This window comes from Oncorhynchus gorbuscha, linkage group LG08 (assembly GCF_021184085.1).
Source record: "Oncorhynchus gorbuscha isolate QuinsamMale2020 ecotype Even-year linkage group LG08, OgorEven_v1.0, whole genome shotgun sequence".
Lineage (NCBI taxonomy): Eukaryota > Metazoa > Chordata > Actinopteri > Salmoniformes > Salmonidae > Oncorhynchus > Oncorhynchus gorbuscha.
This window is the reverse complement of record NC_060180.1, coordinates 16886768-16958856: the sequence shown is the minus strand read 5'-3', so window position 1 is coordinate 16958856 and position 72089 is coordinate 16886768. Positions and strand designations below refer to the sequence as shown.

The window sequence follows — 72089 nt, the reverse complement described above, 5'->3', positions numbered from 1 at the left end:
TCATCCCCTGCCCCAACCCTTTCTCCTTAATATTTTTTATTGTTCACTTTTTCTTTTTAAAGGAAGAATCAAAATGTACAGAATGGGTACGTAGAGGGAAATGGGGGAGGGTAACGCTTTTTCAATTTCAGTCAAGGGGAGGGTTTAGTATTATTCATTCTACTCCGGGGGAGGGTCATGTAATTTGTAATTTATCACATTTCAATATTTCAGTTTTTAAAATGAGTTGCTTATTAGTCTATATATTGACGTGTGCCCAATGCCACCCCTCATCTCTGATTTTTCACTGGGCGCGCAATATCAAGTACTCTTATAGGCTATTGTGGTCCTTCTGTAGCTCAGTTGGTAGAGCATGGCGCTTGTAACGCCACGGTAGTGGGTTCGATCCCCGGGACCACCCATACGTAGAATGTATGCACACATGACTGTAAGTCGCTTTGGATAAAAGCGTCTGCTAAATGTAATATATTATTATTATTATTATTGTGTGCACTCAATTAAATCCAAAGCCTGTAAGCTATAGGCTACGAAGTGCATGCATGGGGAAGCACAGAGCAAATATATATTTCTAAGATACTATAGCTGCTGGGATGGTGTAAATAAAACTAGGCTGCATTATAACCAAAACTCGAATTGAGGGGCTATGAGAGGGTAAGCCATAGACCTACCTTTAATTAAATAAAATGGCAAAAACCACAGGCCTAGCCCTTGCTAGCTTAAGGTTTTGAAGAAAATGAAAAGGATCCGCATATTTAAAGTGATCTATAACAGAGCTTTGGTCCACAGTGCTTTATCCTAGAAACAAGCTGTAAAATATGTGGGAAAGACGTGCTTCTGATGCATATGGAGACACTGTATCTGTAGAAAAGGCTCATGGAGTTGGTGGAATACTCCTTTAATTAATTGCCATTTACTCAGCTGGGCCAGGGGCGCTTTAATTAGGTCAGGTGGAAATGTCCTACAGATCTCAACTCCATAAAAGGAGGAAATTGCCATCGCCTGATCTCGCTGCTTTCTCTTCCCTAAATCCATCTGATCCAGAAGTTCTGTGCGTCCATGAATCCACGTAAATCCACCGACTCTTACCTTTCATCAGAATGATCTGTGGTGATCGGGAGAGTGGGCCATTCAGTTATTGTTTATAGTTATCACCGCGGAGCGCGGCTTGGAGCGCACGCTTGAAACATATTGTGTAATGTGAATTGTTAATAATGACTGCTATGATTTGATCTTTGATTATGAATTTGATTGTATACATGTTATTTGTTTCCTTTGTGATGCAGCACAGACTACCAGTAAATATACCACTTTATGGTTAAAGGAATTCCTGCCTCAGTCTCATACATTCCTCTGTCACCTGACACGTGACCACCTGTTCACCTTCACTGTCAGTCATCCTACCTGTCCAGCAACCCACACAGATTCCACTAATCTTTCAATGGTCCTTTGAGCCGGATGATGACTGAACCAAAGACAGGTGAAAAGGAAATGGAGGCGGAGAGGGAAGAATTGTCTCCACTGGAAGGAAGAAGAGAGGAGGAGAGAGCAGCTGAGGGAAAGGTCTTGGAACAAAGGAAATATCCAGGAGCTAAGCCTAAAGCAACAAAGGCTTCATCCTCAACCACCAGCAGCACCAGAAGAACGAGGCAAGCACCTGGTTATCTTAAGGACTATGTGGTCGAGGTTCCGACATCAAAGGGCAAGCCCACCAGAGCTCAAAGAGTTGATGGATCAACTATATGTTTCAGCCATCAACCATCCCCTCTGAGCCAAGGACCGGAAACTGCTTTGGAGCAGGAAAGTGGTCTACGTGAGGAACCTATGGAAGAGGTAACTCCCACTGCACAGGTCGACCAGCTTCCAGAGGCAGGCTCCGCTCACCCCTTAACTAATGGGAAATCGTTGAAGCACTCTAGACGGAGTGGGAGTTCGACCAGTGGATACCCCTTTGGAAGTGGCCATGGCAGCCGCCATTCACTAGCCCTCAGCAATTCACAGAATGCTGTCCTACAAGAGAGGATGAAACTATTAGCTTTGGAGGAAATTGAGCGTCAGATTGAGGAGGAACGACAGGCTGACGAACGATGTCACCAATTGGATGTGCAGGCCCGTAGAGCTCTACAGGAAAGGGAATTCATTGCCAAGGACCTGGCACAGCAGCAACGGCACCGTCAAGCCAGAAGGGAATTAGAAGAGGCACGGATGGTCTCATCCTTCCTGGAGAGGAACGAACGGGGAGTTGACCTGACCACCCCTCCACATGGACCTGAACTGTCTGCCTTTCTTTCCCAATCTGCCCCTCTGGTACAGCATGGCACACAGTCCTCGGAGGCTCCGGGGTCAACAGCCAACACGGAGCACGGGAGACGGGCCGCTCAGCCAACGCCCTCTATGCCAGTGACACAAGTTAGCATTCCTCCATCTGGACAAAGCATCACTCCTTCGCCTTTCCGCCAATTACCAACCAAGGCAAATCGTTCCTTTCGTCCAGGGCCAGGCCAGTCCTCAAACAACAGGTCGGAGGGCTCTCGCCCAATTCCGGCTGCCACAAATGGAGGGTCTGGGACAGTAGGGGACAGGCCCAATGAGGCCACAGTGGGCTCATCAGAAGTCCCGGGTTTATCCTTCACGCAACCAGAAGAGGGAGCCAACATTGTGAAACTTCTAGTAGCCTCAGCCTATGGAATTCCCAGACCCAAATTGCCATACTTTGAAAATGGAAAGGAGAGTGAATTTGTCCTTTTGGAAATGGCATTGGAGAGTCTACTGGGTATTCACAGTCATCTGTCAGAACGCTACAAATACCAAGTACTAATGGATCATTTGCGGTTTCCAAGTGCATACAGGCTGGCCCAATCCTTTATGCACTCCGCAACACCATACACGACAGCTCTCCAGGCCCTGAAGGCGAGATATGGTGAGCCACGTCAGCTAGTCCAGAATGAACTAAACAACATCCTGAACACGTCTCCAATTAAAATGGGAGACCATGCTGCCTTCCAAGAATTCTCCCTGGCTGTCCAATCCCTGACCTCGATGCTCCAATCCGTTGAAGGAGAAGATGGGAATGAGCTTAAATGTGGCTCCCACGTGGACAGGCTTCTTAGCAAACTTCCAGTGTACCTCAGAGACAGTTTCATTGAACATTGTTTGAATAAGGGCATCCTGAAAGAGGGCTCGAGAAGCACCTATGCTCTCAGAGACCTGGCCACATGAATGGAGGTGAAGGCAAAGGCGAAGAGCATCGCTCACCAGGCCACAATCTCCGCCATAGCCACAGGGGGAAGGAAGGAGTTTGAATGCCAGCAGGGACAGAAAAGACCAAATCCCACTACCATGTACTTAAATAGTGAGGCCGGGGAGGAACCCGGGAAGAAGACCCCTCTCAAGAGCAAGAACATCAAATTCCAGCCTTACTGCCCATATTGCAATAGTAAGGGGCACTTCCTTGGCTCATGCCCCAGAGTAGAAAAGCTCACTCAAACTCAATTGAAGGCCTGGATCACTTCAGGCGAGCGATGCTACAAGTGTGCCCGTAGCCATAAGGTGGAGACCTGCACATTGAGGAAACCCTGCAACCGCTGTGAAGAAATCCATCTCACCGTGTTGCATGATCTATTTCCCCAAGCAAATAAGGAGCAGAGTATGCTCATGGTAGGAGCTGCAAAGGAGCTGTATCTCGACCAGCAGAACCGGTCTCCAAGGGTCATGTTGAAGGTGGTCAAGGTCACTCTGCAAAGTGAAGGGAGAAGCATTGATACATTCGCCGTTCTAGATGATGGGTCAGAAAGAACAATCATTCTCACAGCGGCCACCCGTCAGCTTAACCTGGAAGGGACCCCCGAGACCCTTAATCTCAGAACGGTGCGACATGATGTTATCCAAATGAAAGGCTCTGCTGTAACCTTTAGCATTTCACCTTCAGGAAACAGGGACGTGGCCTATAACATCACCAATGCCTTCACGGCAGATGGCTTGAATCTCGCAGAGCACTCCTGCCCGGTAAGTGTTCTACAGAAACAATATCCTCATCTACGAGGATTGACTCTTCCTAACCTGGCCAGAGTAGCACCACTTATCCTGATTGGGTCAGACCACCCACATCTCATCACCCCGACTGAGCCTATACGAGCTGGACCAGAAGGAGGACCCATTGCTGTCCATACATCCTTGGGTTGGGCTGTGCAAGGTCCATCCCATCTACTTCTCTCCACCCAAGCTGTACAGTCACAGCAAGTCCTCTTCACCAGAAGCAATCCAGATGCAGCCACTGACCTCCTTCGGAATGTTGAGATGCTATGGAAGATGGACACCTTCTCCAACCGGAAGCTACAGGAGGTCACTCGCTCGAAAAATGACTCCTATGCATTAGACCTCCTGGAGAAGAGCACCACCACCACTGAAATGGATGGCGTTCGCAGGTATGCAACCCCACTGCTACGGGTGCCCAACCATCCTCCTCTGGCAACCACGACACGGGCTGTACTCCCACTACTGCATGGAAAAGAGCGACGCCTGGTGAAGAATCCTGAGCTTGCAGAAGTTCATAACAGGGAGATTCATAACCTTGTGAAAGCAGGCTACGTCACTGAAGTGACAGCTCATTAAGAGGGAAACGCACTCCGTGAATCCTGGTATCTCCCTCACCATGTTATCCAGCAACATGGTGGGAAGTATAGACTTGTCTTCAACTGTTCATTCCAAGCAGCTGGTCAAAGCCTGAATGACTGTCTACTCCCCGGACCAACCTTAGGTCCTTCCTTGCTCGGTGTCCTTCTCCGGTTCCGGCAGCACTCTACAGCCATCAGTGGAGACATCAAAGCCATGTTTCATCAGATTCGTTTACTGCCTTCCGACACCACACTGCTCCGGTTCATATGGCGAAATATGGAACGAGATGCAGAGCCCACAATCTATGAATGGCAGGTACTCCCATTCGGCACCACCTGCAGTCCTTGCTGTGCCATATACGCTCTGCAGAGACACGCACGGGAGCATCCAGACAGTGACCCAGAAGTATTGGATTCAGTGGAAAATGCCTTCTATGTGGATAACTGCTTACAAAGGGGGATTTGAGGTCCGACAGTGGGCTAGTAACAGAGCGGAGGTTATCCAGCACCTCCCGCCACAAGCTAGGTCCAGTAGCAGTGAACTATGGCTAACGCAGTCTGGTGCTAACCCAGAAGAGCCCACTCTAGGACTGAGGTGGAGCTGCCTACCGGATACCCTGGGGTATAAGCACCGCTCATCCCCGAGTACCGAAACCCCCACTCTGCGCACCATCTATCGGACCCTGGCCAGTCAATACGATCCCCTTAGGTATATCCTGCCATACACAACACGGGCCAAAGTCTTAGTCCAGGACCTGTGGCAGACCAAGAGGGACTGGGATGAACCAATCCACCCAGCTGACCTAGTGGAACGATGGATCTGTTGGGAAACTGAGTTAACGGAGCTCTCTGATGTCCAAATGCCAAGATGTTATGTACCATCCTGTGTTGACCAACTGGGATCATGCCTGGAACTGCATGTGTTCTGTGACGCTTCGGAGCCAGCTTATGGGGCGGTTTCCTATCTTAGAGTGGAGGATAAGGCAGGCCACACCCATGTCTCCTTTGTCATGGCCAGGTCCAGGGTCGCACCCGAGAAGCAGTTGTCAATGCCTAGGCTGGAACTCAGTGCTGCCCTTTCCGGAGCCCAGTTGGCCTCTACCTTGCGAGCCGAGCTCACCTTGCCAATCCAAAGGATCATCTACTGGAGTGATTCGACCACTGTATTGACATGGCTCAAGTCGGAGTCCTGCAGGTATAAGGTGTTTGTCGGGACTCGCATTGCGGAAATCCAAGACCTAACAGAAGTCCAGGACTGGAGGTATGTTGATAGCATAAACAATCCTGCTGATGACATTACTAGAGGTAAAACCCTTAAGGAATTGGCTAAACCCCATCGCTGGAGCTTGGGACCACCATTCTTGTCCCAACCAGAGAATGAGTGGCCGACAGCCCCCAGGCGTGCGGCCCCTCCGCGACCGACTGAAGCTCATGAGTTAAGGAAGTCTGCCCAATGCTACAGCATTTCTACGGAACCAACAACGGCTCTCCCTGACCTAACACAATCCCAAACACTGCCGGATCTGATCACAGCCACAAACCAGACCTCAGATGGGGTGGCTTCTATACCTACCTCCCTCGCAGCAGAGACACTACTCCTCCAGCAAGCACAAGCAGTTAGCTTCCCTGGGGAGTTAAAAGCTCTGAAAGCCGGTAGGGAAGTGGCTAAGGGCAGCCGTCTTCTCTCTCTTGCCCCAGAATATGATCCAATCCTTGGAGTGATCAGAGTCGGAGGGAGGCTGCGCCAAGCGGAGGTTTTGGACCCAGATGCTATCCACCCAATTATCCTCGACTCCAGACACCCTCTTACCAGGCTCCTCATCAAGAGTTCTGATGAGCGGCTTCTCCACCCAGGGCCAGAGAGGGTCTATGGGGAGATGAGGCGGAAGTACTGGATAATTGGAGGACGAGGAGCCATTCGTAAGCACCAATACGCCTGCGTAGAATGTCAGAGATGGCGGGCCGGAGCTACGGTGCCCAAAATGGCAGATTTACCCCCTGCTCGCTTGCGCCTCCTTAAACCACCCTTCTGGTCAACAGGAGTAGATTGCTTCGGCCCCTTGATGATCAAGTTAGGTCGTCGTGTGGAAAAGCGCTGGGGCATTCTATTCAAGTGTATGACAATCAGATGTGTCCACCTGGACCTACTGGAGAGTTTGGATACGGAAGCCTTCCTCATGGCCCTACGGCGGTTTATCTCCCGACGGGGGAAACCCTACGAGATCCTGGCTGACAGAGGTACGAACTTCAAGGCAGGAGAAGCCAGGTTGGAGGAAGCCTTCCAAGCCATGGAACCCAGCCTCCAGGATCAGCTGATGGACCAACAAATCTCATTCAAATTTAACCCTCCAGGCGCTCCTCATTTTGGAGGAACATGGGAGCGAGAGATCAAATCTGTAAAGACGGCCTTACGAGTCGTACTAGGGGACCAAACTGTCACTGAAGCGGTCTTGAGGACTGTCCTGATAGAGGTGGAAGGGATTCTGAACTCCAAACCCTTAGGATATCTCTCTGCAGACATCGCTGACCCCGATCCGGTTACACCGAATATGCTCTTGATGGGACGCCGAGATGCGTCACTTCCTCAAGCCATGTATGCTGATACCAACCTCGTAGGCAGACGCCGGTGGCGACACAGCCAAATCTTAGCTGACCATTTTTGGGCCCGATTCATTCGGGATTACCTACCAAGTCTACAGCACAGAGGGAAATGGCGGAGAGAAATGGCCAGCCTGGAAACTGGCCAAGTAGTAATGATGGTGGACCCTCAGCTGCCTCGAGCCTCCTGGCCGGTGGGCCGTATAACTAAGACCATGCCTGGGACCGATGGTCGTGTTAGATCAGTGGAAATCCAGGTGAAGAACCGGACATATATCCGGCCAGTTGCCCGACTGCTTCCTCTCCCTGAGATGACAGAGGATGGGGAGCAATGAGCCTTTTTGAGGAATGTGGAAATTAACAAATTTCCGGGGTGGCTGTAGAAAAGGCTCATGGAGTTGGTGGAATACTCCTTTAATTAATTGCCATTTACTCAGCTGGGCCAGGGGCGCTTTAATTAGGTCAGGTGGAAATGTCCTACAGATCTCAACTCCATAAAAGGAGGAAATTGCCATCGCCTGATCTCGCTGCTTTCTCTTCCCTAAATCCATCTGATCCAGAAGTTCTGTGCGTCCATGAATCCACGTAAGTCCACCGACTCTTACCTTTCATCAGAATGATCTGTGGTGATCGGGAGAGTGGGCCATTCAGTTATTGTTTATAGTTATCACCGCGGAGCGCGGCTTGGAGCGCACGCTTGAAACATATTGTGTAATGTGAATTGTTAATAATGACTGCTATGATTTGATCTTTGATTATGAATTTGATTGTATACATGTTATTTGTTTCCTTTGTGATGCAGCACAGACTACCAGTAAATATACCACTTTATGGTTAAAGGAATTCCTGCCTCAGTCTCATACATTCCTCTGTCACCTGACACGTGACCACCTGTTCACCTTCACTGTCAGTCATCCTACCTGTCCAGCAACCCACACAGATTCCACTAATCTTTCAGTATCATTGTTTAATTTCCATGACCTTGAGAGTCTGAGCTACAACCTGTAGCCGAGGAGACTTTGCTTGGGAAGACATTTAATTCTATCACTATACATTGATTAAGCTATTCACTTTCTGTACAATGGAAGATGTTTCAACTCAGACAGCTTTTAAGGAAATACTTGTAACCTTCTCTCATTTGGTTAATTAACCCACGGAGGAAGAGTAGCCAGCAGTTACATCTGAATTCTTTCTGCGTTTGTACATACTTCGAAAAAAGGGTTCCAAAAGGGTTCTTTGGCTCTCTACATCGGAGAAACCTTTCTGGGTTCCGTGTAGAAACCTCTGAGTAAAAGGTTCTACCTCGAACCCAAAATATCTTTTCAAAGGATTCCCCTATGGGGACAGCCAAATAACACTTTTAGGTTCCAGATAGGCCTACTTTGTCAATGGTGGAAAGGTAGGCCTACTTTGTCAATGGTGGAAAGGTAGGCCTAACTTTTGAATGTACCATTCTCAGAATCCTGATTTAAATTATTTTGCAAACAGAGACAGTTTCGTTGCAAACAAGACACACTGATTTGGCATTGGAGAATGATAAGATGAACACAGCCTGTAATTTAGATACTTTGTGTGGCATTAAATATTCTGCTAATATGTAAAAAGACATAGAATTCCAAGAAATTTTTATAAAAGGCATTTTTTTCCACGGAACTGAAAATATCATGATACAATACTTTTATTCTAAAGGAGATCTTTCTACCTCTACACATGTGGCCTGTGAATCTATATCCGTCTGGCCCGCAGTCCTATCAAAATGCCTGCGTTGCCATGTAATGCTTATGATACGAAGAACCGTTTCTAAAACTGGATATCTAAGGCTCTGGTCTGTCCAAGAAGTGAGTGTAAACAGTAGACATGATCTTTGTTGTCCACTTTGTTTTAATTATTATTTTGGGTATAGAGGGTCACTTGTTTTCTTTCTAGGGTTTGGGTAAAATATATTTTGGTGAAGGGAGGGCAGATTTTCTCTATGTAATTCTTATTGTAATTAACGTTCACTCCCTAATATGTATATTTTATAGACTGAACATCTTGTACTTGTATTAAACCGTCACAACTATGCCCATGTAGACACTTAACTGTACATGTGTGTTTATTCAATAAAAACAAAATCAATGCAATTGTTGCTATCTGCCACTGAGGGGGGCATTGGCACCCAAAAAAGCAGGAAGAGAATATCAGATAATCAGTGATGTCTATGAAGATTACGAAATGTATTCGGTGCCTCAGATCTTGACACAGGAGTGTTCATAAGTATGACAAGACATACAAAGTCAAAACCCACAAATGTTTCTTATACATCCCTCATCCTCCCACTTATTATCTTCTCCAGACTCTCAGGTTAAACTGTTTATATCAATAAGAAGCAGTAGTGTTTTGCATATATTCTTTATTCAATGCATTTACCGTATAAAGTTGATGTCAGAAGTTTACATAAACAAGTTGTACTGACTCCAACATAAGTGTTTCAACCAATCCACAAATTTCTTGATAACAAACGATAGTTTTGGCAAGTTGGTTAGGACATCTACTTTGTGCATGACACAAGTTATTTTTCCAGCAATTGTTTACAGACAGATTTATTCACTGCATCACAATTCCAGTGGGTCAGATGTTTACATACACTAAGTTGATTGCCTTTAAACAGCTTGGAAATTCCAGAAAATGATGTCATGGCTTTAGAAACTTCTGACAGGCTAATTGACATAATTTGGGTCAATTGGAGGTGTACCTGTGGATGTATTTCAAGGCCTACCTTCAAACTCAATGACTCTTTGCTTGACATCATGGGAAAATCAAAAGAAATCAGTCAAAAAATTGTAGACCTCCACAAGCACTGGTTTATCCTTGGGAGCAATTTCGAAACGCCCGAAGGTACCACATTTATCTGTACAAACAATAGTACACAAGCATCAACACCATTGGACGACCCAGCAGTTATACCACTCAGGAAGGAGACGTGTTCTGTCTCCTAGAGATGAACGTACTTTGGTGCGAAAAGTGCAAATCAATCCCAGAACAACAGCACAGGTCCTTGTGAAGATGCTGGAGGAAACAGGTACAAAAGTATCTATATCCACAGTAAAACGAGTCCTATATTGACATAACCTGAAAGGCCGCTCAGCAAGGAAGAAGCCACTGCTTCAAAACCTCCATAAGAAAAGCCAGACTATGGTTTGCAACTGCACATGGGGACAAAGATCATCATTTTTGGAGAAATGTCCTCTGGTCTGATGAAACAAAAATAGACTTTGCACAAAACAAACTTTGCACATACACGGCTACCATCCAGTGGTCAAAATCTAAATTGCACCTTGACTGGAATAATAAATTATGGACTTTTTTATGGACTGCCTGTTCACCCCGCTATCATCCAGAAGATTGAAAAACAGCTTCTATCTCAAGACCATCAGACTGTTAAGGTAAAAACAAACAAAATTGGCAGGCCTTATTTAATTTGGTAGTTTATGGCCTTAATCTCACTCACTCTCCCCAAGATTATAGCCCTAGGAAACATTTCAAAGAGACAATGAAACCCTCATTTTCCCAGAAGAAAAACACAAAACACTTCGTTAGCATTCATTATACTACACCGAGTCAGCAAGCCAAAAGTTTTAACTACAAACAAAACCTGATAATAATGATACTGTTCTCCCTCAGATCATGAATCATTAGTTTTAATCTACCTCAATGTTTATGTATGCTTTATTTAGCATGCACTACCCTGATATACAATTATCCTGGTATCGTTACTAGACCAATGTCCAACAAATATGTGATAGCTGTTTCTCTTGAGATTGTTCCTGTTACCCCTCTAAATGAAGCATTATTGTTCTGTCGCAAATGTAGTACACTTCTCAGCGTAAGGAATCAGTTATATTTAATCCCAGGCATTTAATAAAAATGTGTTTGAGACGTGTTCTCCTATGTCTCCTTTAACATACATACTTTAGGTGACTTCCATCAATCCCAGAAGAAATAAAATAAAATGAAACAATAAACCCTTTCCAGCAATCTAATCATTTCAACCTGTTACGTAAAGTTAGTAAAAATATAAACCTGTTGTTTAACAAATCTAAAACTTTTTTTTACTCATATCTACAATGTGGGCATGCCCCAAAGGTCAATACTGTTCAGCTTGTACATTAATGATCTTCCTTCTGTCTGTACTGGGTCTGAAGTTCCAATGTATGCAGATGATACAGTGATATATGAAAGCAAATAGCAAACAACAAGCTACACAATAACTCACTACTGTAATGGTCCAGGTGAAAAAGTTGCTCAGGGACTCATGTTTGCATCTCAATGAAAAAAAACACAGTCTGCATGAGGAGGACAACTGATGCCACTGAGACAGATGTCTGTGTCAGGGGAAAAGCTCCAGGTGGTATCCAATTTTATGTACCACGGCATCATACTTGATTCCAACCTCTCTTTTAAAAAGCAAATGAAAAAGGTAACTCAAATAACCAAATTCAACCTAGCTAATTTCTAAAAGATATGAAGTTGTTTGACTACAAAGTTAACAAAACTGTACTTCAAATCTATGATACTCCCCCACTTAACATACTACTTCACTAGTTGGGCCCAAGCTTGCTCTACAACATTAAAACCCATTCAGTCTGTCTGCAAACAGGCTCGCAAAGAGCTCGATAGGAAGCCCAATAGCTATCATCACTGTTAGTTCCCTTAAGGAAAAGCACTTTTAGTCAATCTGCTTACTCTGTGAGAGCTTCCCATGTCTGGAATACCCTGCCATTAGACACACAACTCAGTTGTGCGCCGGGGCCTCCAACTCCTCTTTCTATTCTGGTTAGAGCCAGTTTGCGCTGTTCTGTGAAGGGAGTAGTACACAGCGTTGTACGAGATCTTCAGTTTCATGGCAATTTCTCGCATGGAATAGCCTTCATTTCTCAGAACAATAATAGACTGACAAGTTTCAGAATAAAATTATTTGTTTCTATCCATTTTGAGCATGTAATTGAACTCACAAATGCTGACGCTCCAGATACTCAACTAGTCTAAAGAAGCCAGTTTTATTGCTTCTTTAAAGCAGAAGAGTTTTCAGCTGTGCTAACAATTGCAACAACAAAAAAATCTAATGTCCAATTAGCCTTTTAAAAAGAAAAACTTGGATTAGCTAACAGGAGTGATGTTTGCTGATAATGGGCCTACTTACGCCTATGTAGATATTCCATAAAAAATCTGCCATTTCCAGCTACAATAGACATTTACAACATATACAATGTCTACACTATCTTAGATCAATTTGATGTTATTTTAATGGACAGAAAATGTGCTTTTCTTTCAAAAACATGGACATTTCTAAGTGACCCCAAGTGTGTATATATATATATATATATATATATATATATATATATATATATATATATATATATATATATATATATATATATATATATATATATATATATATATATATATATCACGGTGTCAAGGCATATGAACTAACAGGTTATAGAGCAAACAACGCAATTATCACAAAACATACTGTATGTTGTAATATGGCTTTTTTCTTACCTTGGCTTTCCCAGTGATTTTACCCACGCACAGCTACTGCACAGAAATGGATCTACATGTCATAGGAATCATTTTCTTTGCACTGTTACAACAGAGAGGAAATACTTCATGGCCTAACACATTAACTGTATAAAAAGGAACTTAACCAAAAGAGAGAAGAATGCCACAACTGTGTATATACTGTACGTCACAGGACACACAAAAATATATCTAACCATGGAGAAGGGTAAATGTTGAAACAATAACAGACATAAAGACAGATTTCTTTGTAATTTGGGAAACTAAAGTATTATTGTTAACCCAGACACCTGTCTCTGCTCTGATCAGCCTTTCTAGTCAGCTGCCCCACACCCTTACAGTAATACCATGAATTCTAAAATGCGAGAGATATGCAACAGACTGAATACAACCTCTGGATCCTTTCCTGTCACTTCTCGTTAGTTCCCCCATTGTTCTGGTCTGTAACAGAAGGGGTGACTATGGGCTGAGAAGTGTTAGACTCAGCACTTGTTAGTGAAGTTTAGTAAGTGGTTGGAGCTTTTATCACTGTGAGGGATTATACAGTAGCTCCAATAAACTGACCGTTTATCATTTAGATTGATAAGATTGAAACCTGGTAATTGCGATGTTGATTACAATGAATCCATATGGTAGGAGTGATACAGATGGTAGATATGACATGGATTGGACATTGGATAAGTGTTTAATCTGTACTTACTCGTGGTGGTACTCTATATTGTGGTTGGTTGATTGACAGTGATATGAATAGGCATCTGTAGGTCTCCCTTTTCACACCAGTACTAGCCAGTGTTCTCAATCCTCAGTCCACCCATGGCCACCATAAAGACACTGTTGCTGGAGTTAATTATTTCCTGCTTTAACATCACAAATGTTCCATCTAAAGTCCCAAAACTTCCCACAGCCACACAAGAGCCAGAGCCATTCATCCTGCACCACTTCCCTCTGGCTCCAGGTTCACTATAGTAACATCGAAAGTTGACATTCCCTCCTACAACTCCAGTCACTATTTGTTGGTCCACGTAGAGTCCTGGAGTAACTGAACATAATTGAGATAAAGGTTGTGATTGGATGAGTCAGATAAAGCATATGACCACATGATTTGGAGACTATGTACGGGGTCATTCCACCAATAGTGTATTTTGGGTAGTTTAAAACGATTTATTTCAACTAATTGTAACATGTCATGAAGAGTTTGGATAACAGGGTTGAGGTGTTATGCTCGACCTCAGTTTTTCACCACAAAATGGCCAATAAGAGTAGAATGAGCTCACCTGCTTTTACACTATGATTTGAATATATGTTAAATGGTTTAAAAACATGTTTTTAAAGGATATCTTCGCAGAAGTTGAAAAAATGTGAGGGACATGTCAAAATGCTTCATTGAATGTTCCATATGGTCTATATATATATGGTCTACATATGGTCTATATTAAAAATGGCACATAGTTGTGCACCAATGTCAATATTGGTGCTCAATTTCTACTACCGTTGACCAGAGGCATATTTTTGATCATAACCCAAAAGGTGCTTCATTCAGGTTTGGCAATCAACTTGTTCTTTATAAATCTAAATAATTGGGAAGCTACACATTTAAGGGAAACATTTATATTGTTGTTATACATAACATGCAAATTAACAAATTTTTCTTCTTTTTTTATTTAAATAATTTTTCCAATAGTTTCTCCTTGGGGTCAAGGAGTTGTTAATCCATGCAAGTAAAATAAGTTGATGGTATAACACGGAACACAAACCGGCTGCGCAGGCGTGCGCCATCATGCATAAATTTATTTTGTCCCCCCACACCAAACACGATCACGACACGCAGGTTATATTATCAAAACAAACTCTGAACCAATTACATTAATTCGGGGACAGGTCGAAAAGCATTAAACATTTATGGCAATTTAGCTAGTTAGCTTGCACTAGATAGCTAATTTATCCAATTTAGCTAGCTTGCTGTTGCTAGCTAATTTGTCCTGGGATATAAACATTGAGTTGTTATTTTACCTGAAATGCACAAGGTCCTCTACTCCAACAATTAATCCACACATAAAACGGTCAACCGAATCGTTTCTAGTCATCGATCCTCCTTACAGGCTTTTTCATCTTTGAACTTATATGGTGATTGGCATTTCAACTTTCATAGTATTACTACGACGACCGGCAACACGGTTCGTCTTTCAATCACCCACGTGGGTATAACCAATGAGGAGATGGCACGTGGGTACCTGCTTCAAAAAAACAATGAGATGGGAGAGGCAGGACTTGCAGCGCGATCTGCGTTAAAAATAGAAAGGACTTATATTTTAGCCCTTGGCAACGCAGACGCTTGTTGACGCTCACGAGCGACGAGAGCAGTGTAGTCTGGGTATAAAGGTTAAAATATCAAAGGGACGCAAAGGGCACTCTTTTCAGGGACAACCCTACTATCATCATTGATATTTTTATACAGTAATAATCCTGACAAATACAATGTATGTTGAGACCTTGGTTCAGTGGTCACTGCATTAATAATAGACATTATTTTTAACCACATATCAGATTTTTAACAGGGTCGTTAGCATTAGGGTCATCTGACCATATTTTCCCCCCAGAACTAGCTCAATATCTAGGTGTCAGATAGGAACAAGACAATCTGCTCATAAAGTGACCATTAGACTGAATTCCAGAGCTGAAGGCAGTTAACCCTGTTCCCTGGTAGGCTGTCATTGAAAAATAAGAATTTGTTCTTCACTGACTTCAAATCAAATCAAATCAAGTCAAATTTTATTTATCACATACACATGGTTAGCAGATGTTAATGCGAGTGTAGCAAAATGCTTGTGCTTCTATTTCCGACAATGCAGTAATAACCAACAAGTAATCTAGCTAACAATTCCAAAACTACTACCTTATAGACACAAGTGTAAGGGGATAAAGAATATGTACATAAAGATATATGAATGAGTGATGGTACAGAGCGGCATAGGCAAGATACAGTAGATGGTATTGAGTGCAGTATATACATATGAGATGAGTATGTAAACAAAGTGGCATAGTTAAAGTGGCTAGTGATACATGTATTACATAAGGATGCAGTAGATGATATAGAGTACAGTATATACGTTTAAAGTCGCTCTGGATAAGAGCGTCTGCTAAATGACTTAAATGTAAATGTAAATATGAGATGAATAATGTAGGGTATGTAAACATTATATTAGGTAGCATTGTTTAAAGTGGCTAGTGATATATTTTACATCATTTCCCATCAATTCCCATTATTAAAGTGGCTGGAGTTGAGTCAGTGTGTTGGCAGCAGCCACTCAATGTTAGTGGTGGCTGTTTAACAGTCTGATGGCCTTGAGATAGAAGCTGTTTTTCAGTCTCTCGGTCCCAGCTATGATGCATCAGTACTGACCTCGCCAAATGGATGATAGCGGGGTGAACAGGCAGTGGCTCGGGTGGTTGTTGTCCTTGATGATCTTTATGGCCTTCCTGTGACATCGGGTGGTGTAAGTGTCCTGGAGGGCAGGTAGTTTGCCCTCGGTGTTGCATTGTGCAGACCTCACTACCCTCTGGAGAGCCTTACGGTTGTGGGCGGAGCAGTTGCCGTACCAGGCGATGATACAGCCTGACAGGATGCTCTCGATTGTGCATCTGTAGAAGTTTGTGAGTGCTTTTGGTGACAAGCCGAATTTCTTCAGCCTCCTGAGGTTGAAGAGGCGCTGCTGCGCCTTCTTCACGATGCGGTCTGTGTGGGTGGACCAATTCAGTTTGTCTGTGATGTGTACGCCGAGGAACTTAAAACTTACTACCCTCTCCACTACTGTTCCATCGATGTGGATAGGGGGGTGTTCCCTCTGCTGTTTCCTGAAGTCCACAATCATCTCTTTAGTTTTGTTGACGTTGAGTGTGAGGTTATTTTCCTGACACCACACTCCGAGGGCCCTCACCTCCTCCCTGTAGGCCATCTCGTCGTTGTTGGTAATCAAGCCTACCACTGTTGTGTCGGCCGCAAACGTGATGATTGAGTTGGAGGCGTGCATGGCTACGCAGTCGTGGGTGGCCACGCAGTCGTGGGTGAAGAGGGAGTACAGGAGAGGGCTCAGAACGCACCCTTGTGGGGCCCCAGTGTTGAGGATCAGTGGGGTGGAGATGTTGTTGCCCACCCTCACCACCTGGGGGCGGCCCGTCAGGAAGTCCAGTACCCAGTTGCACAGGGCGGGGTCAAGACCCAGGGTCTCGAGCTTGATGACGAGCTTGGAGGGCACTATGGTGTTAAATGCCGAGCTGTAGTCAATGAACAGCATTCTCACATAGGTATTCCTCTTGTCCAGATGGGTTAGGGCAGTGTGCAGTAAATGTTGAGATTGCATCGTCTGTGGACCTATTTGGGCGGTAAGCAAATTGGAGTGGGTCTAGGGTGTTAGGTAGGGTGGAGGTGATATGGTCCTTGACTTGCCTTGTTAAATAAAAAATACTGCCAGTCATAAGAAGTGTATGGAAACAAACCTAGCCTACTGTCATGGCTGTCCTGCAAGGATCCAAATAGGTTAGCTCAGGTTTGCAATAAATTACTTCAACCAGACCCCCTCTCGGGGAACTGTTTTGGGTTAACAACTCACGCCTGGTTGTAAATCAAGGAGAGAAGATTTAGGTCTACCTCCAAATACCCCCAACGAACATGCTTTGTTTTAATAAGACTTTTCCCGTCGAAACCCTAACACGTTCTAAAGCAAATACTGGAACAATATACACTTGAAGTCGGAAATATACATACACCTGAGCCAAATACATTTAAACTCAGTTTTTCACAATTCCTGACATTTAATCTGAGTAAAACTTCCCTGTCACAGGTCAGTTAGGATCACCACTTTATTTTGAGAATGTGAAGTGTCAGAATAATATTAGCGAGATAAATATTTCAGCTTTTATTTCTTTCATCACATTCAGAAGTTTACATACCAAATACTAATTGAGTGTAGCATTGCCTTTAAATTGTTTAACTTGGGTCAAACGTTTTGGGTAGCCTTCTACAAGCTTCCCACAATAAGTTGGGTGAATTGTGGCCCATTCCTCCTGACAGAGCTGGTGTAACTGAGTCAAGTTCGTAGGCCTCCTTACTCGCACACGCTTTTTCAGTGCTGCCCACAAATGTTCTGTAGGATTGAGGTCAGGGCTTTGTGATGGCCACTCCAATACATTGACTTTGTTGTCCTTAAGCCATTGTTCCACAACTTTGGAAGTGTACTTGGGGTCATTATTGATATAGAATTTTGTTATCAATGTTCATAAATTTCAATCATTGAAACAGACATAATTCCCAGCTCACAATAGTCAAATCAATGTTTATTCACGAGAGCTCTAGGAGACAACTTAGAACCCAGTCCAAAACACACTCACATTTTTCTCTTTAGGATACTCCCAACTAAAACAACCAGTACTTTTCCACTAACCACATTGTAGAGAAAGAACCATCAATCTTGTCTCATTCTTCAATGCTTTCACTTCCCCTCCCCCTTTGGGGCCCTCTTGGTTATCTGTTTTACAACTTCACTCTGCTTACATCCATACTAAAGACTATAATAGCCTAGTATTAAAATTCTAACAGAGCTACACACATCCTCAGATTATCTTCTTATGATTCTCAAACATTTCACACCATTATACAATATCAGAGTGGAACACTTTAGCCATTATCTCAAACCGTACAAATGATTCTATTAATTATCCATTTGGAAGACCCATTTGCGACCAAGCTTTAACTTCCTGACTGATGTCTTGATGTTGCTTCAATATATCCACATCATTTTCCCCCTCATGATGCCATCTATTTGTGAAGTACATCAGTCCCTCCTGCAGCAAAGCTCCCCCACAACATGATGCTGTCACCACCGTGCTTCACAGTTTGGCTTGCAAGCCTCCCCCTTTTTCCCCCAAACCTAGCGATGGTCATTATGGCCAAACAGTTATATTTTTGTTTCATTAGACCAGAGAACATTTCTCCAATAAGTACGATCTTTGACCCCATGTGCAGTTGCAAACCGTAGTCTGGCTTTTTTTATGGCGGTTTTGGAGCAGTGGCTTTTTCCTTGCTGAGCGGCCTTTGGGGTTATGTTGAGATTGGACTCGTTTTAATGTGGATTTATATACTTTGTACCTGTTTCCTCCAGCATCTTCACAAGGTCCTTTGCTGTTGTTCTGATATTGATTTGCACTTTTCGCTCCAAAGTACGTTCATCTCTAGGAGACAGAACACATCTCCTTCCTGAGCGGTATGACGGCTGCGTGGTCCCATGGTGTTTATACTTGCGTACTATTGTATGTACAGATGAACGTGGTACCTTCAGGCATTTGGAAATTGCTCCCAAGGATGAAGCGGACGTTTGGAGGTCTACAATTTTTTTCTGAGGTCTTGGCAGATTTCTTTTCATTTTCCCATGATGTCAAGCAGAGGCACTGAGTTTGAAGGTAAACCTTGAAATTCATCCACAGGTACACCTCCAATTGACTCAAATTATGTCAATTAGCCTATCAAAAGCTTCTAAAGCCATGACATCATTTTCTGGGATTTTCCAAGCTGTATAAAAGGCAGTCAACTTAGTGTATGTAAACTTCTGACCCACTGGAATTGTGATACAGTGAAATAATCTGTCTGTAAACAATTGTTGGAAAAATGACTTGTCATGCAAAGTAGATGTCCTAACCAACTTGCCAAAACTATAGTTTGTTAAAACTTGTTAAAGATAGGGCTGACTACTGCCCCCTTTGGAGGAATTGCGTGCCCATAGTAAACAGAAAAAAAATCTGTCCAAAATTGCTAATATATGCATATAATAATTATAATTGAATAGAAAACACTCTAAAGCTTCTAAAACCGTTCAAATTATGTCTGTATGTAAAGCAGAACTCTCAGGGCAGCCATTCTCCCAAACTCTCTCTTGTCATCATGAAAGTTGGGCCAACTTCGACGTCATCGCCCCCACCCTTCTCAACCAAGGATCTGGGAACAGTTTCTATCTCTTCAAGCTCTGTCTGCTTTCAATGGGGCTTGTCATTGTGAGAATCGCGCGCCCCCTCCACTTTTGGCGGGCTGAAACCTTTGAAAATACATGCACTTTCATGCGCGCGTCGGGCCCAGAGCTCTCTTTCTTCCAGGATTGACCAAACAATGTCAGTTTGTCTGTTCGAGCTAAGGATTGGTTTGCACGTTCACAACATGCTAAAGCTTGATTCTGCACTTAGTTTGACCAGTTTCGTCGACATATAATATGTAATTTTGAAGTTTTGATGCGCATCCACTAAAATTTTGGCTGCATTTCAGACGGAATTTGTCGTGTTTGATAACCCAAAGACACAGACTTGAAAACCAAACGCAGTTTTTGGTAAGTATGACTACTTCCACGGCTTATGATCGAAGAACATCAAAGGTAAGGGAATATTTATGTAGTTATTTTTGTGACGTCTCATATTATAGCCTAGTGAAAAAATAAATGTAACAGGGACATTGGCTCATGGAGTGAGCCATTCGTCAAAGGGGGGATATTAGGAGGAGAAGATTTCGGCCTAATGCTTTTGCCAAAATATGAATCCGCATGTGAAAAAAACAACAACATGTTTGTTATATTACATAGACAAAGGAACTCCACTGCAACCAGGGAAGTTCCCCACTCCAAAAGGACCTTTTGTCCACCTTGCTATGGATTTCATAGACATGGTAGAGTGAAAAGAAAGAAAGAGATACTGCCTGGTGATACTTGACAGGTTTACCAGGTGGGTGGAACCATCCCACTACCAACTCTTATGCGCGAACAGTTGCAAAATTGCTAGTTAGGGAAATTAAACTCAGGTTCAGAGTGCCTGAGGTTTGTCTGCAGACAATGGGACCCATCTCATAGGAGATGTGGTTACTCAAGTGGCCAAAATGATGGGTGTTGACCTATCAACAGCGGAGTAACGGGAGTTACTGAGAGGGCTAATCAGACCCTGAAAGGCTCCCTTGCCAAACTATGCCATTCCACAGGAATTACATGGGTAGAGGGATTACCTCTTGTCCTTAAGAAAAGGCACAGCAGCCTTAACAAAGGTATTGGGTGTACACCTTATGAAATGTTAACAAGACGACCAATGAACACCCCAGGGGTGAGACCGATGACTGACCGACAGAAAGACACGAAGGAACTAACTTCTGTTGTAAGTCTTCTCCACTCTCACACTAGGAAAGCAGCAGAACCAATCCCAGAGGTCCGGATGGCACCATCTTTCCCATTGCAGACTTCTCCCAGGTTGGCAACCTACTTTAGGACACAGAGGAGGAAAGAGGCTGAGATCCACCGATGAGGGGCCAGAGGAGAAACGGGGGACACCACAGCCAGAGGCCCGAGACCAAAGGCCAGAAGAACCAACAGAAGGTTCAGCCACAGAACCTGAAGATTAATCAGATGTCGAGGACACCATCATACACACATACTATGGTTGTGAATAAAGAAAATGGCAACCATGGAAACACACATGCAGGATATTTATTGCTCTCCAAATCCTACTGGTTCCCTTTGTGGACAGGGATGCGGATAATAATAAATGGGTGAAAGCAGTGACATTACATAGGATTACAGGGGAAGGGAACACATCTGGCACACGGGTAATGATTTTCCAGAAACCCACCTACACAGCCTCTCTGTAGGGAACCCAGGCAGTACCAATTGGAAATAATGATTTTGGATGTGGATTACTCCATTGTATGCAAAGGAACAATACCAGGGTACGGCAAAGAAACAGAAATTATACTATTCTGATGTTGGTCACTAGGGGGAAGGAAGCAGTATGGGAAGGAGGATTATCCAATAAGACAATAGGTAATAGTTCAAATGCAGCTAAAGAATTTAAGGAGGGTGGGCCCATTGAGACTAAATGGCCAAGGTTCCTAGCGTACAACCAGGCAACATTTCCCAGCTGATTAAATGCAAAGGACATCCAAAAGTACAATGGGGAGAGTATCTGATTGGTAGTGTAAAGCCCCTAAATGACAAAGGAGATGTTGTGTTGACAGGATTAAAACACACAATAACTCCCCCTGTTCGTATCAGGTGGATGTAGGAAACTAATTGCCTGTCTTAGACAGGCCTAAAAACGGATAGCAGTAATGTTGATGTACTGGATGGTCAACAACTGAAATAGGGTAAATATGTCAAACATAGGCAAAGGCGTGGGGACACCTCCGGATCATCTCTGGATCTGTGGGGGTAAGGGCTACATTTCCCTCCCCGTGGGACGGAAAGGGTGTTGTTAACTTGGGAAAACTGAACTGACAGCAGCAACATTACCTGCTTCTGAGCTGCTGAACAGTTAATTGCAAATTAGTTTCAGATCGAATGGCAGAGCTAAAAGAGCAGTGGCTCAAAATAATGAGGCTTATGGACATGTGTTGTCTCAGGTAGAGATGACAGCCCTAGTAAAGTAAGCTTATGAACATGTGCTGTCTCAGGTAGAGATGCAGCCCTAGTAAAGTAAGCTTATGGACATGTGCTGTCTCAGGTAGAGATGACAGCCCTAGTAAAGTAAGCTTATGGACATGTGCTGTCTCAGGTAGAGATGCAGCCCTAGTAAAGTAAGCTTATGGACATGTGCTGTCTCAGGTAGAGATTGCAGCCCCAGTAATCTTGTTGTTGTTGTTGCTCTCTGTATAGTAAAGTGCTTGGCTAAAAATACTGTTGAACAATAGGGGATTTGGGGTGGTCTCAAGAAGGGAGCAAACTTACCTAATGTGGTAGAAAGAAGATATGGGAGATACTAGAGCTTGTTGTGTTTAGATGGGACAACTGAGAGAAGAGTATAGTGATAGGAGAAACAATACTATAAAGGGGATTTTAGTGTGTTAGACTTAGAGCAACAGGTGACCAGTGTAAACCTTTCCAGGATAGAGGAAGGCAAGGGAGAACCTTTTGGATGGATGTGGGTATGCAGTGATAAGGGGTATCTCACTTTACCTCCTGGATGGGAGGGATGTTGTTATTTTGGGAGAACAGAAATGTATATGTTAAGAATTCCAGTCACCTATCTTTTCAATGAGACAGGTAAAACCAACTCTGGGGAATTGAAGTGTGCCAAATGACTCATCACAGACAATCAAGAAGCCTATGGTCATGTCCTACACCTGGGTGAGATTTTTGGTATGCCAGTCATACCCTCCTGGGGTGTGACTGTCCTGGGAAAGTGGGTAAACAATTTAACATACTCTTTACAGGCCCATATGAATTTAACGAGCCGAGAAGTTAGCCAACTCTCATTAGATGTCCAAAATCTGAAAGCAGTTGTTAGACTCCATGAGGCTTCAGATGATCTTTTGGTGAAGGAAGGAGGACACTGTAATGTACTAGGTATTATTGATCCTAAAAATTGTGTTATACTCCTCCCTGACTCCCCTGAGAACATGACTGCGATAATTGATAAGATTGCTGATCTTAGAAAAAATCTCTCTAAATCTGAAAAATCTGTTTTTGACTAAATTGGTGACTGGTTTAATGTTAAATTTGGAAATGTAATGGGGGGAATTATGTTGACTTTGTTTTCATTGTTTACTCCTATACTTGTGGGGGGTTTTGTGATTTTGGTTACTGTTTATATTTGTAAGAAAATGATGAACTGCTCTTGAACATGCTGGAGTGATGGTGTTGGTGGAAGCTGATACAAATCGTGCTAAAGGTGAGACTGGTGTATTTTCTGGTTTCTCTTTATCCCATTGTTTATTCAACTCGTGTGGTTCTTCCTAGGACTCAGGAGGAATGGGAGTACAGACAGACTCACCCCACCAGCATTCCAGGAACCTCAGGAGTTGTTTCTCCCTTTAGCAGGCCACCCCTGGGATCAAATGGATCCGGGGGATTGCCAAATCTGTTTGATTTCAGAGGAGAATATTATGATTGAAGTTGTGAGACTCTGGGTAAGTATCAAAGGGGGGAGTGATGAGCTAAAATTGGGGTCATGATAGGGGCTGCACCAAATGTTTGATGTATTATAACAATTGATTATGATTATGTTGTATTAATAGAAGGGGGAGAGTTATAAGACCCCTGCCCCACTACATGTATAGGGTCCTAGACTACACATAAACAAAATATATACACATTATAAAGGTTTAATATTGTTCCACAGTCTTTTCTGGTCTCTGCCTGAGAGATGTGTGAAATATTGCATGGGGTCTGTGAGAAAGCACTTCAAAGATAAACACAGAACCCTGCAGGGGAGTAAAAGAGGTAAGAGACTAGTCAGACATACCTCTATAAATGAACTTGGGGGAGTAGACATTTACTGCTGAACCCTTAGAAAACACTGGAACTATTGTATCTCTTGCAAGTTTGTATAGCTGTGTATGTATGGGCTTGGTCTGATGAGTAGAAGGTAATGACGTATGCAGTGAAATCACTAGGGCTGGACTTCAGGCTTAATAAAATAACTTGGGACTTTCCTATAGGGCAGAACTCAGGAGAGACATCAGTTGTATGTGTGAAGTTTGATCTTTGACTTCTGTCTACAGCTGTATTTTGATTACAATGGTTATGATTTATAAGTGCACATTTTGAGTGTTCCTTATTTGTTAAGTAAATAAAACGGAGCACAGAAAAACAGAACCAACAATTCCAGTCTGTATAAAGAATGTTGTTTTGCCATGTCATTTTGACAGTTTTTGGTGAGCAGATGTACAGAGGACACTTCTTAATTCTAAACACTTTATACTTACATCCTTACTTCCCTATACTACACTTCTCTTCTCCAGAATATATTTGCATATCTAGTTATTCATTTTCTAACCACTCAAAGAGCCCTTGAGCACGGCACTTAACCCTAATTGTTCCTGTAAGTCGCTCTGGATAAGAACATTTGCCAATTGAATAAAATGTAAATGCCATATTTGTATTTATTTATAGAAACCTTTTATCAATCAAATGTTCATCCATCTAAATATTTAAATTGAACATAAAGTGTGTGGTAAGTTTGCATACATTTATGTGGGATTTGCATTGCTACAAAGGTTTTAAGAAAAGAACACTACTTTCAGAATTTGACTAGCTTCTAAATGAGGAAATAAAGCATGGATTAAAGCATGGATCGTCATAAATAGTCACTCAATACTTACTTATGGTGGGATTCTGTGTTGTGGTTTGTTGATTGACACTCATATGAACAGGCATCTGTAGGTCTCGCAATGCACACCAATACCAGCCTGTGTTCTTCATTTTTAGTGCACTCATAGTCACTGTTACGACTATTCTTCCAATGGCATCAATAATCCATTTTAATTCTACTGATGCTCCATCTAAATTCCCAACACTCCTATCCCCACAAGAGCCACCCAGCCTGCTCCACCTCATAGCTCCAGAATTAACATAACAATTAACAACACGACACATCTCCGTCATATAGAGTTGATCAGGCTGTTGATTGTGGCCTGTGGAATGTTATCCCTTCAATGGCTGTGCGAAGTTGATGGATATTGGCGGAAACTGGAACACGCTGTCGTTCAAGTCTACCCAGAGCATCCCAAACATGCTCAATGGGTGACATGGCTGGTAAGTATGCAGGCCATGGAAGAACTGGGACATTTTCAGATCCTTGCGACATGGGACCGTGCATTATCATGCTGAAACATGAAGTGATGGTGGCGGATGAATGGTACGACAATGGGCCTCAGATTCATCATGGTATCTATGTGCATTCAAATTGCCATCGTTAAAATGCAATTGTGTCTGTTGTCTGTAGTTTATGTCTGCCCATACCATAACCCCACTATCATCATGGGGTGCTCTGACATCAGAAACCTCACAACACCATATATGCTGTCTGCCATCTGCCCAGTATGGTTGAAACCGGGGTTAATCCGTGAAGAGTGCAATTCTCCAGTGTTCTCCAGTGTGCCAGTGGCCATCAAAGGTGAGCCGGTTGGATGTACTGCCAAATTCTCTAAAATAACGTTGGAGGCGGCTTATGGTCGAGAAATTAACATTCAATTCTCTGGCAACAGCTCTGCTGGACATTCCTGCAGTCAGCCTGCCAATTGCACGCTCCTGTGGCATTGTGTTTTGTGACAAATCTGCACATTTTAGAGTGGCCAATTATTGTTCCCAGCACAAGGTGCACCTGTGTAATGAGCATGCTGTTTCATCACCTTATTGATATGCCACACCTGTCAGGTGGATGGGTTATCTTGGCAAGGGAGAAATGCTCACTAACAGGGATGGAAACAAATTAGTGCCAAAATGAGAGAAATACGCTTTTTGTTTGTATGTAACATTTCTGGGATATTTTATTTCAGCCAATGAAACATGGTACCTACACTTTACATGTTGTGTTTATATTTTTGTTCAGTAAAATATGGACACTATTACTAATAAATCATAAAACAATTTAGTTCACATTTAAATTAAATAAACATTTATGTGACGTATAGACAGTGTGGGATAACCGGGGGAGGGGGTAATATTATTAACTTATTATTGATTTAGACAGCTGCAGCTGGAAAAGTATTCAACACATTTTATATTATTAAATTCAACATATTCAACACATAGAACTGTTTATGGGACATTACTGAACCCTATTCTGCTTTACTAAACATAGATGCTAGCAGTATAAGGATCTTACCTTCCTTGAGTGACAGATAAGGACGCTCTTCCTCCGTCATCCACTACTACTTTGATAGAAGGATTTTTTACTTGGATTAAATGTCAGGAATTGTGAAAAACTGAGTTTAAATGTATTTGATTTAGGTATATGTAAACTTCCGACCTCAACTATGTTTGATAACATTCCATGAAATAACGTACAAAAGTCAAGTTGATTCCGGTGATTCGGCGAGGGTCGTCCGGCTGTGCAGTGGCTTGAGATTTTTGAAGTCTGCTAGTCAGGTGGCGCGTTCAAGAGACTCAAACGAAAAGTAGTAGTGGAAATGGATGGAGACAAAAGGAATATGGAGGCTGACAGTGAAAGTAATAAGGATTCTAATGGAAGTATATTTCCAGGCTTGGAGAGATGGAAGGAAGTAGGTTACGAGTTTGAATCCGACAACAAGAGAGGCGGTGCGTCAAGGAAGATTGGGGTCAAGTACAAACAGAATGAGCTGTACTCCAGTAGCACTGGAGGTGAATTGGAAGAGAATAAGGATGAATTACCTGAGGTTGCAGGAGTAGTGAAGATCTTGGAGCTCATGATGAAGATGACTGGTCTAGTAGGAGAGACGTTTTGGGAGAAAGTGGACCCCTTCTTTTTGGCTGACCCAGTTGGGTACTGTTGAATTGTTGAAAGTAACCTGAAGTGGACTTGTGAAGATTTTTTGTGTTTTGTGCTCCGCATCACATGAATGTGGACAAGACCTGTTATTTGCTTTGCTGTCAAGAATAGAACACCTTTGAAAGGAGTGTTTACTGGGGTAGTGGTAAGGGTGGTGGTGGATCAACTGAAGTTGAAGATTCCTGGTGCCGTATGGTGCGACACAGACCCGGTGGCGAAGGTGGTAGAACAGAAGAGTCACTGTCTGTCTTTTTTAGTTTTAATGCTGAGTCATTACACGACAAAGTAATTTTAGTATATATCAGTTATCCCGTAAGAGCTTTTGTGCCGAATCCACTACAGTGTTTTAGGTGCCCAGTTTATGGACAGGTTGCAGAAGTATGTAGGAGGGGATTCCTAGATGTGAGAAGTGTGCAGGAGGGCATGGGACAAAGGAATGTGTAGTATCTGTGAAATAAGTGGTATGTGTTAAATGTAGGGGTGCTCATGGAGCTGGGGATCAGAAGTGTCTGGTGCGAGAGAGACAGGTTGAGGTTGCCAGGGTCAGAGTTTTACAGAAAGTGTTGTATTCTGAGGCAATGAAGAAAGTAGAGGAAGATGGGTCAAGGGTGAGGGATTCTAAGAGGGTCTTAGTGAGTAGTAGACTTTTGCCAGTACAGAGTGATAGGCCTACCAATTAAAAGTGCTTCAGTAAGGTTGGCTTTTTAGTGTTTTATTACCATGGTTATCAACTTTACTGCAGGAATGGAACGTAAGTCACAGAAAATAGGTGTTGTGGTGGAAGCTGCAGAGAAGTACAGCACGTGGCATGACGAGAATTTACAGCAGAAGAGTTACAGGGTGTGTTGAATTATAGTGTCCCGTTTTTCCCGGGCTATCATCTTGGTGTAGGATCGGGTCAAAATAGTGGAATGCGGTCGTGGGTTTTAATGACTGTAGGGTTAGTTGGCAGGGTACTTTTTTCCTTTCCCCTTTTCCATTTTGTATCACAAAGTATAATGGATTCATGCTCCAGTCCAGTTGGTGGCGGTAATGCACCAATAATATTGGATGCCAACCGCCATTAAACCCCACCGAAGAAGATTATTCGGGGCGCGGCATAGTTACATTATGTAGCATTAATGTAATGTAACGTAACGTTATCTAATTTGTTTCCTTCGCTATTTAGCTACAGTAATATCTTAACGTTATGTGTTTCAAGCTACATATTTGACATTTAGCAATCTAGATAGCTATTAGATAGGCTAACTTATATATAATGTACGTCTGTAGCTTTATCTAGCTAGCTAACATGCATTCTGCCATAACAGTTCGTTTTTAACTTCCAGTGCTGTCCAGTCGTTCCGCATCTCTTCTGGAATGGATTATGGGAAGGAGAGGGTTGTGGCGTTGGTGGATATGGACTGTTTCTACGTGCAAGTGGAACAGAGGCTGAACCCAGCGCTGAAAAACACACCGTGTGTGGTCGCACAGTACAAGACATGGAAGGGAGGCGGGTGAGTCACCGACACAGAGTCTCCTTCCCAAGGCCAATGGGATTGAGAGCGGCGTAGCTAGCATACACACATCAATCCAGAATAAAACATGTAGACCTAGGGGCAATGGGACAGTGGGAGTGACTCGTAGGTGTTTCGCCCTTACCCCATGATTCTTAGCTGTATGGGTCAGGCTGGCTAAGGTTTAACTTCAGTGTCCATTATAATGTAATGGAGACAGTCAGTGGAGTTAAACATTAGTTCAGGCTGGCCCTGATTTATGATGCATACCTACATCGCCTGGTTCTCAGCTCTGCAAAACGTTTGTCTCTCCCATACATGACCGTTTTTTGTTGCATGGACTGTTCAGAATATCATAGTCAAGTCATGTTCTCACACTTTATCTTTACCCAGTATCATAGCTGTGAGTTATGAGGCCAGGGCCCATGGTGTCACCAGGAACATGTGGGCAGACGATGCCAAGAAACTGTGCCCAGATCTCCAGGTTGCAAGGGTCAGAGAGTCACATGGGAAGGCAGACCTCACCCAGTACGTGTCCATTATACAATATTTTAAATGACTTCGGTGACTAAGTGAATCCCCAGGAACCCCTTCGGAAAGCCTGCAGTGCTAACCAGCTAACTGTCACCCCCTGTGTAGTTACCGGGAGGCGAGTGTACAGGTGTTTGAGGTGATGTCACGCTTCGCTGTGCTCGAGAGGGCCAGTATAGACGAGGCCTACATGGACCTGACTGCTGCGATACAGCAGAGATTGAAAAGCATGACTGACCAGCAGGTAGACCCTCAGCTCCTGAAGACCAGCCACGTCCAGGGCTACCCACTGGCTCCTCTTGACCAGGACGAGGCAGCACAGGACACCACAACTGATAAAGGTGGGTTTTAAACCGCGGTCGTCATTGGGTTAGTTTACCCCAAGAACTCTAAATGAGTGTTGAGTTTTAGCATTTCAGAAAAATATTTAGGCCTATCTCTTTTAGTGCTGTGTTCTCATTTTATATATGTGGTATCTTGATATCCTGTATCTGTCCACATCCCTGGGTTTCTAATCAAATATCCTGTATCTGTCCACATCCCTCGGTTTCTAATCAAAGACCATGTCAGTGCAGACTTTCAAATAAAACATGTCAATTACATTTTATCGGTTGCGTACACATATTTAGCAGATGTTCCTAACTCCAACAGTGCAGTAATGCCCAACAATACAATCAACACTGAATGCCCAACAATACAATCAGCACTGAATGCTGATTGGCTGAAAGCTGTGGTATATGATACCGTATACCACGGGTATGACAGAACATTTACTTTTACTGTTCTAATTACATGTGTAACCAGTTTATAATAGCAATAAGGCACCTCGGGGGTTTGTGTTATATGGCCAATATACCACGGCTAAGGGCTGTATCCAGGCATTCCACGTTGTGTTGTGCATTAGAACAGTCCTTAGCCTTGTTATATTGGCCATATATCACACCCCCTCGGGCCTTATTGCTTAAATATAGTTTCAAACGACACACAGGTCTCTGTAATAATGGCTGGGTGTGGCTTGATTTCATTGGTTAATTTGCAGATATAAATACAACATATAAAAAGCATAGATGGGAAACACATGATCATAGATATAATTTGGCTCCATACAAGAGTCTTTAAATGAAAGATTCAGGCAGCCTCTCGTTTAACAATAAATTATCAAGGTTTACCCCTCTCCTAGGGAGGGTGACTGTTTTCGATGCCGATATAATGAAGGGACGAAATGGTGGTTCGCTTCCAAAAAGTTGGCCTCAACTGGGTACGTCGAGTTTTTGCACCAAATGGTTCTGCGATGCTCCTGGATTCATACTTTTCATTAGCATTTTACCCACTTAGTTTGTTTACCACAAGGACAAATTATAAGATAAATAACTGCCTTAGTGGACCACGTAATAACACCTTTTAATTGGGATCTATTTCCCAGTTTGAAGGATCTACATTTGTACATGCCGTTGCATTGAGCGCAGCCATTACACTTGTAGTTTACATCCAGTGGAGGTGCAAATGGATGTTGTGCGGGGCAATTTTGGGGTGATAAATCAGAGTTTACCCATTGATCTCTAAGATTTCTGCCCCGCGAGAATACTACCAAGGGAGGGTCCGAAAACACATTACCGGTACTGTCATCAGATCTTAGAATGTGCCAATGTTTGTGAACAATTCCTTTTAATTTGTTCAGAGAAATCTGAATAGCGCGTAGTAAGAACGCAATAATGATTATTTTTGCGAGACTGTCCTTGAAAGAGATCATGTCCTGATTTGTTTTGGATTGGATTGTATTGTCTCAATGGCAGTATTAATCTGACCATTTTTGTACCCCCTTTGCTTGAATTTTATCTCAGCCATATGATTATTTTGATTAGACAGAATTGGCTGTAGGGCAAATTGTTTTTCAAGGGAAGTGGGTGACAGCTATCAGCCCTCAACAAACTGTTACGATCAGTAGGTTTCCTGTAAAAATCCATGTATATTACATTATCCTCACACAAAATCAAAAGATTGAGGAAACTGATTTGACGTGTCTCAGATTGCATAGTAAATCTCAGGTGCTCAGAACAAGAGTTAAGAAAAGCCTGGAGCTGTTTTGCATCACCCCTCCATTGAACAAAAATATCATCAATGTACCATTTCCAAATAATAATGTTAGGCAAGGAAACATTTGAGAGGATTGAGAATTGACTGTTTCTCCATGTAACCCACATACAAATTAGCATAGTTAGGAGCCATAGGGGATCCCATAGCAGTATCCTTCATCTGGATAAAGACATCCTTTAGAAACATGAAATAGTTGATGTGTGTGTGTACTATTTCACCCAATGTTATAATGCATGCATGCACTGGAAGGTTGTTCATTAGGGTCACGATAACTCTTACTTCTAAAAGGAGTCGGAGTGTGTGCAGGCGAGGTCAACTGTTAAATCTACTTCAATCAGTGTAGGTGAAGCGGAGGAGACAAGTTTATAAAGGAGTTTTAAGCCTTGAGACAATTGAGACATGGATTGTGTATGTTTGCCATTTCAGCAAATTAATTGGCAACACGGAATCGTTAAGTGCCTTTGAGCGGGGTATGGCAGTATAGGCCAGGAGCACCGGTTTGTGTCAACAACTGCAACCCTGCTGGGTTTTTCATGCTGAACAGTTTCATGTGTGTATCAAGAATGGTCCTCCACCCAAAGGACACCCAGCCTTGGAGTCAACATGGGCCAGCATTCCTGCTTTCGACTCCTTGTCGAGTCCATGCCCTGACGAATTGATATTAGGAAGGTGTTCTTAATATTTTGTACACTCGGTGTATATGATGGTGTATATAGACATTATGGGCAGTATATTAATAGAAAAGGGGTGTACAACAGTAGTTCTATAGGATAGGCCTTGACTAGAATAAAGTATAGACATATGAAGTGGGTAAAACGGTATGTTAACATGGTGCTCCTCTCCATGTTTTCCCCCAGAAGAGCGAAGGTCCAGTGGTCTGCAGCAGTGGCTGTCCTCTGTGTCAGGCGGCTCTGGCTGTGCAGAGCTGCAGTTGGCTCTGGGGGCTGTGATCGTCGAGGAGATGAGGGCTGCAGTGGAGCAGCACACAGGCTACCGCTGCTCGGCAGGGATATCCCACAACAAGGTCAGTACTCTCTTCCCCCTCAACACAACCAGTGTGTTCTACCTCTTTCTGTCAATAGTTCTACTAGCTTTCTTTACTTGTGTCCTTTCTGTCATGATCACTGAATCCTGGCAGAACACAACTGGTCGTAGCAACATGGTGGAAACTTGGCCAGTCCTTTCAGCTGTCAGTTCTAGGCCAGTCTGTTTATTTATCATGTCTCCTCAGGTGCTGGCTAAACTAGCCTGCGGTCTGAACAAACCCAACCGCCAGACACTCCTGCCATTAGGCTCTGTTCCAGAGCTCTTCAACTCACTTCCCATTGGCAAAATGTGAGTGTACTGCTAGTTAAAACTAACCGTGTGCTGTAACTGAGAGAGAATTAAGAGAATTGACACAATAACACGCATCCGTCAATATACATGCAACATACAATACGATCTTTCCTGGACTACAGGACCATCAGACTATGCAGATGAATACAGAATCAACTTTACAGACTCAGAGATCGACTGATCCGGTCCTGTTGTTCCTCTCTCCAGCCGAAACCTGGGGGGTAAGCTGGGGGCGTCCATCACAGAGACCCTGGAGGTAGAGAACATGGGGGAACTAACCCGCTTCTCTCAGGCCCAGCTGGGACAACACTTTGGAGACAAGACTGGGTAAACAACACACACTTCCTTCATGTCATGAAGTATATAAACCACTCTTCCTCAATGAATCAAACTTATGTAATACTGTGGATAATTTAAAGTTATTAGCTAAAATTGTAATATTGTAATCTGGTGTTGTAAAAGTAACTATCCATTTAAAGATGTGATACTATTTGGTGCCAGTGGTGGCTAATGTACAGTGCCTTCGGAAAGTATTCAGACCCCTTGACTTTTCAACATTTTGTTATGATACAGCCTTATTCTAAAATGTATTAGATATTTTTTCATCAATATACACACAATACCCCATAATGGCAAAGCAAAAACAGTGTTAGACATTTTTGCTCATTTAAAAAAAAAAAAAACTTAAATATTATATTTACATAAGTATTCTGACCTTTTACTCTGCTTTGTTGAATCAAATCACATTTTATTGGTCACATGAACATGGTTAGCAGATGTTAATGTGAGTGTAGCAAAATGCTTGTGCTTCTAGTTCCGACAGTGCAGTAATATCTAAGAAGTAATCTAACAATTTCACAACTACTACCTTACACACAAGTGTAAAGAGATGAATAAGAATATGTACATATAAATATATGGATGAGCAGTGGCCGTGCAGCATAGGCAAGATTATTAATTATTCAAGTGGCCAGAGATGTATGTCTGTATGTTGGCAGCAGCCACTCAATGTTAGTGATGGCTGTTTAACAGTCTAATGGCCTTGAGATAGAAGCTGTTTTTCAGTCTCTCTCGGTCCCAGCTTTGATGCATCTGTACTGTACTCGCCTTCTGCATGATAGTGGGGTGAACAGACAGTGGCGCTGGTGGTTGTTGTCCTTGATGATCTTTTTGGCCTTAGTGTGACATCGGGTGGTGTAGGTGCCCTGGAGGGCAGGTAGTTTGCCCCCGGTGATGCGTTGTGCAGACCTCGCTACCCTCTGGAGAGCCTTGCGGTTGTGGGTGGAGCAGTTGCCGTACCAGGCTGTGATACAGCCCGACAGGATACTCTCATTTGTGAATCTGTAAAAGTTTGTGAGTGTTTTCGGTCACAAGCCAAATTTCTTCAGACTCGTGAGGTTGAAGAGGCGCTGTTGCGCCTTCTTCACCACTCTGTCTGTGTGGATGGACCATTTCAGAAGTGCCTTTGGCAGTGATTACAGCATCAATTATTGGGTATGACACGACAAGCTTGGCACACTTGTATTTGTATTGGGAGTTTCTGTATTCTTCTCTGCAGAGTCTCAAGTTCTGTCAGGTTGGATTGGGACCGTTGCCGCACAGCTATTTTCAGGTCTCTCCAGAGATGTTCAATCAGGTTCAAGTCCGGGCTCTGGCTGGGCCAATCAAGGACATTCAGTGACTTGTCCCAAAGCCACTCTTGCGTTGTCTTGGGGTTGTTGCATAGGGTTGTTGTCCTGTTGGAAGGTGAACCTTCGCCCAAGTCTGAGGACCTGAGCGCTCTGGAGCAGGTTTTCATCAAGGATATCTCTGTACTTTGCTCCGTTCATCTTTGCCTCGATCCTGACTCATCTCCCTGTCGCTGAAAAACATCCCCACCGCATGATGCTGCCACTACCATGCTTCACCGTAGGGGTGTATTCAGACCCTTTGCTATACGGGTTTCCTCCAGACGTGATGCTTGGCATTCAGGCCAAAGAGTTCAATCTTGGTTTCATCAGACCAGAGAATCTTGTTTCTCATGGTCTGACAGTCTTTAGGTGCCTTTTGGCAAACAAACTCCAAGCAGGCTGTTATTGTGCCTTTTACTGAGGAGTGGCTTCCATCTGGCCACTCTACCATAACGGCCTGATTTGATGGAGTGTTGCAGAGATGTTTGTCCTTCTGGAAGGTTCTCCCATCTCCACAGAATAACTCTAGAGCTCTGTCAGTGACCATCATCTTCTTGGTCACCTCCCTGACCAAGCCCCTTTTATGATTGCTCAGTTTGGCTGGGCGGCCAGCTTTAGGAAGAGTCTTGGTGGTTCCAAACTTCTTCCATTTAAGAATGATGGAGGCCACTGTCTTCTTGGGGACCTTCAATGCTGCAGAAATGTTTTGGAACCCTTCCCCAGATCTGTGCCTCGGCATAATCCTGTCTCGGAGCTCTACGGACAATTCCTTTGGCCTCATGGCCTGGTTTTTGCTCTAACATGCACTGTAAACTATGGGACCTTACATAGACAAGTGTGTGCCTTTCCAAATCATGTCCAATCAATTGAATTTACCACAGGTGGACTCCAGGCAAGTTGTAGAAACATCTCAAGGATGATCAATGGAAACAGGATGCACCTAAGCAAAGGGTTCCAATTTCATAGCAAAGGGTCTGAATACTTACATAAATTAGATGTCTTTTTATTCTAAAAACCTGTTTCCTCTTTGTCATTATGGGGTATTGTGTGTAGATTGCTGAGGATGTTTAAAATAAAATCCATTTTAGAATTAGGCTGTAATGTAACACTGTGTAAAAAGTCAAGGGGTCTGAATACTTTCCGAAGGCACTGTAGTTCCCATATTGATATAAATAAATATTGCTTTCTTCAGCCAGTGGCTGTATGACCTGTGTCGGGGGATTGACTTTGACGCAGTGAAGCCCAGACAACTCCCTAAATCCATCGGCTGCAGCAAGAACTTCCCTGGGAAGACATCTCTCACTACCAGAGAGCGGGTACTTGGCTATATTCATGCCCTCTCTCCATCTGTTCTTCTGCCTGCCTCTGGCCATAATCTATTGAGATGCACCAATCTCCCATTTTGATTCCTCTGGAGCTCTGTTCCTTCTATGTCTGTTGATGTCTGAATAAAATACTCATGTCTTATCTCTGCAGGTGCAGCACTGGCTCTATCAGCTGGCTCTGGAGCTGGAGGAGAGACTGACAAAGGACAGAGAGCTGGTGAGGGACTTCATCTCACCATCCTCTGTTTGTCTCATCCCTCCCTGTCTGGCCACACACTCATGAGACTGAGGGACGGAAGGATAATCTACAGTTGAAGTTGAAAGTTTACATACACCTTAGCCAAATACATTTAAACTCAGTTTTTCACAATTCCTGGCATTTAGTCCTAGTAAAAATGCCCTGTTTTAGGTCAGTTAGGATCACCACTTTTATTTTAAGAATGTGAAATTTCAGAATAATAGTGGGGTGATTTATTTCCGCTTTTATTTCTTTCATCACATTCCCAGTGGGTCAGAAGTTTACATACACTCAATTAGTATTTGGTATCATTGCCTTCAAAGTGTTTAACTTGGGTCAAATGTTTTGGGTAGCCTTCCACAAGCTTCCCACAATAAGTTGGGTGAATTTTGTCCCATTCCTCCTGATAGAGCTCATGTAGCTGAGTCAGGTTTGTAGGCCTCCTTGCTCACGCATGCTTTTTCAGTTCTGCACACATATTTTCTACAGGATTGAGGTCAGGGCTTTGTGATGGCCACTCCAATTCCTTGACTTTGTTGTCCTTAAGCCATTTTGCCACAACTTTGGAAGTATGCTTGGGGTCATTGTCCATTTGGAAGACCCATTTGCGACCGAGCTTTAACTTTCTGACTGATGTCTTGATGTTGCTTCAATATATCCACATAATTTTCCTCCCTCATGAAGCCATCTATTTTGTGAAGTGCACCAGTCCCTCCTGCTGCAAAGCACCCCCACAACATGTTGCTGCCACCTCCGTGCTTCACGTTTGGGATGGTGTTCTTCGGCTTGCAGGCCTCCCCCTTTTTCCTCCAAACATAACGTTGGTCATTATGGCCAAACAGTACTATTTTTGTTTCAACAGACCAGAGGACATTTCTCCAAAAAGTACGATCTTTGTCCACATGTGCAGTTGCAAACCATAGTCTGGCTTTTTTATGGCGTTTTTGGGGCAGTGTCTTCTTCCTTGCTGAGTGGCCTTTCAGGTTATGTCGATATAGGACTCATTTTATTGTGGATATAGATACTTTTGTACCCGTTTCCTCCAGCATCGTCACAAGGTCCTTTGCTGTTGTTCAGGGATTGATTTGCACTTTTAATCCCAAAGTACGTTTATCTCTAGGAGACAGAACGCATCTCCTTCCTGAGCGGTATGATGGCTGTGTGGTCCCAAGGTGTTTATACTTGCATACTATTGTTAGTACAGATGAACGTGGTACCTTCAGACGTTTGGAAATTGCTCCCAATGATGAACCAGACTTGTGGAGGTATACAATTGTTTTTCTGAGGTCTTGGCTGATTTATGTAGATTTTCCCATGATGTCAAGAAAAGAGGCACTGAGTTTGAAGGTAGGCCTTGTAATACATCCACAGGCTAATTGACATTTGAGTAAATTGGAGGTGTACCTATCAGAATCTTCTAAAGCCATGACATGACTTTCTGTAATTTTCCAAGCTGCTTAAAGGCACAGTCAACTTAGTGTATGTAAACTTCAGACCCACTGGAATAGTGATGCAGTGAATTATAAGTGAAATAATCTGTCTGTTACCAATTGTTGGAAAAATTACTTGGCATGCACAAAGTAGATGTCCTAACTGACTTTCCAAAACTATAGTTTGTTAACAATACATTTGTGGAGTGGTTGACAAACGGGTTTTAATGACTCCAACCTAAGTGTATGTAAACTTCCGACTTCAACTGTACCTCCTCACCTGCATGCCTGTCACTCCTCTCCATTCCATTTCTGTCACTCATTCTCTCTCCCTCTGTGTAGAATGGTCGTGTGGCTAAGCAGTTGACTGTGGGTGTAAGGCAGTTGGGTGATAAGAGGCCCAGCAGTTTCTCTCGGTGCTGCTCGTTGGCACGCTACGACGCCACCAAGATCTCCTCGGACAGCTTCGCAATCCTCAAGAGTCTCAACACAGCAGGGAACCATCAGGCAGCATGGCAAGTTGCACAAATTAAGTCTGCCGTGACATTAACTATACATGCAACCAACTCTAGAGAGCATGACAAATATAACACCATTATTTGGAACACAACAACTATAGCCACCCTGAAATCTTAATCTTCAGAGGCGTTGATTTCCCATGGCTGTCTGTTTTCGAATGTATGCGTCTGACTTTCTCTTTCTGTCTCTTTCTATCCAGGACTCCTCCCCTCACCCTGCTCCACATTTCGGCCAGTAAATTTAGTGATTCACCCTCTGCCGGGGCCGGAGGAATCGCCAGCTTCCTGTCCAGTGATGTTACTTCCGCCCAGGCCTCCACTCAGTCTTGCTCTGGTTCAAAGAAGGACTCTACCCCCAAGAGACCCGGCGCCATCCAGTCCTTCTTCCAAAGATCTGCAGAGAAACAGAGGAAAGAGGGAGAAGAAGAAGAGAATGATAGGGGCTATGGAACCTTTCTCCCGCCTTCCTCTTTTCCTGTGTCTTTCTCTGTAGTAGAGAGGTGTGTGTCTGAGAATGAAACAACAACCTCAACTGTCTCTAGTACATCTTGTCACTTTTCTTCTGTTGTCAGTTCATCAGCCATCCCCCATACTGGCATCACTTCCTTCTTTCAGAGGAAGACACTTGGGAGAAACCAGCCGCCCGTAACCACAGCCTCACACAGTGACAGTCTCGCAACAGGCAGAACAAGATGTTCCATAGTAGGATATGATACAATAGGGAGTGTCCAACTTTTAACAGACACAGTTGGGTGTGAAATAGCAGGAAGTTACACAGCTCCGGCAGCTGAAATATGTGACGAGCAGACTGCGAACGTAAAAGGGAAACACACTAAACACACTCAACTCACTAGTTCTAACCAAGCAGAGGACCAATCTCTGGGTTCTGGGGAGGGAACTTGTACTCTATCAGAGGAAAAACAGTCTGTGGGGTCAGACTTGCCCTACAATCCCCCTTCTGACCCGCCTCAGTGCCTGGCCAGTGTGGCCAAAGAGGACCTGCTGACCTGTGAGTGCTGTGGCCAGGTTGTGCTGGCCTGGGAGATGCCTGAACATAATGATTACCACTTTGCCTTGGACCTACAGAACTCTTTCTCCTCTACAAGCACAACCACCAACACCTCTCTTCATTCCTCCTCTCTCTCCTCTGTTTCAACTGCCTCCCGCCCCCCTCTCAGGCCAGGTGCCCTTCAGTTGTCCCGGGGGAAGACGCGGGCCAGGGGCCAGTCAACACCCCAGCCTAAACGGCCCCGCTCCCAAGGTGGTAGTACTGGTACGCTGGACTCCTTCTTCAAGAGGAGCTGAGGACAAAGTGGAGGAAAAGAAGAGACGGACCATGAAAGGAGATAGGGAATCCACTGTGCTGGACTGGTTACTTTTGCTGATGCTATTTAAACTGACCAACAATATTCTAAACTCACTGCCAAAACAATTTATATGATTGTATGGTGAGATGCTGCTTAATTTTAATGGCAATTGTACAGAATAAATATTTGTACCTCTAAAACAGATATTGGTAAATCCATACCTTCCTGGAGGTCCTCTTTCAATGGATATGTTGTCTGGAGAAGCTTGTATATTTCTGTGATCATGTTTCCATTAAACATTGAAAATAGTGCTTGTGTTGTGGGCCTTTTTTATCAACCATGTGAAATTAATTTTTTCCACTAGATGGTAGCATCACACATGACGAGCGCACGCAAAGTTAAGGCACTCAGTTTAATGCGCATTCAGCTTAGATACAGTATTTGTGTTCAAGGAAATTGTTTGCTTTGTTTTACCAATGCAAATGTAAGAGAAGGCAAACATGCAAAATGCCCCCATGTGCTACTGGGCTTTTGCTGTGATAACATTGTTAAAGGTCAGCCAACATACATTTGGCCCAACTTGTGAATAAACTAATGAGTCCGTGTAATCAGTAGAAACAGAGGCCTGTTTTGCAGAAACTGGGCTGTAGTGTGACTATCTCCACAGCAGTTGAACACTCTATAATGCTCGTACTGAAGTGGGATTTTTTAAACTATTCCATATCAGATTATTTTCCTAATAGTTTCAAACAAAAGAGAAGATAAGTGGAAACCTCATGTTGGGTTTACTTCCAGTTCATGGCAGAGTTAGGCTTGGTGTGAGAGCTACATGGAGGCCCTAAATGTATGACAATGATCTGGGAACTAACAGAATATAACTACTTTCATTTTGTGGATTTAACAATATAATTATGTGGATTTAACAATATAATTTAACAATGTAACACTGGAATGACAATTTCAATAAGATCTTAATACTGAGGTTCAATCTTAATGTCTGTTTTGTTATCTTTGACCTCAGTCCAGTTGTGGTTGCCTCTATGATGATTTGCATTGCACCATTTCTGGGTGTCACATGCTTTTGTGTACATTCTCTCTACGTGAGGAATCAAGTGATCTCCCTTTCATAAAAGTGGTGTTTCAGTCTGACTCACAGTTTCCAGTGTCTTGCATCAGCTGAGTAATAGAAAGGGAGGAGGCTAACAAAGGGGAGGAGTGAGAACTTCATGGACCCATTTATTATGGCTTTTCACCAGGACACCCTTCAGGTTAACAGCATAACTATACCATTGAGGTATAGCATCTAGGAAACACAGACAAAAGTTAATGTAACAACTTTTTATTTATGTGTACCATAATATACAAACTGGATCTATACATAAATATGTGGTACTCCACCCCACACAGAACAGTGCCAACTGGAAACATGTCTTACAAGTCCTCAACTGGCAGCTTCATTAAATAGTACCAGCAAAATACCAGTCTCAATGTCAAATGTGAAGAGGCGACTGGGATGCTGGCCTTCTAGGCAGAGTTACTCTTTGCAGTGGCTGTGGTTCTTTTGCCCATCTTAATCTTTTATTTTTATTGGCCAGTCTAAGATATGGCTTTTTCTTTGCAACTCTGGCTAGAAGGCCAACATCCCGGAGTCGCCTCTTCACTGTTAATGTTGAGACTGGTGTTTTGCTGGTACTATTTAATGAAGCTGCCAGTTGAGGACTTGTGAGGCGTCTGTTGTTCAAACTAGACACTAATGTACTTGTCCTCTTGCTCAGTTGTGCACCGGGGCCTCCCACTCCTCTTTCTATTCTTGTTAGAGCCAGTTCGCTCTGTTCTGTGAAGGGAGTAGTACACAGTGTACGAGATATTCAGTTTCTTGGCAATTTCTCGCATGGTATTCTATTTCTCAGAGCAAGAGTAGACTGATGAGTTTCAGAAGAAAGTTATTTGTTTCTGGCCATTTTGAGCCTGTAATCAAACCCACAAATGCTGATGCACCAGATAATCAACTAGTCTAAAGAAGGACCGTTTTATGGCTTCTTTAATCAGGTACAACAGTTTTCATCTGTGCTAACATAATTGCAAAAAAAATTCTAATGATCAATTAACCTTTTAAAATTCTGAACTTGTATTAGCTAACACAACGTGCCATTGGAAAACAGGAGTGATGGTTGCTGATAATGGGCCTCTGTACGGCTATCCAGATATTCCATAAAAAAATCAGCAATTTCCAGCTACAATAGTCTTTTAAAAAATTAACAATATCTGCACTGTATTTCTGATAAATGTTATTTTAATGGACAAAAAATGTTTTTCTTTAAAAAACAAGGATATTTCTAAGTGACCCCAAACTTTTGAAGGGTACTGTATGTTTGAGTGAGAGGCGAGTGTGTGTAAGCACTTCACTCAGAAGTGTGAATCAACTGTGTTTAAGGTGACTGCTGCTTTACACTCATTTCCATAGTCACTATTGGATAGATCTCTGTGCCTTTTGTAACCAGGTCTTCCTCACACCTCAACCTCACCGTGGTGACTGTTGCTAGGTGAACAGGTGACACAGGAGACAAAATATACTCCCCTCATCAGTATCGAGAAATAGCAGTTCTTGAAAAGGCTTGAGAAAAGGTTTGGTGACAACAAGGCTTTGGAAAAACAAAGTAAAAGACAGAAGCTGAGGGAAAAGTCGGTTCTTTGCTGAGATGACAGGAGAGGGGCTTTGGAAGAAGCAGGAAGGCTGAAGACGACAGGAGAAAGAGACGGAACCCTCTCCTCCGATGTTCTAGATCCTGGGATCTAGCTGGGACGGCTGTGGTTCTGTTCCACTGGGCGGTTCTGCATTCTTGGCCTCGTCCTCCTCCTCACTCTGTGAGGGCTGTGACCGGGAGACAGGCTGCAGCTTGGTGACCTGGCCGATGCCTTTGGTGGCTCCCTCTCTGAACAGCAGCTTGGACCCCACCTTCAGGTACTCTGGGTGCTTAAGGTGACAAGCCAAATTTCTTCAGCCTCCTGGGGTTGAAGGGAGGCTGTTGCGCCTTCTTCACCACACTGTCTCGTGAGTGGACAATTTCAGTGTGTCCGTGATGTGTATGCAGAGGACCTTAAAACTTTCCACCTCCACTGCTGTCCCGTCGATGTGGATAAGGGGCTGCTCCCTCTGCTGTTTCCTGTAGGCTGTCTCATCGCTCTTGGTAATCAAGCCGAATACTGTTGTGTCGTCTGCAAACTTTGAGTTGGAGGCGTGCTTGGCCTCGCAGTGATTTATACTTTAACTTTTGATACTTAAGTGTATTTTAGCAATTACATTTATTTTGATACTTTTAGACTTTTACTCAAGTAGTATTTTACTGGCTGACTTTCACTTTTACTTGATTAACCTTCTATTAAGGTATCTATACTTTTACTCAAGCATGACAATTGGGTACTTTTTCCACCACTGTCATTTGTATATGTGTCACTCTCTTTCCTTATCTTTCTATCCAGTACTCCTCCCCTCACCCTGCTCCACATTTCAGCCAGTAAATTGAATGACGCACTCTCTGCCGGGGCCAGGGGAATCGTCGGCTTCCTGTCCAGTGATGTCAATTCCAACCAGGCCCCCACTTAGTCACGCTCTGGTTCAAAGAAGGACTCCACCTCCAAGGGATTCGGCGCCATCCAGTCCTTCTTCTGAAGAGCTACAGAGAAAGGGAGGAAGAGGGAGATGGAGAGAATGATAGGGACTGTGGAACCTTTCTCCCACCTTCCTCTTTTCCTGTGTCTTTCTCTGTAGTAGAGAGGTGTGTGTCTGAGAATGAAACCCCAACCTCAACTGTATCTAGTACATCTTGTCACTCTTCTTCTGTTGTCAGTTCATCAGCTAGCCCCCATACTGGCATCTTCTCCATCTTTCAGGAAGACTCAAGAGAAACCAGCAGCCCGTACCCTTAGCCTCATACAACAACCACCTTGCAACAGGCAGAACAAGATGTTAAACAGCGGGATATGATACAATAGGAAGTGTCCGAGTAGAACAACTTTCTTTGTTGAACTATTCCCATACACTGGAATGACAATTTCAATGGGGTCTTAATACTGAGGTTAAATCTTAATGTCTTGTTTTAACTGTTGATATCAGACAGGTCACAACAGGTCTTTGACCTCAGTTCAGTCCTGGTTGCCTCTATGATGAGTGGCATTGCACCAGTCGTGAGTAATCAGGTGATCATCCCTTTCATAACATAGTGGTGTTTCAGTCTGTCTCTCAGTTTCTTGTGTCTTGCATCAGCTGAGTAATAGAAAGGGAGGAGGCTAACAAAGGGGAGGAGAGAGAACTTCATGGACCCATTATGACTTTTCACCAGGGCACCCTTCAGGTTAACAGCCCAACTACACCATTGAGGTGTAGAATCTATTTTAAAAAACACAGACAAAAATAAAAGACACAAATAAATGTAACAACTTTATTTATGGGTACCATAATATACAAACTGGATCTGTACATATATGTGGTACTTCACCCTCCAAACAATTGTTTTTTTAAAGGAAAACCATCCTTGCATCTGTGGTAGAGAACACGTGACACTTGTTGGTGCTGGACTAAAACAGTCTGAACAACAGGTGAATTCAAATTGAGTGAAATTAGAAACCACTACAAATCTATATATAAAAAAAAACATTACTTAGATGCAAAAATTAACATCTGATCAGCTCTTTTCATATTTTGGTTCAAATAGTCATTTTCCCCTCTGAGTAATATCATATGTGCAACAAAAAGAGCACATTTAGTTGCCCCTCTTAAATAGTTTTAATGCCACGTTCACTTGCGGGTTGGAAATAGGAAATTCAGAAATCCCAGAGTTCTGAAGCACGTGAACGAGGCATAAATGAGCGAGTGATTTCTCTGCGTCATTCTTTCACTAGCAATAACTTGACACTTTACATGGTCAACAGCAGACTTGAACAAACAAATTCAGCAATGAACACCTTTCCCTAATTCATCATCTAGATATCAAAAGTTGTTTCAAGGAGTAGCACCACATCAAGTTGATTTACCTAAAAAGTTGTAAAACCCTGGGGGGGGTGTCATGGAAGGGTACTCCAAAAGTAGTTCCACTAGGCACTGTGTTTTACCCCTTCATAATCAGAGACAACAGTAACGTAAGGGAGAAGACAGAAAAAGACAACCTCGGACACGATTGCCAAACAGGGCAGTTTAAACGTAGCAGCACAAAGTGGCCGCTTTTTAAACAATAAGCAAAATCAAAACACAAAGTCACTCTTTGGGAGAAATGGCTGACTATTCCTCAAAGACACTCAGAATGATCAATAAAATCTCAATCATTGGAGTAGTTCTGTGAGAGAGTGGAATGGTGTCTATACTGTATGAACTACACTGACCTGAGTGACTAAAGCACTTGAAAAGTAGGTAGCAACACCATTCATTGGTTAGTCGGGCTATCGAGAGGCATTGCTGCGAGTTACAAACATAATTCTCAAACCTGTGCCAGAGGAAGGAGAACTTTACTGGGGATGAATGTCAGTGAGATCATTGGCCATCTTGGCCAGTTTATCACAAGGTCAAGTTTCACCCATACATCACAAGCTAATAGGAAATGCCTCATCATAAAGTGCCAATGTGAACAACATATTCAAACATGGTATAAGAGGACTTGTCACTTTCAGCCAGGCACGGTGCAGGTCATACAAACCAGATGTGGGATTATGAAGTTGACAGAGGAGGCATAACAATTCTAACATCCTAGTTCTGTAGCTGCAATAGAAGAAAACTTACATCGATTTGCCATCACTCCTCTGTCTATTTTTAGTTTGTAAACATGCCAGACATCTGGTAACAGAACTCAGTGCCTTTTCAGGTGATAAATACCGGCGTCAGTGTGTGTGGACGCACCTGTGTACTTGTGTTTCAGTACACAAATGTATGTTTGAGTGAGAGGCGAGTGTGTGTAAGCACTTCACCCAGAGGTGTGAATCAACTGTGTTTAAGGTGACTGCTGCTTTACACTCATTTCCATAGTCACTATTGGATAGATCTCTGTGCCTTTTGTAACCAGGTCTTCCTTACACCTCAACCTCACCGTGGTGACTGTTGCTCGGTGAACAGGTGACACAGGAGACAAAATATACTCCTCATTATCTAGAAAAGCACAAGGAAACAATCGAAATAGCAGTTCTTGAAAAGGCTTGAGAAAAGGTTTGGTGACAACAAGGCTTTGGAAAAACTTAGTAAAAGACAGAAGTTGAGGGAAAAGTCAGTTCTTTGCTGAGATGACAGGAGAGGGGCTTTGGAAGAAGCAGGTAGGCTGAAGACGACAGGAGAAAGAGACGGAACCCTCTCCTCCGATGTTCTAGATCCTGGGATCTAGCTGGGACGGCTGTGGTTCTGTTCCACTGGGCGGTTCTGGGTTCTAGGCCTCGTCCTCCTCCTCACTCTGTGAGGGCTGTGACTGGGAGACAGGCTGCAGCTTGGTGACCTGGCCGATGCCTTTGGTGGCTCCCTCTCTGAACAGCAGCTTGGCCCCCACCTTCAGGTACTCTGGGTGCTTAATGAACTTAAAACACACCACTGCCTTCTCACCTGTCCTCAGCTCCTCCTGTGGTACACAGAGAGATGGATTAGTAGTTTCATGGAAGACTTGTATTAGTTTCATAGAAGAAGACTTGTATAGAATAGCAGGCTAGCAATGAGTAAGGGGGAGCAGGCAAGAATCACGCTATAATAAGGGATAGACCTGCTTGATCCGTGAAGTACCTAAAGTATAAACAAATATAGTACCAAACATTTTTTCATGTTCTAGTATCGAAAAAGTACAGCAGTTTCGGTATACCGTGCAACACTGCTTCATAAAATGTTCTGTCTTTGACTGCAGGGTTTACCCAGACAGAGAGGATTGTGGTACGGTGGAGGACTGACCTTGCCGTGCACAGCCTTCACAGTAGCAGTCTGTCTGATGTTGCCCACGTGCACAGTGACCTGGAAGCCCTTGTGGAAGGTCTTGGCGTGGAATAGCAGCACGATCTCTGCCTCAAACAGCCAACAGATAGTGGGGTTCATCTCTGGACTCACCATCACCATACCCTGGGAGGGAACACACAGGAAGTACAGTCATTAAACACAATGAAACGGAAAAATTGAAAATATGTTGATATTAGAAATTGAAGGCAAACACTACTGCATAAACCACGATGGACAGAGACGTACAACTCAGTTTCAGAAGCTTGGGTGACATACAAGTACACACAGTTTGAGCGTCTCACCTTGCGTAACAGCGAGCGGTCGAAAGTGTCCAGTGCGAGCGTGGCGGCCTGGCCGGCCCTCAGTACCCTGCATGCTGAGCGGTTCCTCTGGATGCTGCACACTGTCAACTTAAGGAACTGACCGGAGTCTGTAGGACCCACAACCAGCTGCTCCCCCTCACGACAGATACCACTGGATGGATGGAAAGAGATGGATGAGAGTTTGACAGATACCAATGGGGTGGGGGGGGAGAGAGAGAAGAGTTTGACAGATACCAGAGAGGGAGAGAGAGAGGGTGAAGAGAGTTTGACAGATACCACTGGAGAGAGAGAGAGGGGGAGGAGAGTTTGACAGATACCAATGGATGGACAGTTAGACATACCACCACTACAACATGAGAGAGAGACACAGAGAAATGTAATAAGACAAAGAGGGAAGGTCAGACAGATGCTACTCTACAAGGAGAACTAGATAAGAAAAAGGAACATGACAGAGAGGAGAGGACAAGACACTGAGGCTCCTATATCAGTGCACTGACCTGTATAGAGTTCCTCCCACCACTGTCCCCACATCAGGCACTGTGTAGATCTCATCCACCTACAGGGAAAGCACACACTGTCAAAACACACATTTACATGCATGCTATTCATTTACTGTGTGTGTGTGTGTGTGTGTGTGTGTGTGTGTGTGTGTGTGTGTGTGTGTGTGTACCTGGAACTCAGTGAGCTGTTGCATGAGCTCCTCCTGCTCCTTGCTGTTGCTGAGTGGGGGGATGATGTTGAAGAAGACCTTGAGCAGATTCAGACTTTCCCCAGACACACTGGACACAGTGAAGATGGGAGTGATGCTGCACAGGAAACAGCACCACCAGTCAGTCACATGACCAGGGCTATGACAACACACACCATGACCAACATCAAATGACCAATACAATGTGTACGTACAGTACATTAAGTACACATCATGTACATTGATCATGACACTGCAAGTGTGTGTGTGTGTGTGGAGGATTGACCGTGACAATTTATTGTTAAAATGAGAGGCCGCCTGGATCTTTCATTTAAAGATGCTTGCTACCTTCGGTCTAAACGTAGACTTGATCTGAAGCCATTCTTGTGATTTACAATGGATAGCAACATCACAATGTTTGTTGGCCTATGTAGCCAAATTGTATCTATGATCGAATGTTTTCCATCCATGTTTTTTATATGTCCTATTTATATATCTGTAATATTTGTATCTGTATAGCTGTAATATTTGTATATCTGTAAAATGTATATCTGTGTTTCTGTAATATGTATATGTAATATGTATATCTGTATATATGTCATATTTATCTGTTTATCTGTAATATGAATATCTGTAATATGGATATCTGTAATCTGTATATCTGTAATATTGATATCTGTAATATGTGTATCTGTATATCTGTAATATTTATATCTGTTTATCTGTAATATTGATATCTGTAATATTTATATCCGTTTATCTGTAATATGTGTATATGTAATATGTGCATCTGTATATCTGTAATATTTATATCTGTAATATGTGTATATGTAATATGTGCATCTGTATATCTGTAATATTTATATCTGTAATGTGTATATGTAATATGTGCATCTGTATATCTGTAATATTTATATCCATAATCAAGTCACACCCAGCCATGATTACAGACACCTGTGTGTCCTTTCAAAGTATATAAGCTAGTGACCCGCAGTGTGTGTCATTATACCCTGATGAAGACAGCTTGTCTGTGGAAACGTTGGTTATTAGATTATTGCATCCGAGCTCATAGTGTGTACCTGGATGACTGAGCGAACTGCTGTGCGGCCGTGACGGCATCGTCGGCAGTGGACACCACCAGAGGCACCTTGTTGCAGCCGGGCTGTTTGAGGATGCGCTCTAGCTGCCGGACCGTGCGCTCCACCGTTTCACGCTTACACAGGTCCACCTTACTGACCACAATGAAGATGGGCACCTTCAGAGCCATGGCCAGACCCAGGTGCTCCCGTGTTGTACCGGCTGGATGGGGCACAGAGAGGGAGGGCGGGCGCAGGTTAATACGAGGCATGTCCATACATTTCATTGATGTGTCAACACAGATCTCTTAACATACTATATGATTAAAGAGTGTTATGTATGGTGCAGCTTTTGGCTTCACTCACGGATTCAAAAAGCATGCATTCCGAAGATTATTGATATCCATGTAGTTAAGTACAGTGTTGGGGTGCCAGCAGATGAGACTGCTTATCTAGAGTTTAAACCCCATAGAAAGAGACTGGGACATGAGGCCAGGTTAATAACAACAGGTAAACAATTTGAGATCCCCGGCCATCTGATTTGGATATAGCCTAAAGTTGTATACATATTTCACAATAGCTTTGACCCTAGCCATATGTTGGCTACCTCAAAGTTGATGAGGTCACTGTGCATGTTTTTCTGCTGGGTGTGACTTTGAGAAGGAACGTGAGAGAGTTGAGAGATTGGAGAATTACGTCACATGCTACTACACGTGGACTCAAAATCATCACAGTCTGATTCCATCACATAATCACATCACATAGGAACCCATTTAAAAACAAACACACACTGCAAATGTAATTAGCTGGCTGGAGCCAGACGGTTTGTACACAGTCATACGCTTCTTATCACTATACACTGAAAAAAAAAAAAAAAACGTAACCATTTCAAAAGATTTTACTGAGTTAGTGGATATAAAGAAATCAGTCAAGTTAAGTAGATTGATTAGGTCCTAATCTATGGATATGACTTGACTGTGAATACAGATGGTCACAAATACTTATAAAATGTAAAAAATAAATGTTACAAAAGTAGGACCGTGGAGCAGAAAAACTGTCAGTTTGTAGTGTGCAGCGCGACATATCTCCTTCGCATTGAGTTGATCAGGCTGCTGATTGTGGCCTGTGGAATGTTGTTCCCACTCCTCTTCAATGTCTGTGCGAAGTTGATGGATATTAGAACAAGCTTTCATACACGTCGATCCAGAGCATCCCAAACAAGTTCAATGATGTCTGGGTGAGTATGCAGGCCATGGAATAACTTGAACATTTTAGCTTCCAGGAATAGTGTACAGATCCTTGCGACATGGGGCCATGCATTATCATGCTAAAACATGAGGTGATGGTGGCGGATAAATGGCACTACAAATGGGCCTCGGGATCTCATTTTGTTCTCTGTGCATTCAAATTGCCATTGATAAAATGCAATTGTGTTCGTTGTTCGTAGCTTATGCCTGCACATACCATAACCCCACCATTCACAACATTGATTTTAGCAAACCACTTGCCCAAACAACACCATACACGTGGTTAGCGATTGTAAAGCCGGTTGGCTGTACTGTCAAATTCTCTAAAACGACGTTGGAGGTGGTTTACGATTGACAAATGAACATTAAATTAAATTCTGTCAACAGCTCTGGTAGACATTCCTTACATTCCTGCAGTCAGCATGCCAATTGCATGCTCCCTCAAAACCTGAGACATCTGTAGCATTGTTTTGTGAAGAAATTGCACATTTTAGAGTGGCCCTTTGTCCCCAGCACAAGGTGCACCTGTGTAATGATCACACTGTTTAATCAGCTTCTTGATATGCCACACCTGTCAGGTGGATAGATTATCTTGGCAAAAAAAATCTATGCTCATTAACAGGGATGTAAACAAAATTTGTTGTGTTTTTATTTCAGTTCTTTAAACATGGGACCAAAACTTCACATGTTGCATTTGATTTTTGTTCAGTATAGTTTAAATAAGAACTACAAAACAAGATAAGGAGAGACTACAGTTGAGGGAGAAACAGATTGTAGGCCCTATTTGCAGAGAAAGCATAAGGACACAAAAAAAAGAGAAGAGGAAGAGAAGAGGAAAGCAAGATCGAGCATGTACGAGAGAGCGAGAGAAGCTACAGAGCGTGGGTGAGGGAGAGAGTGAAAACGTCAGAGTGGGTGTAGCCTACTGTGTGACACTAAAACCACCTCAAGCTTCCTGTAGTGTGTGTAGAAAAACACTGCTGCTGACAAGTAAACAAAACAACTATGCTCATAAAAAAAATAACAATTTCTGTATATCAACAATATGTCTGTATCTTTAGCCAGTGTCTCCCTTATATCCATTTAGCAACAGTGGCCAAACCACTGCTAAATTCTTGCCACCACTACAAAAAAATGTCAATATTTATATATTTCTACAGTGACAAGCTTTTAAATGGATAGTCATTAGCTCAATGACTGGAAGTCTATGGGAACAGCTAGCATGTCATTGCCCTGACACTATTAGCAAAGCACCCCCCCCCCCCCCGGTGGGTGAAATGTGAGAGATGTATGGCTGGGTCTGGATATAGGCCACAGAAAGGTCAAGGGCACTGACCCACAACAGTCTGGCGGGACCGAAATAAACCTACCCTCTCAGCTGAGACAGATTGTATTTACATGCTAGCAAACCAAAAATAACTTCCACTGTACGTGTGTGTTAGGGGGCAAGGCTACATGGTGTCATAATGAGCCAACTTATTCCTCTGCTTTTATGGGCCCCATCAAGAGGCATGTCTTGGCTCAACATGATGCCTCAACAGAGCTCTGTAAACACCCCCCCCCCCACCCCTCACTGAGTGGAAAGTATCTGTGTGTGCATGTACTAGCAAGAGAGGCATGCCTTGAAAAGCCTGCAGCTTCGCCGATCAGCTGATCCATGTCAAAGTATGTGTGTCACTGTCAAATCAAACTTTAATTGTCACATGCTTCGTAAACAACAGGTGTAGACTAACAGTAAAATGCTTACTTAAGGGAGAGGTGAGGCTGGTTGGGAGAACGCCAAGAGTGTGCAAAGCTGTCATCAAGGCAAAGGGTGGATATTTTGAAGAATCTCAAATATAAATATATTTAGATTAGTTCAACACTTTTCTGGTTACTACATGATTCCATGTGTGTAATTTCATAGTTTTGATGTCTTCACTATTATGTAGAAAATAGTCAAAATAAAGAAAACCCTTTTATGAGTAGATGTGTCCAAACTTTTGACTGGTATTAACATCTGCTAACTATGTGTATGTGACCAACAAAATGTGATTTGTGAGTGTGTGGGTAGACAAAAAGTGTGTTAAAAATACATTTAAAAAAAAGGTCAATGTAGATAGTTAACCAAATAGCTACTCGGACTACACTGAAAAAACTACAACAAATGAAACATGCAAAGTGTTGGTCCCAAGTTTCATGAGCTGAAAAAAACTTATCCCAGAAATGCTCCATACGCACAAAAAGCTTATCTTAAATTTTATGCACAAATTTGTTTAAAATCCCTGTTAGTGAGCATTTCTCCTTTGCCAATATAATCATCCACCAGACAGGTGTGGCATATCAAGAAGCTGACTAAACAGTATGATCATTATTACATAGGTGCACCTTGTGCTGAGGACAATAAAAGGCCACTAAAATGTGCAGTTGTGTCACACCGTGAATTGAATGTTTACTTCTCTACCTTAAGCTGTCTCCAACATCGTTTTAGGAAATTTGGCAGTATGTCCAACTGGCCTCACAACCGCAGACCTCATGTATGGCGTTGTGTGGGCAAGTGGTTTGCTGATGCCAACATTGTTAACCGAGTTAAGATTAGTGGGACAACATTCCACGGGCCACAATCAACAGCCTGATCAACTCTATGCGAAAGGAGATGTGTCACACGGCATGAGGCAAATGGTGGTCACACAAGATACGGACTTATTTTCTGATCCATGCCCCCCCTAAATGGTACCTGTAACCAACAGATACATATCTATATTTCCAGTCATGTGAAATCCATAGATTAGGCCCTAATTTAAATTGACTGATTTCCTTATATGAACTGTAACTTAGTAAAACGTTTGAAATTATTGCATGTTGCATTATATTTTTGTTCAGTATATTTATGGATTAAGTGGTAGAAGCTGCTCAGGAGCCTTTTTGTCCCCGACTTAGCAGGCCGGTCCCCTTCTTATCCAACATTAATGTTTGACTATTGATAGATTTCTATATCTGAGGCCATAGCCAGCTTCTTCATGGTCTTTTGGCGGGTCACAGAGAATACACCAGACAAGGCCTATTCCTTACACAGATCCATTTCTCTGTTTTATAATTAAAGTCTGTGCTCTGACGTTGCAAGGCGTGTGTCTGTGTGTCCCATGGATGGTCCTCATACCTGACCCATATCCCCCATGACATTAGTTTGACTTCAGAATCACTACCTGGCTGGGCCAGTGAAACAGAGAGGGAGGTGGTATGGCAGGTTGTGTAACCTGTGCACATACCATAACAGACAAGTAAACACATTGCTGAAGGTCACTTTCCAAACAAACATGCCTGTGTCTGGTTACTAGTTATGCAAATGTAAAATTAGAGTATAAAGACAGCTCAGGAATTTGGTACATTAGACTTACGATATTTCCATGGATAAATCGATCAATGTTTTGATCTGTTTGGTGGACTATTTTGACCAACCAGTACCTTCGGAAAGTAATCGCCCCTTGACGTTTTCCACATTTTGTTACGTTACAGCCTTATTCTAAACTGGATACCATTTTCTCTCATTAATCCACACACACAATGCCCCATAATGACAAAGCAAAAACAAGTTTTTCAAAATGTCGGATAAAATTTTAAAAATACCTTATTTACATAAGTATTCAGACTCTTTGCTATGAGACTCGAAATTGAGCTCAGGTGCATCCTGTTTCCATTGATCATCCTTGACATGTTTCCAAAACTGGGGTCAATTCAATTGATTGGACATGATTTGGAAAGGCACACACCTGTCTATATAAATGTCCAACAGTACATGTCAGAGCAAAAACCAAGCCATGAGGCTGAAGGAATTGTCCATAGAGAAGAGACAGGATTGTGTCGAGGCACAGATCTGGGGAACAGTACCAAAAAATGTCTGCAGCATTGAAGGTCCCCAAGAACACAGTGGCCTCCATTTTTAAATGGAAGAACTTTGGAACCACCAAGACTCTTCCAAGATGTGGCCGCCCGGCCAAACTGAGCAATCGGGGTAGAAGGGTCTTGGTCAGAGAGGTGACCAAGAACCCGATGGTCACTCTGACAGAGCTCCAGAGTTCATCTGCGGAGATGGGAGAAACTTCCATAAGGACAACCATCTCTGCAACACTCCACCAATCAGGCCTTTATGGTAGAGTGGCCAGACAGAAGCCACTCATCAGTAAAAGGCACATGACAGCCTGTTTGGAGTTTGCCAAAAGGCACCCAATAACTCTCAGACCATGAGAAACAAGATTCTCTCATCTGATGAAACCAAGATTGAACTCTTTGGCCTGAATGCCAAGCATCAAGTCTGGAGGAAACCTGGCACCATCCCTACGGTGAAGCATAGTGGCAGCAGCATGGTGGTGGCAGCAGCGTGGTGGTAGCAGCATGGTGGTGGCAGCATCATGCTGTGGGAATGTTTTTCAGCGGCAGGGACTGGGAGACGAGTCAAGATCGAGGCTGAACAGAGCAAAGTACAGAGAGATCCTTGATGAAAACCTGCTCCAGACCGCTCAGGACCTCAAACTTGGGCGAAGGTTCACCTTCAACAGGATAACGACCCTAAGCACACATCCAAGACAACGCAGGAGTGGCTTCCGGGACAAGTCTTTGAATGTCCTCGAGTGGCCCAGCCAGAGCCCGGACTTGAAAATAGCTGTGCAGCGACGCTCCCCATCCAACCTGACAGAGCTTGAGATGATATGCAGAGATGAAAATGGGAGAAACTCCCCAAATACAGGTGTGCCAAGCTTGTAGCGTCATACCCAAGAAGACTCCAGGCTGTAATCGCTGACAAAGGTACCTCAACAAAGTACTGAATAAAGGGTCTGAATACTTATATTAATTTGATATCCATCTTCTTATACATTAGAAAAAATGTCTAAAGACCTGTATTTATGCTTTGTCATTATGGAGTATTGTGTGTAGATTGAGGGGGGGGGGGACGATTTAATCAATTTTAGAATAATCTGTAACCTAACAAAATGTGGAAAAAGTAAAGTGGTCTGAATAATTTCCCAATTAAGTAATTCAGAAGAAATCATACAAACTGTCTGCAACAAAAGCAAATCTCATGCATTTTAACTCCGTAACGAAAGAGAGCCTGTATTCACCAGCTGCAGCTGAAAAGTTTCCACCGGTCACTGTTCTGGGAGAAATAGAGGCAGGGTGACGCATGTCAGCATGGCCGAGTAAGTCTCTGCGTTCAGGTCGCAGTCTCCCCTGGAGGCGTGGGATCAAATCCCACTTCTGACATTAACATTTTGGTTAACCCTCACAACTAATAGGTGAACAAATGCATGTTGTTGTTACAACAACACAGCCTAAAGGTATTCAATAATCCTGGAACCCAGAAGCAGCCATGATGTCTGGAAAGTTATGAACACGTCTGCAAGTACAGTGAGCAAATTAATACTGTTGTCAAAAGAACACTTAAAAGGAGCAGTAGGTAGCTTTATGGGTGACCTGAACTAATTCACGTAGAAATGAGAGTTCTAAGATCTGTCACTCATTGAAAGCAAGGGGGTAAGTTTTGTTTTTGCTCTTTTTACCCCAGCTTCAAACAGAAGAAAATACAATATGTTTGTTTATTGAATGGATTTCACAGCATTTTAGACAGTACCATGATTCTCCGTCAAATAAACTGAAATTAGGCAAACCAGTCAAAATTTAGCAACCAGGAAATGGCAGAGCGATTTCTGCCTATTGTAGCTTTAAGGCGAGAGGATTTACTCTTGCCCAAAATCTGTCTGCATGATATAAGCCCTTTATTGGTCTGAGAGAGGGTCAAGTTACGTGAGGCTTATTTAATCTAATAGACGTTTCATAATGTTTAGGCTATTACAAAAGTAATGACATAAGTGGATGCACCTGGCATTCTGGCAACTTTGAAAAAAACTACTAAGTTGTGCTGGTTGTTCACAAGCGTATCTGGCCTCTCATTGGCTGGAATGGTCCCACCTGATCTCGCCTGCCTTCAAATCATTGAGGACATGTATTTCTATTGTTAGAGCGGTCACTCTGTTTATTTTGTCAATATAATAGATCTTTGCCCTAAGGTATTCAAATCATTTTAAATCCCAGAAGCAGCCAATGGCACCTGACTGTTAGACATGTAGGTGAGTTAGGAGGAAAGAGAAACATGTCAGGTTGGCAGAGCGGTCTAAGGCGCTGGGTTCAGGATGCAGTCTCCCCTGGCGGCTTGGATTCAATTCCCACTTCTGACAACATTTTGGTTGTTCCTGGCAACTAAGAGTGCAAATCAATAGTGTCATACTAAATACCTATTGTAAATGTAGGAGTAACAGCCAAAACCTGAAACAGGGCTAGAGGCTTTAACTTGGCAGGCTGCCTACATTTCCCTCGAGGCACTCAAGCTCACTCTGATATCCAGGCAGTAAAGTATGGTGTTGGCAGACAAGCAGATACCACTGCTTATCTATAGAGTTAGAAACCCAGAGAGATGGAGTCTTAGTAAGACGTGACTGTTAGATATGACAGTTGCACATTAAGCTAAACATATCAGGATGGCCAAGCGGTCTAAGTAACTGCGTTCAGGTCGCAGTCTCCCCTGGATGCGTGGGTTCGAATCCCACTTCTGACAACAATTTTTTAGCTAATCCTGACAACTGACAGAAAGAAAATGGATAAAGTTAAAGGAAAAGGTAATGAACTATTCAGTAACCACTGAAAGATCATCTCTAAATTAAAAAAAAGGCATAAGCAAGGGTGCCGCCTGTGTGTCCGTTTCCTTTCCTTCCTTCGCTCACATTTCAGCTATGTCCCGATAAAACTATTTTAGACTGTCTCCTCTTCCTCAGTCATGACCACTGATCTGGGAGGACTTGAAAGGTGAAAGTGATATTAAGGACACCTATCCAGCCCCTCCAAGTATTAGTACAAAGGAACGGAAAGGAAACAAGAGCAGAATGCCTTTGAAAGCCATGGGACAGTGGTGAACTTCAAGAATCGGAACCTTTCCCGTAGGGTCAGCACTGACATCCCAAGTGTCTGCTTACTAACGCAACAGGTGTCTGTCCTTTGGTGATCTACAGACCAGCATCTGTTAGGGGGCTCAGAGGAACGCCGGTTAGTCTGGGACTTGATTTGATTTTGACTGGGGGAGGGGCGGCAGGGGTAGTCTGTTACATAAGCCCAGATAGCAGTGAGTTTTTGTTTTTTTGCAGTGTGTTTGTACAGCCGTACTGCCCAGCTTGGAACTTAGCGAGCCTGCCAGCTACAGGAGAGAGAGAAGGTTGGACTGGAGTAGATTGGAGTCAGATTGTGCAATACTCCTGCTTAGGAGCTGTCCCCAGCTAAAGAAAATCTTGGTCGGCCGAAAGTCTGTTCTTCCCGAACAATCGATGGCTCAACATTTTTAAACGTGTATTTTTCCATATATAAAACACACAGTACGCGCTTTAATAAAATCAACTATGTGTACTGAACTCGTCTAATGCTTTAAATGGTTTGAAGCATCAAGAGGGCGCCAGAGATCTAGATAACCAGAAAGAAAAAAAACAACCAAACTATTTTCCTCCCACTCCTGTTGGCTTTCGCAATTTCTGCCATTACTCTCCTGAAGTTGCCGGTAATAGGCTACAGGAGGAGTCTGCAACCTTTCATGTTGAATGCCAATTTATTTGACAATTTCTACTGAGATGTATGACAGTTGTTTTCAAATGCACATTTTTGTTAAACAGTTTCATTTTATAATAAAATCTTCATCTCTCAAAATCATTCATATGTGGTTAATCAAAATTCTATCCAAATCTAAATGAAAATGGTACAAACCTAAAAGGTAACTGATTGCCGTTGCCAACTATGTAAAAAATAGCCGACAAAGCGAACAAATAAAAACGTTCTAGCCTGTAGTTAGAAAATATCCTGATTAAAAATACATTTCCTATGAATCACCTTGTTTCAGACAGGCCATGTGTCACCAAACCTGAAACATTGTATCAACTATTAACTTGGGCCAGCCCAAAGCTTGCACTAGCAAACTTGCAACATTGTATAAATATTCTGGGACCTCAGTTTCCTGAGCCAGTGAGCACAGGACAGACACAGCTGTAGGATATTTGCGCATGGGATAAGAAGCAGTGCTTGACTTGGGCAGGAGCTCGTCGGAGCTTGGTACCGGCACCTCAAATGTTCTACTGCTTGAGTTTCTGTTCCTCTTATAGAATATGAACTCAAAAGTATTGTGGAGCTCCTGCACCTAAATAAACTCAGCAAAAAAAGAAATGTCCTCGCACTGTCAACTGCATTTATTTAACATCTGACATTTATGGGGGGGGTTAGCCCTCACCCTCCGATCCAACAGGTCCCAGACGTGCTCAATGGCCATGGCAGAACACTGACATTCCTGTCCTGCAGGAAATCACACACAGAATGAGCAGTATGGCTTGTGGCAATGTCATGCTGGAGGGTGATGTCAGAATGAATCTGCAGGAAGGGTACCACATGAGGGAGGAGGTAGCATTGAGATTGCCTGCAAAGCTCAGTCCGATGATGCTGTGACCGCCCACCTCCAAAATCGATCCCGCTCCGATGTACAGGCCTCAGTGTAACGCTCATTCCTTCAACGATAAACGCGAATAACTGACCTTTAGGAGGCATCGCCTGCCTTGAACAAGCACAGAGGCACAGCATTCATGTAAACCAGGGGTAGGCAACTAGAATTAGCCGTGGGTTGACAATTCTTTGCTAAAAACATTACAATCACAGGTGGCTGGTCTTGGCCTGCGGGCAGCCTGTTGCCGACCCCTGACGTAAACCAACAAAAAGCGATTTTAACAAACAACCACAGAGTCTGGGTCAAGTGTAGCAGTCAGACTCACCGATGCCCGTGTTTGCACTGACCACCAGCATGGCAAAGTCTGGGCAGTAGCTGGTCAGGCCAAAGATGGTCGTCTTCAGGTACTTGTGGTGGCCGGCCAAGTCAATGAACGTGATCATCTTAGAGGCACTCTCACATATCTCCTCTGCTGTCCGCGACTCACTGTAGTTCACCACCTAAGGGACACAAGAGGTCAAAGGTTTTAAAAAAAATCACAAGCCAACCTATCTAGTCCTTTCATCTATTGGTAGTCATGAAAAAGCCTTTTGAGAGTTTGGGACGTGGCCAGTCCTTTCCCTCACCTCTCCTTTGCTGTTGAAGCCGAGAATCTCAAAGCTGATGCTGGAGGTGCGTCCTGTCTGGATCTCGTGGAGGTGTCTGAAGAGGTTGAGTCTGGCCCGGCCTCGCCCGTTATCCAGCTCACCCTGTGTCAGCACACCTAGCAGGGTGGACTTTCCTGAGTCCACGTTACCCAGCACAGCCACCCGTAGGTCCAGGAACTAAATACAAAAACACACATATAACATAGTATGAATGTTGACCTAGTCACACATAGCAAACTTATCAACAAATGTTGTAGTAGTAGTACGACAAGTAGTGACTCTCGCTGTCTACAGCTAATGTAATGTAAACACACTTAACGGCTTATGAGCTGCTCATGAGGTCACGAACCTGCTGGTCGTCTGGCACCTTCCTTATGAGAACCTCAGCTATCTTACGAGGGATATCAGCATCATGGTCCACCTCTCTCTCTCTGAGAATGGTGATGTCAGCCCCAACCCTTCAAGTCAAAAGTATATGAAAAGAGTCAATTACACGTACAACATCGGCCCAGAAATACTTCTGGTACAAGGATTGCACAAGCAATTTCATCACATCTTTTTTTTTTAAGTATACGAGAAGAGTATACGGTCTAAGACACTGCATCTCAGTGCTTGAGGCATCACTACAGACAACCAGGTTCGAATCCCTACTATCACAAATGGCCGTGATTGGGAGTCCCATAGAGAGGTGCACAATTGGCCCAGCGTCATCCGGGTTTGGCCAGTGTAGGCAGTTATTGTAAATTATAATTTGTTCTTAACTGGACTTGCCTAGTTAAATAAATGTAAAAAATCTAACAGTTGGTGTGTGGATCGTACTTCTCTGCCATCCTGCCTAGGGTCTTTAGCGATGACCTCAGGTCTTCCTCTGATAAGCCCACCAGCATGCCGTTGTCATCGACACCAATCTGATAGACAGCCTCACCACGCCCCTCCTGTAGTCGCCATTTCATCTGTGTGGCCAGGTGTTCAAAGCGGTATTGCGTGGGGTCGATCAGCTTCAGCTGTAGAGGGGGAGAGGAAGCTGAGACTAAAGAGCTGAAGGAATGGTATGGCTAACGCCTCTGGTCAGGGCAATTAATATTTCTAGTTTGCAGGTGGTGAAAATAACTAATACTGTAAGTAGGATGTCTTTGTACATTTGTTTGGAGGCAGCAGCTGCCCCAGGCCCTAAAAATGACAGTGCTAATCCACTGTGGTAGGACATGAACATGTTTGGGTTGCAGCCAAACTATTCACTGCTCTTTGGTCATAATACACCTTTACATACAGAACAGAAGAGTGAAACAAAGCTACATCCAGTCTTTTCCACGAGCACCGGGCTCATTTTCAGCCAGCTACTTTTTTCCACTTAAATTAACTAAGCTACTTTTCAAAAAAGGTCAACCGATCCCTCTCCCGCTAGAAGAAACAATATACATCTTCCAGCAATCTATTGACTTTAAACATCAGCTATCTGAGCAGCTAATCGATCGCCGCAGCTGTACATAGTCCATCTGTAAATAGCCCACCCAATCTACCTACCTCATCCCCATATTGTTTTTATTTACTTTGCTGCTCTTTTGCACACCAGTAGCACTACTTACACACTATCATCATCTACTCATCTATCACTCCAGTGAAAATCTGCTAAATTGTAATTACTTTGCTACTATGGCCTATTTATTGCCTTACCTCATGCCATTTGCACACACTGTATATAGACTTTTTTTCTATTGTGTTATTGTTGTTCATTCCATGTGCAACTCTGTGTTGTTTGTGTCACACTGCTTTGCTTTATCTTGGCCAGGTCGAAGTTGTAAATGAGAATGTGTTCTCAACTAGCTTACCTGGTTAAATAACGGTGAAATAAAACAAAATAATATATATATATTTATTTATTTTTAAATAGGCGCTTGTCACTCACAAAGCGAGCGATGACCGAGAAAAACTGCTTTGTCTCGCCTTCCAATACCTGTGTGTAGTGTGATTTGTCTGTGTTGTGGTTGGTTGAAGTCAAATTTCTTTACATGCAGGGGGAGAGCATAATGCTTCTTCATCTTCTGTGAGTGAATTTCATTTTACTTACATATACACCTATACCTTTTCAGTTCGCAAGGTGTAAAGTATGAGCAAGTTGTGGTTTATACCAAAAGAAATTGCTGCCATAGCGAAAAGTACAGTTGAAGTCAGAAGTTTACATACACTTAGGTTGGAATCATTAAAACTTAAAAACGTAACTTTTTCAACCACTCCACAAATTTATTGTTAACAAACTATAGTTTTGGCAAGTCAGTTAGGACATCTACTTTGTGCATGACAAGTCATTTTTCCAACAATTGGTAACAGACAGATTTCACTGTATCACAATTCCTGTGGGTCAGAAGTTTACATACACTAAGTTGGAAAATTCCAGAAAATGTCATGGCTATAGAAGCTTCTGATAGGCTAATTGACATGATTTGAGTCAATTAGAGGTGTAACTGTGGATGTATTTCAAGGCCTACCTTCAAACTCAGTGCCTCTTTGCTTGACATCATGGGAAAATCAAAAAAGACCACAAATTCTAGACCACAAGTGTGGTTCATCCTTGGGATCAATTTCCAAATGCCTGAAGGTACCATGTTCATCTGTACAAACAATAGTATGCAAGTATAAACACCATGGGACCATGCAGCCGTCATACCGCTCAGGAAGGAGATGCGTTCTGTCTCCTAGAGATAAACGTACTTTGGTACGAAAAGTGCAAATCAATCACAGAACAACAGCAAAGGACCGTGTGAAGATGCTGGAGGAAACAGGTACAAAAGTATCTATATCCACAGTAAAACAAGTCCTATATCGACATAACCCAACAGGCCACTCAGCAAGGAAGAAGACACTGCTCCAAAAATGCCATAAAAAAGCCAGACCACGGTTTGCAACTGCACATGGGGACAAAGATCATACTTTTTGGATAAATTTCCTCTGGACTGATGAAATAAAAATAGAATTGTTTGGCCATAATGACCATCGTTATTTTTGGAGGAAAAAGGGGGAGGATTGCAAGCCAAAGAACACAATCCCAACCGTGAAGCACGGGGGGAGGGGGGCAGCATCATGTTGTGGGGGTGCTTTGCTGCAGGAGGGACTGGTGTACTTCACAAAATAGATGGCATCATGAGGTAGGAAAATTATGCAGATATATTGAAGCAACATCTCAAGACATCAGTCAGGAAGTTAAAGCTTGGTCACAAATGGGTCTTCCAAATGAACCCCAAGCATACTTACAAAGTTGTACAAAATGGCTTAAGGACAACAAAGTCGAGGTATTGGAGTGGCCATCACAAAGCTCGAACCTTAATCATATAGAAAATGTGTGGGCAGAACTGAAAAATTGTGTGCGAGCAAGGAGGCCTACAAACCAGACTCGGTTACACCAGCTTTGAGGAGGAATGGACCAAAATTCACCCAACTTATTGTGGGAAGCTTGTGGAAGGCTACCCAAAATGTTTGACCCATGTTAAACAATTTAAAGGCAATGCTACCAAATACTAATTGAGTGTATATAAACTTCTGACCCACTGGGAATGTGATAAAAGAAATAAAAGCTGAAATAAAAATCACTATTATTCTGACATTTCACATTCTTAAAACAAAGTGGTGATCCTAACTGACCTAAGACAGGGAATTTTTACTCTGATGTCAGGAATTGTCAGGAATTGTGAAACACTGAGTTGAAATGTATTTGGCTAAGATGTATGTAAACTTCCGACTTAAACTGTATTTCTGCGTTTTGTTTCATAGTGGGTAGCTAATCACAAAGAACCATATAAAATCAGAATGATTTCTTATTTCTATGCAAACAACTATGTAGAGTCCCATATAACCCACCTCATATCCCGTAACAGTGCCTGGGGCATTGCGTGTACTGAGTGAAGTGCTGAAAGATTCATTTTTAGAACCGCACCAGCATAGAAGCTGGTCGAATTTAGCCGGAAGTCTACTGAAGTTTGACTATGTCCTTAGTTTCTTGGCTTTTTACATAATTTTGTTCACACACACACACTAGATTGTTATCCAACGTTTGTTTGATCTTGATCAACTGCTACTAGCAAAGGGATGTCAGAGAATCTCACCTATCAGACAGACAAATCACACCGTTACCACGGTAACTGGGCCCGCCCTTAAAAAGTGTCAGCTAAAGATTTTTCACACCCAAGTGACTAAAATATTTGAGGGCACATTGTACTTTATTGAGCATGGAAAACACCCAAAAACATTTATTCATTTGCAGTGTTTGCCCTATATTTTCGGGATGGTAAAACATTTTCAGTGTAACATTTGTGTAAAGTATTCAGATATAAAGTATGTTAATTCTACAATCACCAAAATAAAAACTAGACAGTCAGGGAAAAAAATAGCATGTAAAAAGTGTTGGTCCCTCGTTTCATGAGCTGAGATAAAACATCCCAGTATTTTTCCATACACACAAAAACCTTATTTCTCTCAAATATTGTGCACAAATTTGTTTCCACCCCTGTTAGTGAGCATTTCTCCTTTGCCAAGATAATCCATCCACCTGACAGGTGTGAGATATCAAGAAGCAGATTAAACAGCATGATCATTACACAGGTGCACCTTGTGCTGGGGACAATAAAACACCACTCTAAAGTGTGCAATTTTGTCACAAAACAAAATGCAACAGATGTCTCAAGTTAAGGGAGCGTCCAATTGGTACGCTGACTGCAGGAATGTCCACCAGAGCTGTTGCATGTTCATTTCTCTACCATAAGCCACCTCCAACGTTGTTTTAGAGAATTTGGTAATATGTCCAACCAGCCTCAACCACAGACCAGGACCTCCACATCCGGCTTCTTCACATGTAGTGATAAACTAGGGCTAGGCTATTCACTTGTAAAGTAAAGCTGAAATATAGACAACCAATGATGGAGGTAAGATTATTGGAAACTGGAAGGCCTTCCATCAGCTGACAACTGCTATTCTCCAGTAATGAGTGAACAAAGGTGTGTGTCATGACATGTATAACATTGTATTTCAGCTTACCTTGTACTCTATATTCCCCTCTTCAGCCTGAAAGAGAGGAGAGGACAGCATTGTTATGTTGGACAGAAGAGAACTGAGACAAATGGTGCCTACTGTTCTCTAAAAAGGCACAAAGAACCCCAATCTGACTGAAAGAGCAGTACCCAACAGTAAATGAATGGAATGGGTAGTTGGAAGAACTTTAAAGCTGCTACATTGTTTCAACTAGCCACAAAAGAGTCTACATGCAAATAGAACTGTAAAGTGATGCAATGTTGGCTTAAATTGCTCTTTGAGTAGAGATTTCCTGATTATTCGGTGAACTAAAGACCACATACAGGCAGCCAATAGCATAGTCAATGGAAAAACAATAGGCCCAACATCATTGGTCACCAAACAGTCGATCACGATCGGCTGGTCATCTAAGGCATTCCTAGTCAATCGTCAAAATATTTCTGTAAAAAACCCAACAATAAAGTGCTACTCGCGCTGTTGGTGGTAAGTAAACCCGATTCAGCTGCCCTGAGGCTGGGTAAGCGAAGTGTTCCCATTTCATGTGTCTGAAGGTACAAATCAAGTGCACTATAGGCCTACCGCAGGCTGGCTCAGATTAGTGTCGGCAAAAACGGAGTAGGCGTAAAAGAAAGCTATAGGAAAGAAAAAGCTATAGGAAAGAAAAAGCTATAGGAAAGTTGATAAGGTGAAAAAAAGAAGAAAAAGTGTTTTACCATGAATAGTGAGAGACTCAAAGAATACAGCAAAGAGCTGCTGTTAAAAAAATTTATAATGAATGAGCGAGTTCATGTTTGTTCTTAATCAGCACTGTCACTTTTTATTCAACCATAAAATGTGTGTTCTTCCTACATCCACTTGAGCTATAACCAGCACTGCAGCTGTACTGAATGAGTAGGAAAGTGTATTGATGGGTTTGCGTTGTTATTATTAGCAGTTTGTGTCTTAATATCAAGGAATATTTCACTTTCTCTGCCCATAAGAGTAACATGAATTTGTGCACGAGGTAGAAATAATCTGGTGCGTCTCGAGTTTCAATCAACTGGAAGGATGTCGCTTTTTGGTCAGTGTCAGCAGAGAGGAAAGGCAGGTGGACCCTCAGTCTGCTAATATAAAAATATTGAAATGTATGCTCACTCAGCTGTACCTCACAAGTAATACAACAACTGTTCTATTACTGGTGCGATCATATAGCCTACATCAAATCTTGAAATATATATATTTTTAAAAATGGTTCGAACAATGCATTGGCAGGACAAGTCAAGCAAAGCCAATATGCAGTGACAATGTATTGGGCCGATAGCCTACTGCACAAGCCTCATTGTTACAGTAATGTTTTAATAGGGTAATGTTGTATAGGCTTACATTTAAGTCATGTTAATAAATAAATAAATAAAATCTGAGTGGTAGATCTCAGCTTGCATTTTTACTCAGAAAGTGATCTTGACTCAGAAAAGGTTGGTGACCACTGCCCTACATAATGGGGATTCTAAATGGCCATGACAGACCACTGACATTCCTGTCTTGCAGGAAATCACGCACATAGCGAGCAATATGGCTGGTGGCATTGTCATGCTGGAGGGTCATGTCAGGATGAGCCTGCAGGAAGGGTACCACATGAGGGAGGAGGATGTCTTCCCTGTAACGCACAGCGTTGAGATTGCCTGCAAAGCTATGTCCGATGATGCTGTGACCGCCCACCTCCAAATCCATCCCGCTCCAGAGTACAGGCCTCAGTGTAACGCTCATTCCTTTGACGATAAAAGAAAATCCGAACATCACCCCTGTAGAGACAAAAACGTGACCCGTCAGTGAAGAGCACTTTTTGCCAGTCCCGTCTGGTCCAGCGACGATGGGTTCATGCCCATAGGCGACGTTGTTGCCGGTGATGTCTGGTGAGGACCTGCCTTACAATAGGCCTACAAGCTCTCAGTCCAGCCTCTCTCGGCCTATTACGGACAGTCTGAGCACTGATGGAGGGATTGTGTGTTCCTGGTGTAACTCGGGCAGTTGTTGCCATCATGTACCTGTCCCGCAGGTGTGATGTTCGGATGTACCGATCGTGTGCAGGTGTTGTTACACGTCGTCTACCATTGCGAGGACGATCAGCTGTCCTTCCCATCTCCCTGTAGCGCTGTCTTAGGCTTCTCACATTACATTGCAATTTATTGCCCTGGCCACATCTGCAGTCCTCATGCCTCCTTGCAGCATGCCTAAGGCACGTTCACACAGATGAGCAGGGACCCTGGGCATTTTTCTTTTGGGGTTTTTCAGAGGCAGTAGAAACGCCTCTTCAGCGTCCTAAGACACAGGTGTATGTTCATGAATTGTTTATGGTTCATTGAACATGCATGGGAAACAGTGTTTAAACCCTTTACAATAAAGATCTGTTAAGTTATGGATTGACAAATTGTATTTGAAAGACAGGGTCCTGAAAAGGGAAGTTATTTTTTTTGCTCTCAGTGAGTGCATGAGTGAGAAGAGAGAGAGGAGATGCATATATACACACAGCAGCCCAAGTTCAAGTCCATGGGAAAGAAAGCTAAAAGACTAAGTAATAAACTATAGCTAATTATTATGTGAGGCTCTATTCTATCGAAATCTCTCTGGGGGAGAAAGCAATTAATCAGATCTGCAGAGGATTTCAGTGGCGTCTGCCTTTGCTTCAGTCCTCTACACTCAGCAGGCGAGGCACGCCGTCCCTTTGCTATTTACAAACACAGCTGAGCTGTTCCAGACTTTTTTTTGGCTAGCTAGCTAGTAACGTTATACAACAAACCATTGGACACAATTATACAAATTATTAAAACGGAACGATCTGGCTAACTTGGCTATAGTTGTTTTACTGCAACTATTCAGTTCAATAAACAACCAAAGCTGCTACAATGTATTTTGTACAGCCAGCGAACATAACTAGCTAGATATAGCTACCTGCTACGTGTCACTGCATCTGAAGCCAGGAAGCTAGCAAATAGTGTAAAAATTACTTTCTGCTTGCAGACACTTGCTTCAAACGGGCAGTCAGTTCACAAGAACTTCCAACAGAAGATGGTTACAAACATGTTTTGGGGCAATATGCATGCATACAAGTATGGTATGCACAAACAAATTGTAAGAGTTTTTAGAAAATAATTGGCGGGTAATAATCTTGCAAGCCATTTCTCGTTAGTCAGCTAGCTAACGTTAGCTAGCTACTGTACCACCCAATTGCAGGCTACGGAAGCATATCTGCTTACCTCTGGGGGTAGATTAGCCGGGGGAAGATATGGGGGGTTATTGCTTGGTTTGGAGTTTCGGGATGACCGACTCTTAGCTTTTTTGGCATTCTTCAAACACTTTTTAGAACTCATCCCGAAGCCATTCCCCGAACTAACGTTAGATCCAACTCCTTGGCAACCAGACTTCTGCCCGGAACCTGAACCAAAAAGCTCTGATACCCGCGAATCCATTACTTCGGAACCGTGTGTACGCTAGCTATGTACGATTTTAAATTGAAAACGTCCTAAAACCGAGACATTCAAGCGTATTTTTAATGGGGAGAGTTTCAAAAAATGTTTTTTAAAAAGCGAGAACAACTCAACTGCCAGCTGGTTAGGGTTCCTGCCCCCACTACAAAGTGGACAATAACAACTCCGCGTCATTGACTCGTTTTGAGTTGACAGCGGATCTACGTCAGACCTATATTATTAATATTTAAAGTAGCTTGCTACGTCAGTACATTTCATCAATACAAAATATTTGGGCTTGTTCGACATTGCAGCCCACAGTGCAAGTGACGATTGATCTACAAATCAACTTGCATCACAAATAATGACTCAATATTATTTTTAGATCATTCAGTCAATCACAATTTTACACATGGTAGGCTACATCACGGTTTTGACACGGCCAAAATGAGCTACTTCGAGGTGTATCCATATGATCTATATTTGAAGATTAAGTCAACTTTTAAATCACTTTCCAACTGATTGTGTAGCAATACCATTTGTTAGAAATGTTGAGTTAATACAAGTTAAGATATGTATTTTAACCTAACCAATAGGCCTAAACTTTATGAGGTTACATTGTTACTACTGGGATCAACTTGTATGAACATGTATACTGTTCAATAGTACCACCATGTGGTCATACACAAAAAAATGATATTGGCTTTTGGGGAGGTGCATCTGTGACAGCCAAACGTTGCACACGATTTGGTTTTCCAACAGCAAGGTTCAGTGCAACATGGCAGTGTTGCCATTGTTTCTAAATGTTCCTTTGTAATTTTGAAATAAGCCTTGTATCCAACCCCCATATCACACACAAACGGTAAATATGCACTCAGTGTCCAGTTTACAAGGTACACCCATCTAAAATCAAATACAAATATTTGTCACATAGACCTTACCGTGAATGGCGTTGTTTATTCATGATTTTTGAGCCCATAAGCAACAATGCAAAGTTTGTTAAGGGCTCAAAAGTGGCGCAGCGATCTAAGGCACTGCATCTCCGTGCCAGAGGAGTCCCTGGTTCAAATCCAGGCTGTATCTCATCTGGCTGTGATTGTGAGTCCCATAGGGTGGTGCACAATTGGCCCAGAGTCATCTGGGGTAGGCTGTCATTGTAAATAAGAATTTGTTCTTAAACGATGGTAAGAAATGCTTGCTAACTCAACTAAAGGAAAAATATTAGTTCAATAAACAACAAGGCTATATACAAGTGGCACCGAGTCAATGTACCGGTGTACGGGTTTGTTGAGGTAATTGAGGCAATATGTACATGCAGGTAGGGGTAAAGTGACAGTGCATAAATAATAAACAGAGAGCAGCAGAAGTACATCAGCATGATGCAATAGGAACCAGGATTCGTAGCACCAGGCAATGTTTTTCCACTCCGCAATTGTCCTGTGTTGGTGATCGCATGCCCATCGGAGCCGCTTCTTGTTTTTAGCTGATAGAAGTGGAATCTGGGGTGGTTGTCTACTGCAATAGCCCATCAGTGACAAGGACCGACAATTTGTGTGTTTGTGTGTATATTAAGATAGTTGACTCGGGCTGTTTCCTAGGGATGCAGGATATATCCGTGAACATAACGGAATCGGCCAATATTAGCTAAAACGTCCAACATCTGTGTTGGCCATTGTCTAAATTTAACGCCGATGTGAGAAAACAATGTCAAAGCTGACGTGCACACCTATATAATGTACATGACATAATGACTCCACGTACAATCCAGCGCGCTATCGACTGTGCGGCAAAAGCATGCTCGAGCAGCAGAAAACCCAGGGTCGTTACAATACTATGGAATGTCATGTGGGTCTTTGCGTGTCAAAAAAGGTAGACGTCAAATAACGCTATTTGACAATAACACTATTTTACACATTAAATAAGCTTTTAATTTGGCATGTCAAATAACACAGTTCCATTATAGAAGGTTGTGTGTTCTGAATTTGCACGTGCAAGCCAAGCGCCACCACTACTATCAGTAAAGCACTGTCAAAGCTGTACAAAAAAAGTCTGCAAACACCGGCCACGAACGATGTGTTTACAATACCGCGTTGGTAATAAAGCATGATTTGTTCAAACGCAACTTCTTGGGTAGCTAGCTAGCTTTTGCTTGGTACCTAGCTAGCACCAATACACCCAGCCTGAAAACAATGACCAGAAGAAACTTCAGTCATTTTCACTATTCTTAGCAATGATTTAGGAATCCTTGTGAGTAAATATTAGCTAGGTAGCCACTTGTTGTTCGCCCATTGAAATTGAACCTCAGTTCATGAAACTAAATAGCTAGACAGCTACTTAACCCTGTTGCCCAAAGCTGACGTTATAAGCAGCCAGCTTGCTTCATCTGGCTAGTGAGGCTCGACCTGACAGTATTGTGAAGCTAGCCACAATAAGGATTGTAGGCACAATTGTGGAATTTGCGGTTTGCCTTCAAAATAAAAGTACCGCTTTGAAAGTGATGCAAAAGGCTACAGTTCGTGGAATCATGCCATATTTAGACTATATAATGTTAACGAGGTTGGGATGTGAACCAAGGAAATGGGGTATCAGTCTACTCGTTGACACCCACAGAACACAACTGTGAAGAGTTTACACAAATATTTGTTTTTGCCCTTATTGCAGGACTGTGACTGTGTGAAATCACCTCCCCAGTCAGCCTATTGCACAGATTTACCTAAGGATTAGGGATCAATTAAATGGGGTAACAGTCTACTCAATACCAAATATATTTTTCCCAATGCCCTCCTCAGAGTTATCAGACTCCAAAACATCCACTCACTATTGTTTTTCCGCAGGAATGTTCAATACACATAGGTTGACAATAAATGTGTCTCAACTCACAGTTGTTTCAGAGTCCCACAATAAGAGCTACGATGCTAATGTTCTCTGGGTGTCACTGAGTAGACTGATACCCCATGTCATTGATCCACAAACATAGGTAAGGCTGTACAGTGAAATAAGAATGCCACCAATGCTATTTTAAAGTATAATACTGTAATGACCTGACTAGATCATAAAGGAACAATTGTCCAGACAGAGGATTGAGTTTACGAATTGACGGTTTATTAACCCAACTTTACACAGGCTACTGTTTGGCCGTAGCCCACGCCAAATAAATGAAAGATAACCCACAGGCCAACTGTGACCTTCTCTTGTGAAGGCCAGACATAAGAGAGAGAACAAAGGCTAAACCTTCCAATGCTCCATCCCCCTGCCAAACCCAACTCCACCAACCACCAGGAAGCCCGGCATCAGAACATTCCAGGCATTCCCGTGATTGGCAGATAGCAGGTTGATTGGCATGTCGGACCCCGCAAACACTGGTAAGTACAACACAACCCAATAATAGCCTAACACATAACACACAGCTGTCTGTGCGGGTCGCTACAATAGATCCAGTGTGATTTCAGCATATTTTTGCAAGATTAACAAATGATTATATATAACAACATTCCAACCTCGTTTAGCATGATCTTTTTAATTGTGGCATAATTCTACTATTTGCATGCGTTTGCATCACTGTCAACGACATCATGTTATTTTGAAGGCTAACCACGAAGTCCACTATGTGGCTGTTCCTTATTGTGGCTAGCTTCACATAGATGGGGCCTGACCACCATTAATCAAATTAGAAGTGTCTTATAAATTAGGGTTATTTTAGATGATCACACCTAGCTATTTAGTTAGCTAGCTAACTATAACTACTGAAACAGATTATGTCATTTTTCTATTTTGGGGAAGAACATTGTTTGCATCCATGAGCTCGGCTGCATCACATCCGGCCGTGATTGTGAGTCCCATAGGGCGGTGCACAATTGGCCCAGCGTCGTCCGCGTTTGTCAGGGGTAGGACGTCATTGTTAATAAGAATTTGTTCATAACTGACTTTCCTATGTAAATAAAGGTTCAATAAAAAAATTTAAAAAATCCTAGCTAGCTTTTCTTTATGACCAGCACTGTAGGTGCGCGAGACAACTTTAACAGCATCATTGCATACGTATCGATGAATCATTGTGACATATGAAATACGAGTGATAGCGTAATCAATGTATAATAACTACTTAAAAAACGAATGATCGCGTAAAATTATTATGTAACATGCCGTCATATTCAGGTCCTGATTGGTGAAAAAGCTTATTTGACACGTCAAATAGTGTTATTTGACACATGCTTTTTTTTACATGCAGAGACCCAAATTGTGTTCCATATAAATCCTGGTTGAGAATGAAACACTGAACAAATGAACAACGAAACAGCACAGCAACTAAGTGAAATAAATAGGTTTTGATTATGTTTTACAGGTAATGGGGACACATGTAAAACCAACAAAATAACGTTTGGTCAGTGTGTGTGTGTAACCTTTATTTAACTGGGCAAGTCAGATAAGAACAAATTCTTATTTACAATGACGGCCTACCCCGGCCACACACTGGACGACTCTGGGCCAATTGTGCGCCGTGACATTGGGAGTCCAGTAGGGATCTGACAGCGTACGCCGGGCCCCCCTCCACGTCCGGGGGGGGGGGTGGAGGTTTGTTGAAGGGGACACTATCAGCTAGGGGACGAGGGACCACGGGCCCGAAAAGGGACACATGAAAAGAGGGTAAGATTCAATAGTGACTGGGTATTTGTAACCTGTATGTCTCCTCATTGACCCTCCGGAGAACCTTGAACGGCCCCACAAACCGGGGGCTCAGATTCATGCAGGGCAGACAGAGTGGGAGGTTCCTGGTAGAGAGCCAAATGTGGTCCCCAGGATGGAACACAGGTGGCAGTCTGCCTGTGGTGGCAGTCTGCCTGTTCCTTCTGACAATGGATGACATGCTGGAGTCTCACGTGTGCTTCGCATCACACCTCCTCCATGTGCCGGAACCACTCATCTACCGCAGGAGCCGTGGCCTGGCACGGGGTCCATGGGTCCAGGGCCGGCTGGAAACCCAAAACACATTCGAAGGGGGTCAACCCAGTGGAGGATTAACGTAGGGAGTTCTGGGCGTACTCTGCCCAGGGAAGGAATCGTGCCCACTCACCCTGCCGGTCCTGACAATGACTTCTCAGGAACCTCCCCAGCTCCTGGTTCATCCTCTCCACCTGCCCGATGGACTGAGGCCGATATCCGGAATTGAGGCTGACCGTGACCCCGCGCTTCTCCATGAAGGCCCTCCATACTCGTA

General features: G+C 43.0%; 2 protein-coding genes across 4 annotated transcripts; one reads left to right on the top strand and one right to left on the bottom strand.

Annotated features, from left to right (window-relative positions):
* The first annotated feature begins 26585 nt into the window (after positions 1-26585).
* polh (polymerase (DNA directed), eta) lies at positions 26586-39293 on the top strand. Of its 2 annotated transcripts, none has more exons than XM_046358641.1 (11): positions 26586-27029; positions 28364-28531; positions 28925-29059; positions 29171-29403; positions 32014-32180; positions 32388-32491; positions 32702-32821; positions 35357-35480; positions 35641-35706; positions 37500-37672; positions 37876-39293. In XM_046358641.1, exons 1-11 carry the CDS (start codon positions 26695-26697, stop codon positions 38978-38980), a joined length of 2730 nt encoding a protein of 909 aa, XP_046214597.1. In that variant the 5' UTR covers positions 26586-26694; the 3' UTR covers positions 38981-39293. The 2 variants fall into 2 exon arrangements, with proteins under 2 accessions (XP_046214597.1, XP_046214598.1); XM_046358642.1 differs by lacking the exon at positions 26586-27029 and adding an exon at positions 28016-28158.
* A 4114-nt stretch (positions 39294-43407) lies between these two features.
* Positions 43408-67936, bottom strand: LOC124041261 (GTP-binding protein 2-like). Of its 2 annotated transcripts, none has more exons than XM_046358640.1 (12): positions 67819-67936; positions 63441-63467; positions 59235-59419; positions 58765-58873; positions 58395-58592; positions 58094-58268; positions 48025-48244; positions 46928-47063; positions 46755-46813; positions 46237-46408; positions 45893-46057; positions 43408-45572 (listed from the first exon to the last, which is right to left on the bottom strand). In XM_046358640.1, exons 3-12 carry the CDS (start codon positions 59366-59368, stop codon positions 45387-45389), a joined length of 1554 nt encoding a protein of 517 aa, XP_046214596.1. In that variant the 5' UTR covers positions 59369-59419; positions 63441-63467; positions 67819-67936; the 3' UTR covers positions 43408-45386. The 2 variants fall into 2 exon arrangements, with proteins under 2 accessions (XP_046214596.1, XP_046214594.1); XM_046358638.1 differs by lacking the exon at positions 67819-67936 and adding an exon at positions 66668-67066.
* Positions 67937-72089: the final 4153 nt, after the last annotated feature.

Excerpts from the sequence above, each read along its gene's own strand:
- polh (XM_046358641.1), top strand. The coding sequence starts at position 26,695 with ATGGATGGAGACAAAAGGAATATGGAGGCTGACAGTGAAAGTAATAAG. Across the intron at positions 28,532-28,924 it reads AAGACATGGAAGGGAGGCGG|TATCATAGCTGTGAGTTATG; the intron begins GTGAGTCACCGA and ends ATCTTTACCCAG. Across the intron at positions 32,181-32,387 it reads CAGGGATATCCCACAACAAG|GTGCTGGCTAAACTAGCCTG; the intron begins GTCAGTACTCTC and ends ATGTCTCCTCAG.
- LOC124041261 (XM_046358638.1), bottom strand. The coding sequence starts at position 66,880 with ATGGATTCGCGGGTATCAGAGCTTTTTGGTTCAGGTTCCGGGCAGAAG. Across the intron at positions 63,468-66,667 it reads CGGCTAATCTACCCCCAGAG|GCTGAAGAGGGGAATATAGA; the intron begins GTAAGCAGATAT and ends CCTCTCTTTCAG. Across the intron at positions 48,245-58,093 it reads CAGTGCAAACACGGGCATCG|CCGGTACAACACGGGAGCAC; the intron begins GTGAGTCTGACT and ends TGCCCCATCCAG.